The sequence below is a fragment of the Saccostrea cucullata genome, unplaced genomic scaffold (genome assembly GCF_032062105.1).
Source record: "Saccostrea cucullata isolate Sc308-1 unplaced genomic scaffold, CSIRO_AGI_Scuc_v1 ctg1788, whole genome shotgun sequence".
In the NCBI taxonomy this organism is placed as follows: Eukaryota; Metazoa; Mollusca; class Bivalvia; order Ostreida; family Ostreidae; genus Saccostrea; species Saccostrea cuccullata.
Genome location: NW_026939885.1, coordinates 1 through 72,089, shown reverse-complemented (window position 1 = coordinate 72,089; position 72,089 = coordinate 1). Strand labels below are relative to the sequence as shown.

The following is a 72,089-nucleotide window of genomic DNA, read 5'->3' as shown; positions in this document are numbered from 1 at the left end:
AGGTAATTTGTGCACAAACAAGTAGCAACAATAGATACTGCTTGCATAAAGTATTTGTTAAAGGTTTTAAATTTCTGTGCAAGTGTTAGGGGTAGGACGATACACACATCGTGCGATACAATACATATCTCGATACATTGGCATGATATGATACGTATCTCGATATTATGATAAATTATAAATTATTCAAAAAAATTAATATTTTATTTCTTTTTTTTTGTCATGACATTAAATCAACAAGTTATTCTATATCAAATTATGTTTGCTTTGAAATTAATACTTGAAGTTCATCAATTTCATTGACTAAAACTTTACAAAAACATTAATACATGTACATATTATTATTACAAAATTACTCTTCAGAAGTTGTTTACAAATAGTTGTGTAGTTCATCCGAGAACACTGACTAAAAATTTATTTAAAAAACATCGATCACATTTACATTATTATTAATTCATTGCTGAAAGTCTGTAGCCAAGTTGAGATTACAAAAAAAAGTACGAGATGGACTAACAATTACACTGTAATATATCAAATGTTCTGGAAACGATATTTTCTGTGTATAGCACGTATTACATACTGAACTTTTCTTGCCCAATCTTCCGAGGCCGCTTAAAAGTGAAAACGTTTTACCCCTAACCAACGACTTATTAGTTCTAAAGTGTGTTTTCAATATCAACATCATCTCTTCGCTTTGTACAAGCCGCCATTTTCCAAGGACAGGTACTTTCATTTTCAATTTTTTGGATAGGTCGTTCGTGTATCGTTTCATACCGATATTTGAATGCTTGTATCGTAAACCGTATCTTGGAGGAAAATATCGGTATGTATCGGTGTATCATCCCACCCCTAGCAAGTGTACACACTGACTACTCAAAAAAAAATCCAAAATGTTCTGCAATGATCCAGGAACCATAAAACTTAGCTGAGCTCTCTTCTGATCTCTGCCTTACTTTTCCACAATTAATTCCTTAAGTAAAACTGGTTGAGATCAGACATTAGCCCGTGGGTTGATACTCACATTTCTTTCTCTGAGCTGCGAGACATATTTATTGGTCAGGGCCTCCACTCTCTGGTGTTCTTTGGACATCTCATCCTGAATCTCCTTCAGCCTGGTCTCAGACACCTGCCCAGCTGTCAATCAAAGGTCAAAAATACTTAAGGTTCATCAACCCTCTGATAAGAGAGATAACTCTCTTTGTAATAAATGACTATTACTTTTTAAAAGCTTGTTAAAAAGGCAATTCTACCAAATTTGTTACCTGGTAAGTAATTCAATTTGTATTAACCAAATGCAAATCAGAATATTACACATATATGTGAAACACACTAACACTTAAGGAGACTTAGCCAATTTCAAATGCTGATCACTTTTGCCTATTTCTTTGAAAATGTTGGATAATTATTTTTTGTGCACTTCTTAGAAATGAAGTAACATTTAAAATCTTTAGTAACATGTAATTTTTTATACTTACGCATGAAAGAAACTTTGTATTCTGCTCCAAATACCACAATAACATGGTCTCCTGCACGATACACATTCTCGCAATACCCTTCAAAAGAAAAACACTGAAAAATTGGTACAGTTTAAAAGAAGCACCAAATGGGTAGCACCCCCCCCCTTTTCAAATTTTTTTTAAAAAAAAGAGAGAGCAAGTGATCAAATTGATAAAAGAATTGGCAAATTATATTGGATATCAACAAATTAAATTATATTGGATATCAACAAACAGATTTACACAAGACTGCATTTTATATCACTACCTTATTACATGTATTGTATTTTTTCCCATTTCTACAAAACATTGACAATTAGTGGTACCTAAATCCACAGAATTTAAGCTTGACACAATTTATTGATGTCACTTTTATACTTTGCTTTAATGGTTTTACAACCACCATTAATTAAAGTCAGAAATGGGACGGAAATGACACACGATGAAAACCCTTTAGACAGACTGAACATGACTAAATAGTGTCTTAAAACAGGGTTAACACATTAAAAGAGATGTGTTTTCACAATGAATAATGAAGTGAATTGTGTCTGAGGTAAATATCACTTTTAATCAATATACCCAGTCAGGCGATATCTAGACTAGCTTTACCACTGAACTTGGTTTAACCTGGGTTAAATCAAGCACAGACTATAAATAGATCAATTGTTCATGTCAGTTTTGCTGTCTTTATAAAAATAATTTCCTGCAAGTGCATATTCAGGAAATCCTTCCCTGCACCTCATGGAAGAACAGTGTTACATATAATATGGCAAAACTGAATGTGTATACATACACTTGAATAAATTTGTAATAAATAAGGTATATGCATGACACTGAAATTAAATAATTAAAACAGCTACAATATTCTAGAAAGGAATTTCTAATGATTACGAGATATTCGTTTGAATAGAGGTCACCTATAACTTTCCTATTTGAGTGCGTGTTTATTCAGTATGAGCATTTATTCAGTACGCGACGCTGTACGCCTGCAGGCAGAAGTCAAGAAGGACACTTCAAAGTGACAGTGATTTATTCCTGCTCTTCTTCTCAGCTATGTCTTACTATAAATTGTCAAACCTACATTTACTTTCCTTCCTCACAAAAAATGAAATTCATTCAAATTTCAGTACTATAGCCTATAGTTGCCATAGTTATATAATTTTAAGGAAATTAAAAAAATAAAACAGCCTCTAATTCCATAACTTTTCTTCTACGCAAATTTTAATTGTCCTCAAATTTCAGAGGAACAGCTAAATGAATTAGCTCATGACCTTTTCACCTTCAGTACTACATGTCCATGGCATGGCATACTTTTGAATATACATTACTGTACCAGTTGTACCATATCTTCACACAATTTTCATACCGGCTTCATTTATTCATGTAGGCTAAGTTACAGCATACACATTTATCAAACATTCTTTTTTACACCTTTCTGTTTAATGCTTAAAGCTATAAACAGCTGGATAATTAACTTTGAAATTACGTAATATGCATATCGCATACCATGCATACTGTTGAACCTAATTACTACAAATATTATAGGTATAACAGTGTCCAAATAGTTTATAAGGTCTAATCACACTGGATGCAACACATGTCATTATATGGCGACAGATGTTGAAGTCAGAGCTCTTAGTTCAACATCATAATAGGTACATGCACTGGCATAATATTTAACTATCTGTTTTTGAAGTACTGTACCAAACATAGAGTCTCCTAAAACTATTTATAGAGTACTGTAATAATTAGGTGATTTACGATAATGGCCAGATATTGTCAATACTTTTTTTGCATGCATGGGACAGGATCACAAATTCTGTTCAGTATGTGAGAGAAAATTACACTGATTTGTGATCGCTTTTGCACACTGTATATGTCTTAAATAGATTTTTAATGTCATTATGTGACAAAAACCCTTAAAAAATTGTGACCAGCATATTCTTAATTTCTCAAGTGAAAAATAAACGTCCTCTAGATTTGTTTAATCATTGCATTATCAAAATATACTGTGTTAATTTGTATCTTAAAAAAGTTTTTTTCTTACAATAACATACCCCCCCCCCCCCCAAGGCATTTCTTTAGGGGGGAATGATATTACACCATACTTTTCATAAATCTGTCGAGTCCTTGTGCAAAATACTTCCTTCAAGCGGTCAACATGCATTTTAAATGAATAGATGACTTTTTAGCATCTGCTTTAGTTAGTATTAGTATTACATTAGTATTATTTAGTTAGTATTACAAGTGCTTACAAGCAGAGACTAGCTGTAAACAGTAAACACTTACACTTAAATAATATGGACCTAACTGACAACTCAGATGTAATAAATGAAAAGAGTACCAGTTTTTTTTTTGGGGGGGGGGTGGTATTACTTATACCTTGCTGGTACAAACTAGCTAGGTCATAATCATTCTGATTGAATATTTAAAACCGGTTTAGTTACCATTTATTAAAAGGATGTTGTGATGATGTGCTTTACATGGGTCATTAATAAAATAAAGTGCCCCGCCACAGCATGATACGCCCGTCAAATATTGTTCAATAATCATGAATTGGTTAGGATGCAAGAAAATCAGGTAGCCTTGATTAACAGATTGACACAGATTTCAATTATGTAATTTCCATTTCTTATCATACTTCTCTAAGAGCCTTAGTTACAGTGTATGGACTGATTATAAAAAATAATACACCATATAATTCTAAACTGGTTGTGTTAGAGCATAACAATATCCATCTGCAGCTTTAAATAGTTTATTGCATATTTTATGAAATGCTAGTCTGATAAAAATCAAACATAAATTATTCTTCAGACTATAACATGACTGCAATTTGTTGCAAATATATAACAAGAGGCCCACGGGCCTTATAGGTCACCTGAGTATCATGTAACAACTTTCCAGTGATTGTATTTGGTTCGTGTTTTAATCAAAAGGCCATGAAATTCACAAATTTTGAAGGAGGCACCATTGCTTATCAAAGGGCAGATTTCAAAGCATTAATCTAATTTTAGTCAAGTACCCCCGTGGTACCCCTGACCCAGCGGCCCTGAAATTATCTATTTTGAAAGAGACTTCTTTCTTCATTATAAGGCCAGCATTTTTTTAATGTTTAGGTTTAGTTATGAACATGATTTTTGATAAATCAATAATAAACATTTGTGCATTCTTTTTTTATGCCATTCTAATAGGCTCCTTACAACTGGACACGTAATACTTACAAATAGGAAAGTAGAACATTTAATTGCTTATTTCATCATCTGCCAGTTTGGGCCAGTTATATAAATTTTGTGATGTTGGTTAAAATATTTTTTAAAAAATCAATTCTTTAAAAGTCTTTCAATTTATCTTCATTTTTTACATATGTGTTAGGTGAATGTGTAGACAACTTTCTAAAATTTACTTGATGCCTAAAATTATAATTCCTATCATAAAACAGACAGGGAGTATTGGGAAGTATGGTGAACATTTTTTCAATTAAGTGTAAAATAATTTTTCTGGCTGATACAATTGATACTACTTGCCTGTATATATTTGTATATTCTTGTCGCCTTTTAATAGTTGAATTTTTTTTTTGTGTATTTCTTCAGGTTATTGTTTATTTCACCTCAAATGGACTTAACTTCTCCCATAGTTTTATTCATTACATCTGATGCATAATCAACCTTTTTTTGAAGAATGATGCTTAGACTGTAAGCTATAACAGAGACCTAAACTGTAACAATGTCGCTGGCAATATGCAATAGCTACCATGGGCAGTTTAGAAACCTGAAGGAGGAAAATAGTTTACAGATACTTTTGAAACGAATACATAATTATCTCACCAGCATGTCATTGTGCAGCAAAGTCTTCAACATTTTATTTGTCCTTTGAACGGGTGAAACGTTTTGAATGGCACTTGTTTCGATGAATTTTACACTAAACCAAGCTCAGATCTAGCTTTTTTACCCGCCGTTTCATGTTAAACCGGAAGTGCGAGTTCATAAATTTGAAATCTCGATCCCGACTCAAATTTGACATCGGAAAGAAAAAAAATTGTTTTATTTTTTTCCCTGAAAATTCAAAACCTTGAGCAAAGGGTTTGTAAAACTGAAAATAAAATAAATCCTGGCCTTAAATATGTAATTAGGTCATTAGTATATTAACCAAAAGCAAAGGATAAGATGTTCAAAGAATTCATGCATTTCACTATTAGAGCCCCACCCTAAAACAAGAACCCCTGACCCTGGGGCCATAAATTTCACAATTTTGGTAGAGGCACTCTTGCTCATTATAACTATGTACTTAGTTAGTTTATTTAATACCCAGGAGCAGAGAAGAAGATTTTCAAAGAATTCATGTATTTTCACTATATAATCAATAGAGCCCCACCCTTACACCAGAACCCCTGACCCTTGGGCCATAAAATTCACAATTTTGGTAGAGGCACTCTTGCTCATCACAACTATGTACTTAGTTGGTTTATTTAATACCCAGGAGCAGAGAAGAAGATTTTCAAAGAAATAATGCATTTTCACTACCTACTTATTGAGCCCCGCCCTAGCACTTGAACCCCTGACCCCAGGGCCATGAATTTCACAATTTTGGTAGAGGACTCATTGCTGATTACAATCATGCAAACAGTTTGACTGCTTGATGTCCAGGAGTAAAGAAGAAGATTTTTAAAGATTGCACTAATTTTAGTGGTCCTGGTCACACCCCTGGCCCCAGGGGGGAGGGACCATGAAATTCACAATTTTTGTTCCCCTTCACCCATAGATGCTTTGTGCCAAATTTGGTTGAAATTGGTTCAGTGGTTGCAGAGAAGAAGCTGAAAATGTTCAAATGTTAACGCACGGCGCACGACGGACGACGGACGACGCACGACGACGGACGAAAACGGATAGCAATAGGTCACCTGAGTTTACTCAGGTGACCTAAAAATTGAAACATAATTTTTTTTTTCAATGAACACATGTATAATAAGTTTTAATCATATTATACAATACTAATTTATTTTAAATCATACACTAAAACATCAATTTGTTTTAATTACATTTCACCAATTGAAAGATCTTTATCTGGACTAGCCATCAAGAACTCTTAATTAACACAAGCAACTATGAGGCCATTTCTTTTTGCCCAACTCCCAAGAGATAAATTAAGATTACAGCTCCATCAGATCTAGAGTTGCTCTTAGCTCCTGACAATAAACTCATTAATTTCTCTCTAATTTGACATGCAAATTTCTGCTATCAAAATTCTTCTTGACCAGTGCTTGATAATTATGCCCATGGGACAAACTGAATTCCTCTCAAAGCATAAACATTTGTTACAGATTGCTGTAAAGTATATAATGAAAAAATAAGTTTTTACTAAATTAAACATTTTTTAATAAGGATACAACTATATTTTTACATTTTTTAGGATTATGCAATAAAGAATTTAAAAAACTTAGTTTTTTTTTTTAAAATTCACTTTAATTAAAGGTCACAATGACCTTGAATGGGCTGTGACACACCTTCTACTTTAGATGTATACTTTTGCCAAGTTTGAAAGCTCTAGGTCATATAGTTTTCTAGTTATGAGCCGGACAGGATTTTTCCATATTTGGCCATAGCATCTTTATTAAAGGTCATAGCGACCTACTTTTTGTGCGCGACACACCGTCTACCCAAGAAGTATAAGTTGACAAAGTTTGATAATCCTAGACCTAATAGTATTCAAGTTATGAGCCGGACAGGAATGGACAGACGGACAGACGGACGGACGGACAGACGGACGGACGGACATGAAGCCTATAACATAATACGTCCCGTCTTAAGACGGGCGTATAACAAATGATTTTTATAAGACAACAACATTAAGCTCCATTTATTATGTTCATATTCATATGTAAATTTATACCTTAGACTTTAAACTGATTAAAATGTCGATATGCTAATTTTAGTTTTATCACATGGCAATCGGACAATATATCTGATCTTTAAACTTGAAGAATTAAAAACATCTTAATCATATTATGTGAACTAGTTTAAAGATGTCCATGCATTGCTAACTTTTTTTCCATTTAAAAATTTATATATCTCTATTAAATGTCATGTACCATGCATTTATTACAACAACTGTGAACAAATCTTTTTTTTTTTTAAATAACCCTATGGAAGGAAATTTGTGAAACTCATTTCTCATAGGAAAATCAATTCCTACATATTTCACTCTAGGATTTGGGATTAATAGCTTTAATTTCAGTTAGACAGGCCACATCTACACTAATAAAATCTTTACCTCCAGGCCAAATACCAGTTGTTAGTTTGACAAGGCAATAGACAACCCTATGTGTGGCATTCACAGAGGCTTGATGGATATTTGTGTACTGGGAAGAAAAATCTGTTATACTGCACATTCCCTAGTAAACCAACACATGGGGAATTAATGTATAAATAAATGCTGTCAATTGTTATTGTTATTATTCCTTCATTCCGTTGCACCTGTCTGCCAAATACGATTTGTTGTGAAGTATAGCTAGGGCAAAGTTTATACCTTGACAGGGCTGAAATACCAGGGAACATTTAAACAGTAGAGGCCAGAGGGGAGGATTGGAATCCCTCCCCTAACAAGGGTTTTAGGGGGAATACCAAAATGACCAGAGGATAACATCATACTAGGCAGTAAATCGGGTCTTATGGACAACCCTGCCCTGGGGTAGAGGGTAATTCTGTTTTCATTCATAACTTCCAAAGGAATAATCTTTACAATTCCTGGGCACTATCTACAAATCATTTCCTAGAACATGTTAGGATTTTTTTTAAATTTACAATCTCACTAATCTCTGTTGAGATTCTGCTGGGCTAGATATTTGGACTGACGCCCGCAGAATCTCTGGACAGCCATTAGAATCTCAACAGAGATTACAATCTCACTAGCATAAATTCAGCTTGCAGGATTCATGTTTGTCAAACTCAAAGTTCTTAAACCATAAAAAAAAATAGTTGTTTTACCAGTCCTAAGGTTAAGTCCTTTAATTAACCCATCAGATTTAATTCAATAAGATATTTTTATTTTTTTTAAGAAAGTTTAATCATTATGAATATTAAGCATGTTAAGGAACAATTTGAGCTGGGTCAACTTTTATAAATGATTTCTCAGATTTTCTTTCGTCCTGTCATTCACTTTCCTGATCCAGGAACTACAAGCTCCCAGGCACTTAACTTTGTGAGGACAATACCCTACTTATCTGACCTATATTTACATCTAGGTCAAATACCTGAGGTAAGTTATATGAATAGGAACTACTCTACTGAATGTGATATTTTAGGTCGAGTCATTCATTAGGCCTAACACACCACAGGAATCTTGTACACGTGTGTCATGATGTATTTAAAATAAAAAAAAACCAACCCACTCTACCTAAATGAACACCAAACATAAGATCAATATTCACTTCTTGGAATTTATTTTCAAAAGACCTTTAAATGGACCAGAGATAGAAAAAATGATTCCAGACTGTTTAATAGAGACACCTCCCTAAAGCTTGAAGGTCAAAATGACACACCCACAGGATCTCATCACTTATCGCGATAAGAACTTACTGATCTCAAATATAAAAGGGGGAAAATGGCTGCACAAGTAAATTTTTCCTCCTATGTCATTTCCTCAAAGGTCGTTTTAAAAAACGAGGTACCCTAACCGAAATTCTTTACAGGTGATTAACCCAATACGTCGTCACTATGTCGAATAGCTAAAAATATAGAGACGGTTTAAACTGTTATTTGACATTCTCTCGTTGTGTTTAAGATAAAAAAATAAAATAAACTTACACTTAAAGGCCTTGTCTGCCTGATCACTACCGTCCACTGCGACAACAACGGTTCTGTCTGCCATCTTTTACACTTGTAATGTCGAAATGCTCCGATCTGTTGAATATGAACTTTCCGGTAGAGTCAGGTAGAGGCGAGACGAAAACCCAAAGCAAACAGGAATGACATAATTCCGGATTGTGAAAGAGCCAATAGATTGCGCGTTTGATTTTCACGTTTATTTTTATGCTCCCGTAAACGAAGTTTCGGGGGTATATAGTTTTTGTCGTGTCCGTCCGTCTAGCTGTCTGTCTGTCTCTCTGTCTGTCTAGCTGTCTCTCTGTCTGTCTCTCTATTTGTCTGTTTGTCCGCAAAAACTTTAACCGTGCCCATAACTTTTGATTTAGTGGAGCTATGAATTTCATATTGTACATGCGTATTCCTTGTGACAAGACCTTTCTTTGGGTACCACCAACTTTGACCTTTTGACCTTGACCTTGGAGTTTGACCCACTTTAACACAAAAATTCCAAACTTTTACTTTGGCCATATCTTTTAAACAGTAGTTACCAGGAAATTTATACTTCACATATGTATTCTTTGTGGCAAGACCTTTCATGGATACCACCAACCTTGACCTTTTGACCTTGACCTTGGAGATTTCCGTACTTATGAAAAAACTTTAACCTTGGCCATAACTTTTGAACGGTAAGGGGTAGGGTCTTCATACTTCACATATGTAATTTTTGTGAAAAGACCCTTCATAGGATACCAAGAACTTTGACCCTTTGACCTTGACCTTGGAGTTTGACCTACTTTTTAAAATTTTTAACCTTGGCCATAACTTTTTAACGGTTAGGGCTAGGGCATCCATACTTCAAATATGTATTTTATGTGGCGAGAACGTTTATTGGATACCAATAACCTTGATCTTTGGAAATTTCCGTACTTATGATAAACTTTAACCTTGGCAATAACTTTTGAACGGTAAGGGCTAGGGCTTTCATTCTTCACATATGTAATCCTTGTGACAAGACCTTTTATTGAATACCAATAACCTTGACCTTCTGACCTTGATCTTGGAGTTTGACCTACTTTTAAAATCTGATGAACATTGGTCATAATTTTTTAACGGTGAGGGCCAGGGCTTCCATACTTCATATATGTTTTCTTTGTGGCAAGACATTTCATTGGATACTTATAATCTTTGACCTTTTCACCTTGATCATGAAAATTTCTGTACTTATGAAAAAACTTTAACCTGACCATAACTTGGGAACAGATGGTGTTAGGGCTTTCATATTTCACAATTGTATTTCCAGTTTGGAGACCTTCTTTGGGTAGCAATATACATATATATAATATAATAAATATAGTGATGAAAACTACAGCGCTATGACAAAAGTATTCGCGATTTTTACGCAATGGCGTCTTTCTTGCGCTGCGCCTCGCTCGGGGAATGGGCAATAACTCTAATTAGATGCCGTGTTGACATACGAAATTTTTACAGAGTTGTCTTCACATCGGAAGTGACGTTATATACGTGGGTCATTTTCAAAAAAAGTCTACTTTTTTGTCTTTTGATCAGAATAATAGGAAAACATTTTTTTAGAGTGAATTTTTTTTTTCCGTTGGTTAATATACATGGTCATACAGCTTAGAAGTTATTTTTTGATCATCTGCCAGGTGTTTTATAAAAAATATTCTCTGCATTCCGAGTAAAATTTAACAGTAAAACCATGTCACATTAACAAAAATTTTATAACGCGCTTATTTGAATTATAGGGAAAATATTACCATGTGAAGATATGTACAAATTTTGCACCTCATATTAATTGAATTCATTTACAGATTAATTTAATATGATTGTTTTACTTATGCCGCCCACTAAAGACTAGTATTGTGCATTTAACATTCAGGAAGTGACATGTCCTTCCAGTTTATGTCATTCCTGTTACCAACAAGAAAATGTTAAAATAAAAGTTATCTCACTTTCCTAGGAACTGTTTTCATGATCCACAATATATCATCATTTTCTGTTGTCTCAAGTTTATGAGCGCCATGATTTGAAAGTGAGTAAAGAAAGGGTTGAAAGGTCGATAAGTTTGTCTTATTGGTAGAGTATAATGTAAATATGTCCTATCTGTTACCTTCATAATATGCAAGTTCTCTTTAAATTGTTTATTCTGCTAAAACAATCAGATTTACTAAGTTACAAAGAAACTGTTTCAATGTCTTGATGATGCAAAAAGAGTACGTTATACTAAATAACCGGTGATTTATATGAGAAATGTCCATCCTGTTACTGTCATTACTGTTACCATTAATATGGTAACAGTAAGGAAAACTGGACTTCATATCTTGAGTTTTAACAATAAAAACAATTACTTTTATTTTTCTAAGTAATATAAGTTTAATAACACATGTTAGAAAATTTCGTAAATCATATTGAAATAAGTTAATGCTTCAAATTGTGCCATTATAACTTAAACATGCACTCTTGTAACAGAATGGACAAAAATTGTAACAGGAGGGACAAATTATCCTGGTATTTATATACCTATTTAAGTTTCATCATTTGTTTTTCTTAAAATTATGAAAAATTCTTAGTTTTGCAACAGCATAGAGTACCTTTAATAAACAAAAATTGAACTGATAAATATTTTAATAGCACCTTAGAATTAAATTTCGTAACAGGATGGACATAAATGTCTTTTATTGTCTCAAATTTGCCAGATTTGACAAAATCATTTTTTTTAATTCTACAATTATTACTCTTTTCCTACCAATAAATTTTTTAAAAAGTCAATTTTTATTTAAAATGTAGATTTCATTGTCCATCCTGTTACACTGTTTTGTCCATCCTGTTACTGTTTTGTCCTTCCTGTTACCTGAGTCCTTACTGTTACCAGTATATTTTCCTAGTTTAAATTGCTTTGGCAGAGCACCTGTTTAAATAACTTTCTGTAACTGTTTATTCTAATCACAAAAATAATGTACAATAATGTTTTTTTCAACTATGGCATATAAACATTCTGCAATAAGGCTTTTCATGAAGAAAAACCCGTAGATTTTGCTTCTGTTTGGTATATGGTAGTTTGACATGCTTTTAAACGCTCATATATTAGATGAATGTCAAACATCTTGGCATTCAATGATGATTTTTTCATTTATTAACGGTATACAAAAGATAATTTGATGAAAATTTTGAAATAGAGTTTTACAGCTCTTTTTATGAAAGTAACAGGAAGGACATTAAAGTTTAAATGACAAAGATAAAATGTCAATATTTTTTAAAAGAAATATTTTCTTTTATGCAATGCAGTGGATTTTAGTAGTTTATTACTATATTATTCAAATAAAGTTGAAAAAATCATAGTAAAACCACTTTCATTTTTCAAAATATGTCATTCAAAAAATAGACTTTTTTTGAAAATGACCCATGTAAGTATTTTTATCGTCTGCTGTCTTGGATTTTATGTAAACACACAGATATTACGATGGGTAGGAAATCTACAGAAATATCAAAAGATGTCAAAAAATTAATTGTGGAAATGAAAAAGGAGGGGCAAAAAACATCAGAAATTGTGAATTTATTACAAATACCTGAGTCAACCATCAGATCTATTTGGAAAAAATATTTGTCAACTGGTGAAGTCAAAACATTGAAAAGAAAAGGACGCCCTCGGAAGCTGTCAAAACGAGATCAGAACTGGATTATTAGACATACTAAAACTAACAGAGGACGGGTTTTAAAGGATATTACTAATGAATTTAATGAAAGCAGGGGTGCTAATGACTTTGTTAATCCACGGACAGTCCAAAGATTTTTGCGTGATCATGATTATAAGCGAAGAATTGTTAGAAAAAAAATGGTCGTTTCCGAGATCAAAAGGCGTGTTGCCTGGTGTTAAGAAAAAAGAAAACTCACAGTGAAAAACCATTGGAACACTGTTATAATTTCTGATGAAATACAGATAGTTTTAGGAGAGAATCATAGAGTGTATGTGTGGAGAACATCTAAAGAATCGTACTTGCCACAGTGCATGTGCCCCCCTCGGCAGAGAAGGATTTCGGTAATGGTGTGGGGATGCATCACTTACCATGGGGTTGGTACACTTTGCATGGTCAATGGAAATATTAATGCAGTAAAATACATATCCATTTTAGAAGATCAACTTTGGCCCGTCATTGCCCGACATTTCCTCAACAAAACCTATCGTTTTCAAGACGACAACGCCCCCGTCCATAGAGCTCGTATTACTGTAGATTACAAACAACAAAATAATATTCCTACAATTGTATGGCCAGCTCAATCACCGGACATTAATATTATAGAGAATTTATGGCTAAAAATCAAGAGAACTCTGCAAAATCGAGCTCCAAACATAAAGACTCCGGAAGAATTGTTCGATGCTATTTTACACATCTGGACTTCCTTCGACGAAAACTATATCAAATCCTTGTATGAATCTATTCCCCGTCGACTATTAGCAGTAATCAAGTCTAAGGGCCACCTGACCAAGTATTAATAAAGGTAAGTCTGTTATTTGTTTCACAATTTATTGTTTATTTTTACGAAGCGCATCGTGTTTACGTCCGCCATTTTGAAAAATCGCGAATACTTTTGTCATAGCGCTGTACATAGGACAAACCGGCAAACTGAACGCACGAGTGCGAGTCCATAAACAACAAAATCGGGACCCTAGCGTAAGGAATACGCCGTGCAGTGAGCACTTTGCTACCTGTGGGAAAGGGAAATTTAAATTATTTCCATTTTATAAAATGCACAATGACTGTGAAATATCCAGAGTAGCAAAGGAGGACTACTTCATTAAACTATTTAACCCAAAACTTAACAGAAAATAATTACTTCAGTTTTAACTAAAGTTATTTTCTACTTGTTTTTTGGTTTATTTAAGTGATTGTAACGGTGCGAATTATAATGCTACCTTTTAACGTTATTATGACGTCACAATGGACAATACTTGACGTCGTGCTTATGAACGTTACTAAGCAATTTTATATTTAACTTTTAACTGTCTGAAGAGCCATTAGGCAGAAAGCGCTATCAGTAAAAATGATTTTCGAGATTTGTGATTTCTGACTTTTTTCATTGGATATATATATATATATATATATATATATATATATATATATATATATATACAGTAAAATTTGTCTAATCCGGACTCTGAGTACTCCGGACTTTTGTCCATTCCGTCTACAAATTTTAGTCCCATGCACTTCTTTAACAAATTCAATAAAAAAAATTCTGTGTAGTCCGGATACTGTCTATTCTGTATTCCGAACGGCCATACTTCCCAACTGCTCATAATTAACGGTAATTATTCCCTCTAATCCGGCCACACCTGAGTTACTTCAGAGCAATTAACACCTTTCGTGGTAGATGTGATAATCCGTGTTTACATTAGCATGATTAGTGCCATGAGACGTACTCTGTGAAATGCGGCGGTGACGCAGCCCACTTGAAAAATATATTATATGATTAAATTACAATTTAAAAAAATTAACTTTGTTTTAACTCCTTTTACTACATTGAAACATAAACACAAAAATATATGTACGCGATTTACAAATCAATATATAAATCGGGATCGAAAATCGAACGCATTTCAAAATGGCGCCATAACACTGTCGGGGAAGACGTAGTTTTTTTTACATAAAAATTAAAAGTTCAGTCTAATAATTAGCACATCGTAAATAATTGCGCATTGCTGTTAATACATTGAATGAGATCTTTGACAAGCGAAACCCGGTCCGCTTGATACATAGTAGGCCTATATTATGCGTGCCTGTCCTGTATATTTTGATTGAGGTAACATTTCACCCGACTTTCATACTTCGTGATTGAACAAATAAGAAAATAAATTTAAGTCATGTGAGACTATTCTATAATTTCAGACTCCAAAATATTAATTTATTTCATCATTTAATTTTTTTATTTATAATATGTATATGATGTACTTGTAAATAAACAACGAAATTTTCGAAATTGATATTTTCCTGCATTTTTCCTGCACTCCGGATTCTGTCTAAACCGGCCAAATTTTATGGAACCGGCGGTAGCCGGTTTGGACAAATTATACTGTATATATATATATATATATATATATATATATATATATATATATATATATATATATATATATATATATATATATATATATATATATATATATATATATATATATATATAGAGGATATCTATATTGTGTGATTTGATATTGGCTTTGTCCAACGAGTTGAAATGGTGTATGTATTCGCGAGGCTTGCCGAGCGAATATACACCGGGACAACTGCACTTTACCGGTACGTCCAAATAACATGGAAATAGCACGTGTTCTCTCTCTATAAGAGAGTCACGCGTCAGCGTGACGATTTCGCTAAAAAGGCAATAAAATGCAAAAATAACCTATTTTTTGAATTCCTCGTCATTTTTCATGTTAATAAACTTCGTTTAATTAACGAAGTTATTAATTAAAACTAAAAGCACTTTCAAAACAAACCTTTGGGTTTCATTTTGTCGGCCACATTCCAAAGTCGTGACGTTGTTAAGCACGTGACTTATTTCAGTGCTGTGATTGGTCAGGGTAGGTGACGTGAAATAGAAAGTTTGACTTCCACTCTATTTGATTGTAAACAGTGATTCATCATGCACCTTATTTAAGATGATTTGTGTTGTGTTTTCTATGAATGGATATTTTTAATTGACTGACTGCAACATACTAGAATTTTTGGAAATTTTAGCGATAAATGTGATCCTTAGTTTATGGAAATGTTGAATAAGTGGAGCATGGAGGGGCAAAACTTGTAAACATGCAGTGAGGACGGTCTTGTTTCGAGAAACAGCAATCGGCAGTATAAGAAAAATGAAACGTAAGAGTCACATCTTAGATTTCTGGAAACAGAGCTGCAGTAAATTCTGGATTTACGAACTAAAATTTATCTATTTCAATTTGCAAAACACTGGATACTTTACAATCATTGAGACCACATGGAATGCAGTTATATAGGAAATCTCTACTAAAACAAGAATGCACTAGGATAGTAGCTATAATTTAAAATTGACGTTTATCTCCTTCATCACCCATAAAAACGTATTTACAACTCATCAAAAAAAAGACACAATGGTTCTACATGTATAGTGACACGTAGGTGTGGCCCCGAGTCTTAACGCAGATTTATCTAACGACTAAGGTAAGTTTGTTTTATTTATTTTTACGTATTGGGGGCTGCCGCCCCCACACCCCCGCTTAAAAAAGCGAAAACCCATTTAGATATCTTTTTTTCTCGCTTCGAGAGTTTCTTACACAACAAAATGGCGTCGCCCATCATAGTTGATACGTTGCTAAGTTTTTACGCCGCGCACTCTCACGCGCGGATCTAGAATCAAAATGGCGGCCGTACCGGTAAAGTGCATTCTATCCGAGCTTTACATCAAACGAACTTCTGACTGAAAGTTGTTAGGACTATGGGGATCGTGAAAATCAACTCTTTTTACGATGGCAGTACAAATCGTGAGCTAGGCAAGGCTAGATTGTTTGCTGATCCATGGTAAGTTACACCTACATTACTAGGTAGGCATACGTAGTATAATATAAGAAAGCATTGTTAAAGATGTCAAAGGAGTCTTATAACAACAACTTAACTGGTACATGTAGGCTTTACTTTCTCCGAAAACGATCTAAGAGGGGGGGGGGGGGGTAACATCTGTCTTCAAATAGCCAACGGGTTCCTTGATAAAATAAGACACTTCTTTGACATCTTGCTTTTAACGATATTGCTACCCTTTATCATTCATTTTATAAGGGCAACAATTTTCACAAATAAAAGTTTCAATAAAATAAAATCTTGAAGCGAGGGTTCGTGTCAAAACCGGAAGTGCTATTGATAAAGCATCTACCCGTTGATAAAGCATAAGTTTATCCAACGGCCTGTATCACCAACACGTATGAGATAAATATATATATATATATATATATATATATATATATATATATATACTAATCAAAATTTATAAGTCCTCATGTAAGTTTTGGCTTTACACTGCTTTTATATTAAATAATTTAGACAATATAAATTGATAACTATACAGGATAAAAAGAAGCAAATCAATTTCTTTTTCACTTAATCTAATTTTATTGAAGAGCTTTAACACAAAATGCAGAAAAGTAAAGGCACCCTAGAATTAAAAATTCGCAACGTTCAATACTGCTTTTATCCTCCATTCAAACGAATTAAGATCAAGACAACTGCTTCTCAAAGGGTTCACACAATTAAAGAAAAATCTTGATTGAAGGTTATTCCATATATTGACTAGGTCGTCCTCTGTACTTCCGCTACATTCTGCTGCTGGAAAAGCTCTCACTCTCCGGTCCATCTTGTCCCATACAAGTTCTATAGGGTTGAGATCTGGATGACATTGAAGCTTACAGAAATTGTTTGTACCCGACAATATTAAGCCTACAGTACATAAGATCTCCTTACACTGACGCATTCCCCACTCTTCCAGTTTGTTTCTTATAATTTGGATAATTAAGGAGACTTAAAAAATTAATGAGTGCAAAGTAATTGCACGTGCAGATAGGTCCCTTTCACAATAGTGAGTAATTCTTATGCAGTAGCCATGTTGATGTGTCGTTGCTGAACGTGTATACGCCTTGACCATAGGCACTTCCGGTTCCGGTTTCAGTGAATTTTCGGTTAGACCCTAGGATGGGTTAGTGGTATTTGTTGAAAATCTAGCAATTTTTAATGATTATAAGGGATACAAGTAAGCTTTGTGCATCTTCCCGACGGTATTTTTAACGGTTTTAAATAAAATAAACAAATACAAAAGAAAGAAATACAACTCTTCTTTACTACCACCAGCTTGGACCTTGTCAACTTCACTTGCACATTGTCCTTCGTACATACGCGGCATTTTAAACAAGCTTTTTTCTGTTTTTCGTAAACAACTAAAGATGGATAAACACATGGAAATTTAAATAAATGAAAGATACACCCGAAAGTATATGAAACATGCACTTCATGCTTTTTAACAAAAACGGTCATGGTTAAGTAGTTATACATTCGATTCCAATTTTTTGGCCGTAACAGGTAATCATTGAGAAATTAAGTTAAAATTGTGAACAAATAGTTAATTGATGTTAAGGTTTTTAAATGCTTAAAATAACAAGTAAAATTGATGCAAAGCATCAAATCGGCCGCAAACTAAATTTTGCATTTCAAAAATTAATTTCACAATATAAAACACATCCATGCAAGGAAAATACAACTTATTCAAAGCTGAAATGGTGATCTTTTTTAAAAATTATTTCAGACTGTCTTCAAAGCAAAATAATAATTTTAAATAATTTTAAAATTTAAATAAAAAGAAATTTTGGGGCACTTTAGTGCATTTGTTCATCAAATGGATTCATCGAATTATAAAGTCTATGATAAATGATAAGAATTTATCGTCATCAAAATGAAGATGCAGGCCTCAAGATGAACCATGTGCTGTCAGATACCCTGGATCTTTGTCACGTGATAATGCCTATGGTTTCTGCAGAGGAGGCTATGTTGCAAGGCACGGTTCAAAATGTAGAAAAAAATTACCATTGTTTCATTCGCAGCTCTAGCATATTCAGAACGATTTTTACTACTTGAACTATTTTTTCAATTTTTATTCACCATGTACTTTTATCACGTCATTTTATCCGGAAAATCGTGACGATTTGCTTTCAAATTTTACACACTCCCAGGGTGGGGAGTATCTATTGTAAACCCTTTTTATATAACCATAAATTATCAATTATCTGATGAGAAATGATAATTAAATTGAAACATAATAACAACAATTAATACTTAATTTAAGGCAAGTTTTTAAAATATTTTACTCATGATATGATATATAATACATGTTAATTATCATTTAAGAACTAGTTTACTCTACAAATAAAAAAAAATAACGTCTCATTTCCCCATGTGCACTTTCTAACACAACCACAAATAGATCGGCCGCTGCTGCGGCTGATAATAAAAGTGGGGACTTAGAAATTTTGACAAAGATATAAAATTTGCATTTAAGAAAAGTTTAATCCTCACTATGTTGCCATACGGAGGCAACAGTGTTTCACACTGCGTTTCTGTAACTTACTATCTGAAAAAAATGAAATATACGACCGAAGGTCTACAGTGCCACCACAGGAGTCTGAAGTTTTTATCGTCAAAAAAAATTAAAAAAATCCGGAAAAAAATTCCCACCCTCAACTGAAAAAAAACGCAGCTACCTTACGGTTACAAAAAAGATTGGGGGCATGTCTACATAAAACAAGCAAATTCAAGGAATTGTAGTCCCCCGCTTTCGGTGTCTTTGTGGGTGAGATGTCATTTTGTATGACATATTTTGTGTAATATGAGCACCCTATCATACATGTATATCATTTATTTAAAAATCATCACTGAACTCCAGGTCAAGGTCAAAGGGTTAAAGTTTTTGGTATCCGATGAGAAGTCTTCTCACAAGGATTACATATGTGAAGTATGAAAGCCCTAGCTCTTACCATTCAAAAGTTAAGGTCAAGGTTAAAGTTTTTTCATATTTACGAAAAATCTCCAAGGTCAAGGTCAAAAGTTAAAGGTTGTTGATATCAAATGAAAGGTCTTGCCACAAAGAATACATATGTAAAATCTATGAAAGTCCTAGTATCTACTGTTCAAAAGTTGTGGCAAAGGTCAACGTTTTTGAAAAGTAGGTAAAACTCTAAGGTCAAGGTAAAAGGGTCAAAGTTCTTGGTATCCAATGAAAGGCCTTCTCACAAGAATTACACATATGAAGTATGAAAGCCCTAGCCTTTACCGTTCAAAAGTTAGGGTCAAGGTTAAAGTTTTTTCATAAGTACAGAAATCTCAAAGGTCAAGGTCAAGAGGTCAAAGTTGTTGTATCCGATGAAAGGTCTTGTCACAAAGAATACATATGTGAAATATGAAAGTCCTAGTGTCTACCATTCAAAAGTAACGACCAAAGTAAAAGTATGGAATTTTTTGTGTAAAAGTGGGTCAAACTCCAAGGTCAAGGTCAAAAGGTCAAATTTGGTGGTACTCAAAGAAAGGTCTTATCACAAGAAATACACATGTGAAATATGAAAGTCATAGCTCCACTTAATCGAAAGTTATGGGCAAGGTGAAAGTTTTTGTGACGAACAGACTGACAGACTGACGGACAGCTAGACAGACGGACAGACGAATGAGATTTAATGTCCCCTCGCTTTCGCGAAAGCGGGGGACAAAAAATTATAAACATGAATCAAAACTAAAGCAAAAGACTAATTTCAGGAAATAAAGTATATCCAAACTGGCATACTACGTGCCTGAGATGTTATACGATAAATGTAGACTACAGGCAACACAATTCTAAGGATGCTAAGATGGTGCTTTGAATAATTATAATTTGCAAGGAAAAATATTATATCATTATGCATTCGTTCATTGCTTTAATATGTTTGATCGCTTGATCACGACATTCGTATATGTATATCTACACTCGTATATGTATACCTAATGCAGTTTAAAATTTATTTGCTGTCATCGTCTTGCTCATTTATACCATATCACTCTATTTAAAAGTTTTAAACAAAAGAATGTAACAAACAAAACCACAATATCCGTAAAAAGAATTAATGGAACATTTTGTATTGCTTTTAGAAAAAAATCAAGAATGGTTATAAACTACAAAAGCTAGTGTTCCTTTCATGCAAGTTTGAATAATTTCCTATTATTCACGTTAAGTAACATAAACCAATAGTCTCAGAGACGTAAACCAGTCGTCGCATTTACACAAATAAAAAGTCGCCAGTGTCAAAATTTTACAGAAACCAGTTGTAGCACCTACCTAATGAATTTGCTAGTTATTGGCAAATTTCAGGGAAATAATGCATTAAAAGCACATTTTTTGTGTTTAGGGCATTAAATAACGTTGAATTAAAGTTAAATTTATCCACTTAGCTGTCCAATTAGTTCTATTAGTAGTACTTTATGCATCATTGGAATGCGAGTACGTGAAAACAATATGTAAACAGCCATTTACATGTAATTTTTCGATATTGAGCCCTTTTCGGGTATAAAAGCAATCCAATTACTTAATCATTTAATAAAATTGCTTTCTAGAAAGTGATTTTTTTGTGTTATATAAAAAAAATATGTATTTAACTAGATAATTCACAGGTGCCAATAGCAGCTGGTGTCCGAAACCAAGATTTTCTCGATTCGCACTTTACCAGCAGTGATCTCTTCTCATTCAAAAATTATGGCTAATTTAAAGTAATGTTTAATTTTTTTAAAGTACATGTACAAACTTCAAGGTCAAGGTCAAGGGGTCAAAACTCATTCTGTATTTAGAAAGGTTAGACAATGCAAGGATTTAATATGAAAGCCCCATCTCTTCTCATTTAAAAGTCATGAGCAAGGTAAAGGTTAAAGATTTTAAAAGTCGGTGAAACTTCAAGGTCACGGGGTCAAAAATCGTTTTGTATTTAGAAAGGTCTTGTCTCAGGCAATGCACATGTGTAATATTAAAGCCATATCTCTTCCAATTCAAAAGATACGACCAAGGTTAAAGGTTTTTTGTAACAGATGAACAGACTGACAGACCTACAGACTGAGAGACGAATGAGATTTAATGTCCCATGTCGACAAAAATATCTAATGGTGAAGCTGAGCTCTATATTGCACAGGGCATATAATAAGTTAAACAAGGTATGAGTACGAGAAAAACGTGTCATGCTTACACTCCTCGAGTACTGGAAAAGCCAACTATGACGTCACACATAATTTGCGAAATAAGCGAAACGAGAAGCCTGTGAGCCCCCGCTATCATACTAGTATTTATAAACACATTTTCAGTTATAGGCAAATGCACGGATGAAAAGGAAGTTGACATTAGATTAAAAAAAAAACACGGTGTCATGACAAAGGAGCACACGGCATGTGTGCCCGGTCGGCGGGATATGCTCACTCCTCCATGGCACCTGGTCCCACCTCTGATATTTTGGAGGTTCGCGTTTGCTCTGCTCCTATTTTGTATTGTTTTATGAATTTAAATACATGTACTTCTCGTTGCTCTATATCATCATTTGCATTGAAAATACTTACCACTGATTGATGGTTTAGCAAGTGTCATTGAAAGGTACACTAATATCTACAGATATCTCATGAAGATACATGGCATGATTGAATTCTTGCCTTCAACAGACCAGAATTACCTTAGCAGGTAGCCCTAAGCCTAACTCTAACCTTAACCCTCGCAACAATATACCTTCATTACCTGCATACGGAGTTTCACAGTTGATTCGATACGCAAGAGCATGCTCTACGTTTGAACAATTTTTAAAGGTGCATAGACACAGATTTGAAGTTAATATTTTCTGTATAATATCACGACTTATATATTGTAATCGCATTTCACACGAAAATATATCAAAAATCTTATTTCATCTAATAGTTATGGAAACTCCAATTTTTTGGGCGGGTTTGATAGACACATCCTTGTACTTTCACGAATTTTAATTTTATTCTTAATACTTATAAAAAGTGGCAATTTTGTTATGTATTATTGAAAAATATTGAAAAAATGTTAAATATTTAATCCAGAAAAATGATTATATTCAGAGTATAAATGTTCGAAAGCAAACCCCTTCACATGTATCGTCATTCCACGCTTAGTGTTGTGTAGAAAGTTTAGCAAATTGAACACACCCGTGAAACGTACATAATATTTGTAAACAGGGCACGAGCTCTGTAATTGTTAAGGTTTACGATTCACCGGGTGTGTTCAATTGTTAAAGTCTGCTCACCACATCTGCACGGACTGACAATATACTGTGTTTGTTTTGCTTTCGAACATTTCTACTCTGAATTTTATGGATTATAGTTTTAATATTTTTCATTAATACACAACAAGATTGCTACTTTTCCTAAGTATTCAGAATAAAATTAAAATTTGTGAAAGTGCAAAGATGTGTCAATCAAACCCGTCCAAAATATTCATTAACTTTTAGATGAAATGAGATTTTTAATATATTTTCGTGTGAAATGCTATTGCAATATATAAATCGTGATATTGGACAAAAAATAAAAGAAAATATTAACTTCAAATCTGTATCTATGCACCTTTAAAACGAGGAAAATTATTGACAAACAAGTTGATAAAACAAGAATATCAGCAGTCTCCTACTCCCTAAAGTCATCATTTCGTAAGTTCTTTGATGGATACAATGACCTTGTCAGCAAATATAATTTATCATTGAGTCAAATGCTGACTGACGTTTTTCATACTACATGTAATTGTTGGCCCAACATTTATACACTGAATTGACGACGGATTTTTCTGTTATTTTCCGATCATGACAAGGAGCACACGGCGGTGTGACCGCTCGGCGGGATATGCTAACTCCTTCATGGCATCTGATCCCACCACTGATGTTCTGGAGGTCTGTGTTTGCTCCGCTCCTAATTAGTATTATTTTATGGACTTTTGATCTTGAATACCGTTCGTTATCTCCATATGTTTCATCTTCATAGATTTCATGCCTCAACAAAGTACTCGTATATGTGGTAAAATTTCAGGCATCTGAAATGAGTAGTTGCTGGGAATACTGCTACGAAAATTTGTAATGTATGGCACGGACAGATGTACAGATAAACAAGAAGTTGACATCGGATTTGAACAAAAATGAATTCCATCAAATGATATGCCTCGGCAAAGGAACTGTTAAAATTTCAAGCATCTGCGATGAGTAGTTGCTAGTAAACTGCGACGAAATTTTTTTATGAATGGTACAGACAAACACACGGATAAACAGAAAGTTAAAATTGGATTTGAACAAAAATGAATCCTACTATATGGCATGCCTCAGCAAAATATGTGCTAAAATTTCAAGCATCTGGAATGAGTAATTGCTTAGAAAACTGCGATCAAAAATGTTACGGACAGACAGACGGACACACAAGGGTGGGTAAAACAGTATACCATCCCTCTCTTCTTCGGAGCGGGAATATAATAGGCTTAAGACATACCCACAAAAGATTTTCGTCATTATCCATGTAAAATTATTTTTTGCGTTCCCTTTTCCCCAAAATACCCCACCATGTTCTGATCCTGTTTTTATGTCATAATTTTTTTAAAGAAAGTTTAAAACTTTTAAAATATTTTTATACGAGAAGGTAAAGTCAAACAAATTGTCAAAACATTATATAAATATTGTGGTTTCAATTACGTTTTATTCATATATTAAGTAAACTGAGTCATGTGACATACGCATAATACGGGTCACCCGCTTGGCATGGTGGTTAGAGTGTCTGCTCTATAGAGTCGCAGAATAAGGAGTTCATCTTCAAATCCCACTAAAGGACGTGGAAATCGAGGTTCGGTGTCGCAGTAAGTGCTGTCACGAAATGATCCCTCAATGTTCAAAATCTCTGAGTACTAAGTATAGGTAAAAATTGTATCCCTCCACTCATTCGTATGTTTCTTTGTTGTTCAATATCCGGTTCCTCCAAAAATTTCATTCAAATGGAGACGCAAATGGAGACAGGTATAATTATGTCCGAAAAGTCGATCTCCACGTCTTATAGTGGTAGTCAAACCAGCGACGTAAGGATCAACTCCTTACTCCATGACTCTACAGCCAACACTCTAACCACTGCGCCACGCCACGCGGGCCAGGTGATAAAAGAAGCAGGATTCAGACAAGAAAAGTCATGTGTAGCTTAGATTTCTTCATCAAGGTAAAGTTTAGAATCAAATTGACTGTGTAAAAAATCACTTTAGCCAAATAAATCAACATTAAAGAGCTAAAGATGAGAGGGTCAACAGCTATCATATCAGCCTTACAACGCCAGGTGACCGTGAGAACTTTGACAAACCTTTCTGTTCAGACTAATTTCTCCAGTTGAGAAGCACCATTTGATTTAAGTGAGCATTTGATAAAGCGATGTCCATGTTCTTGATTTTTTGCTACTAAAAGGCGTAATGTGATTGCTCAAGAGATAAAACAAGAATCAATCAGAGTTTGAAATACTATTATCCATCACTGCAGTCAGTTCTAAAAATTAATAGGAGGAAAATTTGACTAATGTAATAATGTCGCTCTAGAAATCATGAGCTACGCACAGTTTTTGACGATTACGACAATAGCAGCAAATTATAAAAGAGGCACAATTTTTAAAAGTCCCCCAGGTGACAAACACAGCGACCCATTTGTCTTAATTGATCGGAAAGAAATTGTAGACGATTTAACCTGAAAAATAACATCTTTCTTCTTCTTTAAAAAGAAAAAGGTCAGTCATTAATCTACCCAACAGCCAAAAAAAGTATTTTTATTAGAAATCACTGTCTAGTTTGTAGGGTATATTTGCCAAGAACATAAACGACAGTTGGAAATTAAACATTTGATAATTTATGCATAATGGGCTCTGCTCTGTCCCCTTATACCGAACGAAATAGAAAGTAAATTCCTTATATATTCATTTATACGTAAAAAAAAAGTCATAGTGAAATTGGCATGCACATTACCCATTTGCATTTGACTTTTTCACCTGGCGAAATTTACAATTCTTTGTAATTATCGAGTAATCAACATTCTTAACAGTTGTAAATGAAAAATTTATGTAAATATTTTCATTTCTAACAAGTGATGGAATGCACGATCAGTACATGTATGTTATGGTCCTTACTGACAAAGCTAGTAACAACATTGCCTTTGTTTGCAAGGCTCATTATTTTAATTTTAAAGAGAGATTTGGATTTGATTCTAAAAGTAGTTGGGTAACTTATACCCATAGCTCCCTTTCAAAGAAAAAAATTCTCTATCAAATTAAAACCATTTGTCAGTTTTCCAACAACCAAAATAAATTCCAGTTATTACTACCCGGGTATCTGTATGGGATTTTGAAACTTCATAAAATCATTACAAGGAAGAATTCATAGCGGGCACCAGTAAAAGTTCTACCAAATCTTTCTTTACTCCTCACTAAAATATTAACATCAGTGGAGAAACTTCAGGAGTACTACGCAACAACTTATTCCAAAAGTTGTTAAATCAGATGAAGATACTTAAAACTCCAAGGCACGTTTAGAAAATTTGAAATCCAAAAAATTTACCAAAGTCAGTAATATCAAAACGAACGACCTTTTAAGACTTTTTTACACAATTATTTCCCTTAAGAATTTATTTCCAGGCATTTTGGCATCATTTACAGCTGTTTTTCAATAAAACTCGTTAATTAACTTATCTTTCCATTGGTCATTAGCAATATTATTTTGTTAAAACATTCTGATTGTACACACAAGTACTCTGAAGTTGATATTAAAAAGATGCTTGAGATTCTAATTGACAGTCTTTGTTGTCTTCTGTTGGAATCCCATGGGTTCTAGTACTAATTACGCCTCGTTATTAGAAGACCTCTTTTTGTATTCATTAAAAGTAGAATTTATCAAAAATCTTATACATGAGAAGAAAACGCATACTTTGGCTCTTAACTTAACATTTAGATATAACGACGACGTATTATCAATTAACAATAGTTATTCCAATTTATATGTTGTCCACAAGATAAATCCCAGTGAGTTTGAAGAGATGTTTCACAGAGTTTGACACATATTTCGACATTTTAATAGAAAAAGACGTTAATCTAACAAACAAGCTTTTTGACAAACGTCATGACTTTACCTTTCAATCACCAACTTTCCGTACTACCGGTTCACAGCAGTATGCCCTTATACCCTGATTCCGAGGTTTATATGTCTTAATTGATTCAAAACGCAAGAGTATGCTCATCGTATGAATTATTTCTAAAACGAAATAATTTATTGACAAACAAGTTGATGAAACAAAAAATATCAACAGTCTCGTTTAAAGTCACAATTACGTAAGTTCTATGGTCGATATAATGACAAATGTCAAAGACTACCAGGTCTTTTTTTCATACGTAAACGTTTTGCTGACCTCTTAATTGCTGGAAATGAGACTTTTAAAACAAAGAAAAATACATTATAACAACAGAGACAGGAGGCTAAAGACATCACTTCCTTATACAGAATTGTTGCAACTAATGATAAAATGTTGCTATAGTAAATGTTTTTTATTTGATAAAATTAAACATCCATTAAATGATAACAATTTCGTTATAGGTTAAGATATCATCCACTAATGATAAAAAAATATCGATGGTACATTTCGAATCAGGAGATACCTGACTCAGATTTTACATTAATTTCTTTATTATTCGTCTGATATAAACCAGAATGGTTAAGATGCACGTGCATATTCATGTAAAAACACCAAATTTTATATCTGAAAAAGAAAAAATGAATTTTTTTTTTTACTTTGATTTATGAATTTTTTTTTTGTTTGATATATTGGTATACTCTATTTAAATTCTAAGCAAACAATTGCAAATCTCATTGCCAAGTTCAGGGAAAATTACACAAAAAATGAACAGCACTTAGAAATCATAAACTCATTTTGATAATGGCATTTCAGTAATCCAGGGACCAAAAAGTTTAGGAATTATAAAGCAATGGACTAAAGCGTCACAAATCATGGTGCTTCTTTACAAACTCCTTTTCTCCAAACTTATAGTGCTTCGACATATCCGGTGCATATTTACTGGCAGGCGGTCGCCTGTTGTATTCCTGCGCCACTACCCGAGTGTAGTGCGAAGCATTTCCACAACAAAGACCGATGTACTGCACACCAATTTCTCTTGCTTGCTTTGCAAACTCGGCAATTTGGGTTGTACTGCAGAAAAATCGCGGGAGGTCAACGGGAAATGCAGAGTTCCCTGAAATATATGTATGAATCTATAGTGTATCATATAATTTAAAACTAGTAGTTACATGTAGGTACGGAAGAAGCATTCCAAAGTAACATTTTAGATCTGTATTTCTGAAACGCCTTGTCCAAAAGTTTCAAATAGATTTCAAAGACTTTGTAAAATGCTAAACAACTAATATTAACACACCTTTCTATCTTCAAATAGGAATCTGAATTTCACGTAGATTTTATTAAAGGGACATCAACGAAGATTTGAGGTTAATATTCTTCTAAATGTCATGACGTACATACCGGTAATACCCAAGCGTTTACCACTGATAAATTATGCAAAACACTTGTAAGCAAAAAAGGCAATACAAGTATGTCCAAACCATATACAATAATAATAATTTTATTAATACATTTTCTAACAGAAGCAGTCTAACATAAAGGACAGAAATACCTGTATCAGGGTCAATCAATGTCTCGTATGTTGGTTCTTCAGGGGTCGTTCGATACGGAACTGGGAGTGCAGCTATAGGTCCCTGAAAGTAAAAGTGGCACTAAGAAGCCATATTATATATAGTTATGCATGTTAATTATATTAATTTAATAGAATTGTTTCATTTGCCTGATTTTGACCTAGTTCCTACTCCAAATACTTACAAATTTTGCAAACCATATCTAATTCTTACAACATAGTCATATACAATTGCATTTGTACCAGTTTTTACATCAGTCTTTCACAATGTGCAAAATGATTCTCAAAGCAGGGTAGACACTATGTGAAGTGTCCTTGTAATTGTGACCTAATGCAGTCACTATCACATGAAAATAATAAATGTTGGTATGCAAAGAGGGCTCTTGTCGGAAGATATAAAAATATAAAACATGCATGCCTCAGCTCAAACCATTCAAAAATTTTCCCAAGATGTTTTAGAAAGACGGACAATGTGCCGAATATATATATATACTTTCGAATCTTCTAACACAGGGGCATAATGAGGCATTCACTTTGATGAAAGAAATATTGTTATCTTAAAAATGTTTATGAAAAAAAATTAACAAATTACTAGGACGCTCACACTTAGTGTGTCTAATGCGCAAATCTGAATCAACGCATTTAAGGACCCAGAAACATGAAATGGTGTTATCGCAATCGGCCAAACAAAACGCTGGTAAAGTACTGATAATTCTATGATAAAGACCTACCTGATCTGAAACTGCGGGGCATTTTGTCCTCAAAAACAAAAGGACTTGAAATGCCATGATATGAAACACTTCAACTCTATCTTATCATTTCCTTTTGCGTAATCCAAATAAAAACGAAATATTCAAATCGATCCTACTTTATTTTTTTTCCATTAAATTTTATTTATAATCGACTGGTTTGTTTTCTTGATGGTAACATTTTTTTTAAAAACATGTATGTGTTTTATTTTAAAAGAAATTATTTTACATCAAAAGAAAACATTTTATCAAACTGAGGACTCTTAACTAGTTATCAGTGCGGTCACCAAAGTCAGATTTATATTATGTAGCAACCTTCATAACATTAGTTTATATAATTCTGTTTTTGTTATCCTAACGTAACTGTTTTTGGTACCCTAACGTAAAATATTATGGAACAAGGATAAAATATTTTTCCGAGTTACTTTGACTTGTGAAATTGAAATTCTTTACTCTTTGTTATATTAACATTTTTTTCTGATGTACATTTATGTAAGCACGCATGCCTGTTTGCTATACATTTTGATTAAAAAGATATCCCTAGTTTTCCCTTTAACGAACGACTTTGCGCATAACAAAATAATTATCTACGAAAAATATTCTGATCCTACAAATAAAAGACCAAATAAAAAAAGGTATTAATAATTAATTCTCATTCAAACTGTATTTTTTAATCTATTCAATCATCCAACTTACAATTACTTTTCTAACTTTGATATATTTCTGTGATTGGTTCGAATACAAAAGACAGTTTGATGATATTAACCCACCTCTGATGTTTGAAGGTCCGTGTTTGCTCTGCTCCAAATTTGTATACTGTTTAATGGACTTTTGAGCTTGAATACAGTTCGTTAACTTCATATACTTCATTTATCATTTCCCTAACGAAATTTGTATATTATGAAGAGTATTCTTACTTAATATCCAATTAGATATTGCAAATTGAGAGCAGATCAAAATTTGGGCTCCTATAACATCAGTGGCGGATTAAATACGATGAGGGAGTAAGCAAACATCGCTGCCATATGTCATTATTGGGCAAAGGGAGAAATTCTTAAAATCATTTTTATTGCATAAAAAAGTTGTTAAATTGTCATCAATGTTCTTTGTAGTAAAACGTCCAATGGCTTATCACATCCAATGATAGACATGATTAATCAATGTTTATAAAAAGAAATATCGTTTTGAAAAATATATGATTTATTCATTAAACGTCACTGGCATAAATTCAATTTGTCAACTTGAATTAACACAAAAGCAATATATTTCATATTTAAATGCCGTGTTTTCTGAATAAATCAAATATTACAAAAAACGCAACCCAAGCTGAAGAATATGTTTATTATGCTTAATATTCCTACCTAAGATATCTTTAGTCTATTTATGTATTTTTTTTAAAATTTGTTTAAAGACAAAAACAAAATCGTAATTATATAGTCTATTGATTGGCTTAATTAAGAGATATATCGATGTTAAAAACGATTGTTTTTATCATCTTTAGATATGCTTCTCTGTGAAGTCAACCTATTGATGAATTGATCTACACCTGTATTATGTCACAAGTATTTGACATGTTTTGACATGCAATTTATTTCTAATCTAGTAAAAATTCTTGAACAAAGTCCAGAAAATTTATTTGCCCATATATTTTTTTTTTTTACCAAAGCTGTCTTTTATGTTAACAACACGAAAGAAAACATCTAAATATTTTGGAAAATTGAAAAAAAATATCTGTACCTGTGTGTGCCATTTTGATATTTCTGATTACCTTACACACTTTCTTGATTTCTCTCAGTAGAGGAAGCATTGTCGTGGGTCCTCTAAGACAATTTAACCCCACAACAGCAGCACCCGCTTCTTCTAGACGTTTACATGCCTCCGGAAAAGAAAGACCGTCTTTGGTTTCATCTTTTTCATGGGGTGCCAGTGTTACCACCGCTGGTACTATAAACGTAAAAGTATAAAAATTTTGATGTGAAAAAGAAGTATTGTCCAACTTGGATACAACTGTAACCGGTTATTTTTAATTCAAATGTTATTTTTTGAATGATGAAGTAAATCTTCAACTTTAAAATGTAAATACTACGATTAAAATTACATTTGTAGCTTTTTGATTCTCATTCAAATCTCATACTTTCTTACAGCCATTTCCATACTCTTTGATACAATCCAGAGCCAGCTTGGCCTCGGCAAACTCGTGGAACCGTTCTGCTATGATGTAATCCGCCCCACACTGTACGGCCCATTCGATTTGTTCCTTGAAAGCAAATTAAAAAAAAAATCAAATTACTCTTTTTTTAATATTATTTATTATCTATAAAAAAATTTATTTATATACAGTGTATTTTTAATAGTATTCTGCATTTCATCTCACCCGAAAAATCTCTCTGACTTCCTCTACAGAATTTGGATCATCGCTACGGAATATATTGGTGTTGCAAATGTCCCCCGCCATTAACGTTCCAGTTTTGACAGCCACTTCTTTGGCCATCCTCAGAGCACGTAAATTAAGTTCCATCAGGTCATCCTCTCGCCCAATGACTTTAAGCTTCGCTCGGTGACCATAATACTGTTAATAATGTAAGAAAAAAAGTCTGAAAGGCCTGAAAAAACTTTAATCAAACAATTTATAAAGGAAACTACATGCGGAAAAATCTTATTAATAGAATTATTCATAAAATATGGGAGCTTTAAAGTTCATTGGAACAACAAGAAATATGGATGGAAACAGAGCAAACATGGAACTCTAGATCATCAGAGGTGGGTTCAGGTCCCATGAATGAGAAAGAATGCCCTGTCGACCTGTCACACCTGCCCTGTGCTTTTTCATTGGGTAAACGGAAAATACGTAGGCAAAAAGGCATGCTTCAATACACATTTAACAAATTTCAAGTTGAAAACCTTCTTCCACGGGTTGTACAATAGTGCAGATTCTCCAACTCTCAATTTAAACATAAACAAAATCGAAATAAAACAATTCATGAAACTTACGGTAAAAGCCACGACTACGTCACTTCCGGCGTGTACAAATTCTTCATGAAGAGCTTTGACAACCTCTGGATGTTCCAAAACGACTTCCGGAATAAATGCTCCAGCTTGTAAATACCCCCTCCTCTCTAGTTCTAACAAATAACCCTCAGCCACGATGATGTCTTGACCTTCCTTCAGACGTGCTTTTAACCCTGCAAATGAAAAATATAAAATTAAACATCACAAATGGAACTTGATAGTACCTTTCTTAGTACATTAGCACAGTGTATAAAAGCAAAAACTTTGGATAAAATCCATGCTCTCTCGAAACAAAACTAAAGTGAAAATTTTGAAACTTAAACTAACTGGAGTACTTTTTAAGGCCATCTTAAAACACAGTTTCATTTACCAAAGGGTCGTATGGGCATGTGTATTTTCGCACTACAAACGTCTAAAAGAAAGTCTTCAAGGATTCAAATGTTCCCCCGATCGCGAGTCTAAAACGCCAGAGATTCCAAGGTATCTTATTCTGAGAGGGTGCATTAGTATTCATGGTCTCGAATATATATAAAATATTTTTATTGACTGTCGATCTTACAACATATAACCCCAACATGGTACCACCCTTCAATCAAGGTATATCTACATTAATTTTAATTTATGTGTTCAGTCCAAATATCCACACCACAGGAGTTTTAGCCCATAGTCCTTTTACTTTCATGTATCTACTTCAAAATTCTCAATTTTATTGCTATAAGAATCTCAATCGTAACTTGCATTTTCAAACATTTCTTTCATTTTATATTGACGGGTTTGACTGATCTGTTCTGATCAATTCCTTTAGTAAGAAGTTCATTGAACCAGTATCACGATCAATTTATTCAAACAAGATAATAAGTAGTTCATGAATAATTACGTTCACTGCAATTGGTTCACCGTTAATTTTCGTACAGTTGGTTAGTAAACTTATTTACTTTACTGTCTATAATAAGTTTACTATTAAATAATATGATTACATTTCAAGTCTATGAAAATTGTTAAAATTATATATGTAAAACGTCCATTTCATGCATTTTTTCAGACCTGCCTATGTTTTGCATACAATCTGTTCAACCATGAAAATCGATCATTTTACAGAGTATAAAATTATTGAAATGTAATGATACTTTAAAGACAGTGTATGTAAAAAGTGTAAGGAAATGTTCAGCTAAGGTTATTATTAAAGATCAGAATGAATTTTAAAATTCTATTATTATCAGCACACAGTTTATTCCATACCCAAACCGCCCGAACATTGCACAACGATAAAAACAAACAATATAAAAACTTTTTTAACTATTTTCCGAATTTTCTTTTATATGCGAACGTTAATTACATATATCTAACCAATGCATGGAAATTCCAGAATTTTAAAAAGATTTTTTTCCTAGTTAGACATGATAAACCAATAATTTATACCTTCTACTGCCATTATAAGCCTATTCCGTCGCACATAAGTCCCAGTATATGGGCTCCCGTGAATGTCAATATTATATATAATGTGCTTATCAACATATCACTTTAATCAGGTAATGTCATTTTCTTAACGTTTTGTAGATTTATCAGTACAAGTATTAAGAAAATATACTTCTTGGTTTCTGAGATGGATTTGTTGATATTATTTATATTTAGATGTAAGAAAGATTTAAAAGGCCATATTTTTCTTTCAGATCATTACAATTTTATACAACTATATAAATAAAAATTGAAATGGTAAAATGTGTTTGAAATCTAAATCAATTAAAAATTTTAATATTTTATTAATTAAAGAAAATATACTGCCTCTAAAATTATTATAGAACATTGAATTTAGTTATAATTTTTAATTTTTCAAGACTTGAAAAATTTTCAAATGTAAGTTAAATTAATCAATAAGGGATAAATGTTTTTTAAAATATATCAAATAAATAAGTTTTTCACACTTACTAGAATTATTTGGCTTAATTAAATGCTTCAAATAAAGAATTTCAAAAATTGACAAAAACCATTCCAGTAATAAAAAACTGTTATTTCTCTATAATATTAATACCATCAAAACTTTTAAAAGTTTTTGTATCATTTTGTACCTTTATGTGACAATTTTTGTATATGTGAAAATTGGAAAAAGTTAAATATAGGGAAATTCAGTGTATATAAAAATCAACTAATAAATCCTAAAAATTTCTTTATATGAAAAGCAACGAAATTCGGATTGCTATAATATTTCATTTTATTAAAATTATTGATGTCATATTTGTGTGTAATATAAAATTATAGTGTGAAATATGGTAGTATCTTTTTATGCAAAATGAAAAACATTGACAGTTATCTTTTGAAATTAACACAGTATCATTGCGCGCAATGTGCAATAGGTGGTTTTTCGTTCTTATCAATGGAATTTTTGATCATCTGAGTAAAGGTATACCTTAACGTGTATTAAACTCGATCTATAATTTTTGAAAATAAATTATACGTAGAAAAAACTTGCATAACGATTTTCAAATGATTTTTTTTAAAATCAATTTACATATTTAAAGTTTCGATTTTTAAACCCAAGTGTATATCAATGTATAGATGTTAAAAAGATTTTTCAAATTAATCATTTTTCACAAATTTGAAATATATGTGAAATTTTCAGCAGTTTGATGCTCTAAAGCCCATCAAACAAAACATTTTACCATATAAGGGAGAGAAAGACGGAAAATAAAGTGTTAATTTTGCCAGAGAAATCTGTAGTTAAAACATCAAACAGAAATGTTGCTTTTCATGATCGGAAAATAACATAAAAATTTTGAGCTAAATAAATAAAACTTCGCCCTAAAATAGAGGCATCAAAATAGGTAAAAAATAATTAAAGCTTAATCAGCTGATCACTCTTCTCTAAAATTTGAAATGTTAAAATTTTTCTTCACTTTTATATATTTGAATGTTAATCACATGACAAACAAAATGACTTTAGCTCTTCCATCGTCAGCTTTCCTTACCTATGTAGTGATATTCCACAATCACATTGTGTCTCTCTACTTATTCACTTCTGAAGAGCTTTTCAAAAACGATCCCGTCTTTTAAAAATTTACACAGATCTGGAAAGTCGATGTTATTTTTAGTTATGTTCTGAGAAGTTTCAAAAAATGCAGGGTATTTATATATCACTTTTTGTAGCACTTATGTTTCAAACATGTTTTGTACAAAAAGATAATGGAATCATATTAGTATCACAAATCTTTTGTTAAAGAAAACGTGTAAACCTGTGCTATAAAAGGTCAAGAACAATTCTGGATTAGACTTATGGAGACTGAAAAAATATATCTGCCGTTTAACTTGTAACATTTCAAAGACTATTCCTCTTAAAAATATTACATTATTTTTTCAAAGATAAAAGTGTGAACATGTCAAAATTATTTAAATATTTTCCAATGATGTTTTAAAATATTTTTAAAATATATATTTGTCTCAAGGACCAACAGAACAAATAGAATTATTTTGTTAATTATACCTTTATTTCAAAATTCACGTCTTCTTGTAGATAATTGTAGTTGTACTACATGTATACTTATATTGTTTATGTATGGTTATAGCAAAAAGTCCTTATTTTGTTATTACAATTTATCTTATTATTCTAGTGTTAATCAAGGAAAAGGACTTTGCATATTACAATTTCTACAATACTTTTCCGCAATTTAATACGTAGAGCATGCTCTTGCGTATCGATATTTAACGTCGTATACAGGTGATGAAGATAAATTGCTGCATATAAAGTAAGAGAAGTTGAAGATTGAAAAGTTTAAGTCATCTCGTTTGTCATAAAACTTGATTGTTAGATTGCCATTAACGTCTTTTTCAAGTAAAATATCTAAATATGAAACAGATGTGTCAGACTCTGTGGTATCTATTATTTCAGGCTTACCGGGATATAAGGTATCGCCATAAGAATGGAAATAACCATTGTTAATTGACAATACGTCGTCAATATATCTAAATGTCGAGTTGAAGGACACCGCATGTGTTTTCTTCCTTTCAGTTAAAAAGGTTTTGGAGAAAGTCTTCTTCATATGAAAACAAAAATAAGTCTATTAATAACGGAGCGCTATTGGTACCCATGGAAATTTCAATAGATTGTTGGAGAACCTAGTCTCAAAAAATCACGTAGATATTGTCAATCAGAAACTCAAGCATCTTTTTGATAATTAACTTGTGTAAACAATCAGAATGTTTTTTTAAAAAAATATTCAACAAATGCCATCTTTATCAAAAAAAAAAAAAAAAAAAAAAAACAACAACTGTCAATGATAACAAAAAGCCTGGACTTTTATTTATCGTGGGGAATGGTTGAATGATGAATATAAAGTTGAAAAGTCGTAATTTTTCAAGATGTTGATTTTGGTAAGGTCTTATGATTTCAAATTGTCCAAAAATTTCTTGGAAATTTTAAGTAGCCACGTCTGATTTACACCACTTCTCGAATATATTGTTGCACAGAACTCTTGAAGTTCTCCTATATAACCGTTAATATTTTAGTCAGGAATAAAGAAAGAGGCTTGGTAGAAAATTTACAGGGACCCGCCATGTATCTTTGTATGTAAGGATTTTTATAAAGTTTTGGACTCCAATATAGATATGGTAATCCAAATGCATTCTGCTTGTTAGGAATATTATAAATATTCAAAACTGACGTATAATTTTGAAGATTTTCCTCCTTAAAAAGGGAGCATGGGTTAAAGTTTGATTATCACTTGTAGATACCTGAAAATCGCTTAATGTGAGATTTTTTTTTCGTATATCTGATACTTTTTATCCTTTCTGACAACGTGAAAGGTCTTCTTGCTGATGATTCACCCATCGCCCGGCATAATCTTCAACAAAATACATTATATTTATGAAATAATGACGCCAATTAAAAGATCAGGTTCTCTAGATATTGACCCTTTAAAAATTATTGATTTAATGAGTTAAGGTCATGTACTACATATCAGGCAGAAGACTTGTAGCGTGGTAACTTTTCACGTGCTTTTTGTCCCCAAAGATAAAATGCTCTGACATATCCGGCGAGAATTTGCTTGCTGGGGGTCTTCTTCCATATTCCTCCGCCACTACCCGGATGTAATGCGCTGCGTTTCCACAGCAAAGACCGATGTACTGCACTCCAACTTCTTTTGCCTCTCGAGCAAATTCGGCAATCTGAGTACGACTGCATGCAAACGCTGGTAGATCAAACGGAAATGCACTCTTTCCTAAAAAAACATAATTTAACAAGTTCTTTTTATTAACATAATAATGTAATTTTGAGTGTGAAAAACCCCAAAAGAGTAAAAAATAATTTTATATTGAGCTGGGGGTAAAACATGGATGCCTTCTTCAGGTATGCTGACTTTTCCTTTATAACCCTGAATGCCTGCCTTTGATTCTAATCTAATAAAGCATATCTAATTTTTCAACAGACATTATGATCATCAAACACACCAGACAATCAATCATCAGACACAAATGAAATTTATTTTAAGAGTCTTTTAAAAGAACCTCGTTACATAGGGTATTTTAAATCCTTCAGAAGTTTTTTCATTCTTTTTAAATACGATACCTGTCTCTGGATCTTTGAGTGATTGCATGGTGGGTTGCTCTGTTGTGGTACGATAAGGCACTGGTAGCATACAAATGGGTCCCTTCAAATAGATACAAAAAATGGATTCCTTAATTGCATATAAGCAGGAAACGGGAAAATCAATTTTTATATCCTTCTACATTGAAATATGCAAAACAAAAGTGAATTAAATTTGATTGATAATTCTTATTAATAACTACCAAACACAATGTAATAATACATACAAATATAATACCTTGCAAACTTTTCTTATGTCTTTTATGAGAGGCATCATGGTTTTTGGGCCCCTGCAGCAGTTGAGTCCTACCACATCCGCCCCAGCCTCCTCTAGCTTTCTACAAGCTTCAGGAAATGTCAGTCCATCTGTCGTGGTATTTTTACCATGGGGAACAATGGACACCACTGATGGTACTAAACAATGAAAAAAATACTTGAGGTCATTGTATATCAATTATCTCATCCGATTTTCAAAATCATTGTCTAAAATGACCCCCCCCCCCCCTTACACCTCTTTCACTTCAGTTTTCTTTAATTTTAACTTTTCCATTAGTATTCTGGCTATATACTATTTGTTTTTAATTATTTCTGACAATTCTTACGTCCTTTTCCATATTGCTTAATACACTGTAGTGCCAGTTCAGCTTCGGCATATTCACTGAACGTCTCTGCTACAACGAAGTCCGCGCCACATTCAACGGCCCACTCTATTTGTTCCTGAACAGAAGATTGTACTAGTTATGATGAAAGATATAGAGATATCGAACAGTATTCAATCTCAAAAGTCCATTAAACAATACAAAATAGGAGCAGAGTTAACACGGACCTCCAAAGCATCAGAGGTGGGATTAGGTGCCAAAGAGGAGTGAGCATCCCCTGCCGACCGATCACAGCCGGCCTGGGGGCCATAAAACTTAGACGAGCTCACTTTTGATCTTAGTCTCACTTTTTACAAAGGAATATATGGTGGAAAAGTGAGACTGAGATCAAAAGTGAGCTCGTCTAAGTTTCATGGTCCCCAGGACCGGGCAATAAATAAGCAATTTTTAAGTGCTTATATATAAGAACTTTTAATCCAGACTTGCAAATGCTTGCGTTTATTAACATGATTAACTGAACCTTAAACATTTTTCTAGCAGTATCAATTGCTTCTTGGTTTCCGCGCTCGAATACAGTCGTGTTGCAAATATTCCCTGCCATTAATGTCCCTGTCTTTAAAGCAACTTCTTTGGCAAGTTTTAGAGCTTTAATGTTCAGTTCTTTCAGGTCATTCTCCCGGTTAATCAGTTTCAACTTTTCTCGATGCCCGTAGTACTGTTTAAAACAAACAAAGTTTTATAATAAGCAAAGAGAGAAGAACAAATTAAACGTAGTGTAAAAATTTGTAAGCAACCTTTAAATTCTTCAGCAAAAACAACAAATTGATAATTTCTTCACACGCCTTAAAACTTTAATCACTTCCTGTGAAAATTCTGAAAATACGCATTTGAATTTCAATGTTACCTATTGCTTCTGGCACTTACAGTAAAAGCAAGTACAACTTCACTTCCTGCATGGACGAATTCTTCATAGAGAGCCCGGACCAACTGCGGGTGATTAAGCACAACCTCTGGAACAAAACATCCCGCCCTCAAGTAGCCTCGGCGCTCAAATTCAAAAATATATCCTTCTGCTACTACAATGTCCTTCTTACTCTTCAGACGTTCCAGCAAACCTAATTTTAAAGCAGTGTAAAGATTATTTATATCACGATCGAATTGATGGGACAATAAAATATAAGAAAATGTAAACACTTAAAGCCCCTAGCTAGCCGTAACCTTAACCCTAACGCTAACACTAACGCTAACCCTAACGCTAATCCTAAACCTAACGCTAACCCTAAACCTAATACTAACCCTAAACCTTACGCTAGCCCTAACATTAACGCTAACCCTAAACCTTATGCTAACCCTAACACTTACGCTAAACCTAAACCTAACGGTAACCTTAACACTAACGCTAACCCTAACACTAACACTAATCCTAAACCTAACCCTAAACCGAAGATGTAAACCTAAACCTAACGCTAACCTAAACCTAACCCTAACACTAACACTAATCCTAACGCTAACCTTAACACTAACGCTAAACCTAAACACTAACCCTTACACTAACGCAAACCTTAAACCTAACACTAACCCTAACACTCAAGCCAACCTTAAAGCTAACGCTAACCTTAATTAACCCTATCGCTAACCCTAACCCTAATGTTAACCCTAACAGACTCAACCTTACCATTTTATAACATGACCCCAGCAACCTAACTCTAGGCCCTCAAGCTAGCTAACCCTACCGCTTACCCTAGGAGCCAAACCATAATGATACATATATTCCTTCTATATAATAAACCATGAAACAGTGATGGTGTCTAACGCTGACCCTAACTCTAAACCTAACGATAACCCTAACGCTAACCATAAACCTTACCCTAACACTAATCCTAAACCTAGCGCTAACCCTAACACTAACGCTAACCCTAACGATAACTCTAAACCTAACCCTAACTCTAATGCTGACCCTGACACTAACCCTAAACCTAACGCTAGCCCTAAACGCTAATCCTAAACCTAGCGTTAACCTTAACCCTATCGCTAACCCTAACCCTAATGCTAACCCTAACAGACCCAACCTTATCATTTTATAACCATGCCCCTAGCAACCTAACCCTTGGCACTCGAGCTAGCTAACCCTAACGCTAACCCTAGGAGCCAAATCATAATGATACATATATTCCTTCTATATAATAAACCATAAAACAGTGATGGTGTGTGTCAACGATTTCATTTCATATAATATCAACGGATTTTACTTTTTAGTAAAATACAAAAGCGCTTTCTAGCGATTAATATGTCCACAGTATATATAGGTATCAAACAGACTTTACCTTCCACAGTCATTATTAGAGTGCTTCTCTCTACCAATATCAGGAACTGAACTAACACAAGTGAAATACCAGGAGTACTTATCTATTGACCTTCATGCAACACCAGCATAAAAGTTACGACCCTAAAACACGAAAAGAAATTTCTCGACTACAATCACGAAACACACCAGGCCTCAGGATCATAAAACAAACTCAGACTTAATTCAAATTTTCAATTTCCTGTAAAATGCTTATTAATTGTCAACTTAATTTCGAAATTAGTAGTTCACAGAACTTTGCTGATGCAATATTGATAAATATTTTTGATTTTGACTGTTTGAAATTTGCAGCATTTGAGCACAACGTAAAGATTTTGATGTGTCATGCCCCAGGCCATGCCAGGCCCCAAGACCATAAACTGACAACAGACTTGAGTTATGATAATGATTTTTAATATCTTGAGTTTTATTTAATGTATTTGCTTGCAAATTTGCATTGTTGTGTAATATTTCACTTCAAATATATGATGAAAATTTTGTTTCAATGTCCAAAATTATTTCAAAAGTTATAATAGTTTGAAATTTTGAGTTAAGTCTGTTCTCAGTTCATGGTCTTGGGGCCAGGTGTTTCTAAATATTTATAATTTTTCCATCATTTTTTTTGTTGTTGCATAGTATCATATTTCAGTTTCCATATACACAGACACGGATTTGTGATTATTGATGTTACAAACCATAAGCTTAAGCTTTTAAACCGTCACGTTTTATGGAAGAAGGTATTGCTCAAACAAGCCCGTGTGTTTCTTACTTAGGAATTAACAGTTAATACTGGGACCAGCCTTGCATTCCTCCATACTTCAAGTCCATATCTTGTATTGGTATTTCTTCCAAATATACATCGACTTATTAATTCAAATCAAACTATTTAATTAGGGAAACACAAAGGGCCTAGATATCGAACATCTGGATAATAATTCTTCAAAGTGTTCGTTTTCCCCATCGCCCTGTACAACTATAATCCTGTTGATCATAACTGGTGATGTAAATAGCTTTAATAATGAGGTCATTAATCTCTTCCTTTCAGAGGACCAAAATTCAGATATCCCCATTTTTAGATTTTTTTCTGGTGTTAAAATTTTATAAATATTAGAATTATGTGGCTGATTGAAAACATTCTCATGGTACACACAAGTACTCCAAAAACGATATATAATAATTATAAAGATGCTCGAGTTTCTGATAGATTAACAATATCTATTTAGATTTTAGAGATCGTAACTTCAAAGAATCTGTCGAAATTTCAAGAAGCACTCATTGCTCTCTCTTAATATAGTAGACCAATTGTTATTCATATGAAGCATAATCTTTTTTTTAACATTTACACTAAAAATAGAAATCACATGCTGTGGCCTTCAACTCGACAATTATAGGAACATCGACTTCATATTTAAATAACTAATTCCATCTATATAAATGTTGATTCGATATATCTCAGTGAACGTATAGAAGATACCACATAGTAATTCATAAAACTTCAACAACAAACGATAAACGGGAATATCCAACGACTTTAAGAAAAGTGGAAAAGTGAGACTGAGATCAAAAAGTGAGCTGATTTGGTAAGCAAGAGCATGACCTCTTGCACTGATGTAACTACAGAGAACCCCCCTGGAAACTGGTAAAAGTAATTTATTCTACTCAATCTCTACGACTATGTAATTTGTGTCCTAAAAAATAGATAAATAGTTTATAATTTACTCCTTGCAAAATTTTAACTGCTGTAAAGAAGAACTTTCAGACGCAGAGTGCTACCGCTAATTCTTGAAGTGGTGTAAATCAGATGTGGATTCAAAACTCAGTAGCATCAAAATGCAAGATTTTTCTACATTGTTTTTTCTTCAATCATTCTTCATTATGATTAATTAAAAAATAGTTGTTTTGATATTATTGACAACTGATTCTTTATCTAAAATGGAAGTCGAAAAATTTTCTTTCTTGTAAATGGCCATCAACAACAGGGTTTCGCTGGTACAGATCTGTGCCAAAAACGAAGATAATAATAATTCTATTTTTTCTCTATATATTTTATTGAAAACAACATTTTGTAAAATCACTGGCAAAAGGGCATTTTTCTATCCAATTTCATTTTTGTATCATTACTTAAAGTACATGTAGAAAATTTGTAGTATCTTTCTTAAAAAGCTTATTTGATATTTAATTTTAAGAGGCAGTCCACCGAAAAACCAGGCAGTATTGTATTAAGAGGCAGTCCACCGAAAAACCAGGCAATGGGCGGCACATCGCATGTCATGGATTTTAATTATTTTTTGCAAGTAGACTTATTAAAGCAAGTGTTTACACATGACAACATCGAAAATTTTTTTAGTGCGCCTCTAGTCCTATTTTTGGTAAATGCTTAATTTTCAGTGCAAAAAGGTCAACATGAGGGTAAAAAAAATTACTACGTTTTTATTTTGTTTTATATGTAACAGATACTCAAAAGCTGGATGTGTCGATGAATATTATTTATAGCATAGACTCTTATCTTTAATTTTATTAATGAATAAGACTCCAATTTATATTTCTTTAGAAAAAATTAAATGGTCCAAATTTGAGTTTAGCAAATGACTTTTTGAATTCAGTATCCAATTTTCATTACGTTTTAAAAGTTAAAACCCAATACATTATAAGGACAGAATTTTTTTCTTCTGTTGTTATGAATACAAAGTACAAACTTTTGAGCCATTCAATAAAATCACTGGGAACAAGTATATTGAAAGAAATAAAAGGAGTCAAATTAACCTATTTTTTTTTAACTTTCCCAAATGAAACCGATCCCGACCGGAATTATATAAAGAAGAAAATACTATAATAATTGTAAAGTTAAATTTGGCTCTTTTGTTGTAATATGATTAAAAAATTACTTGATTTATTTTATTACATGTCGTATAGGTGGTAGGTGTCTTTAGTTTGATAAATTTATTAATTTTGCATTATTTTCGATCAGGGTCGGTTTTATTTCAATCGGGATCGATTTTTACCGTGAGTTTAGAAATGTTTCTCAAATTTGGCTCTTCATTTTAATTTATCAGAAAAAAATTCTTGTCTTTTATTTCTTTTCATTTAGTCAACTGTTTTCAAATGAGTGTATCCACAGATTTAAATTACTAATGACTTCTACGTACATGAAGATTACATGTAAAAAATGTTTGATTTCTTGATACTCAGTATTTAAACAAGAGGCCCAAGGGCCTTGAATCGCTCTTCTGATAAATTGTACAACCTATCACTTGTATTCGAAGCCTCTAACCCTAAGTATCCTAAGACCAAAGTTTCATCACCTGACAAAGTTAGAAGATTCTTAGCCAATTAGGACTACTTCTTGGTCTACATTCTTGGAAAACCCAAAATGCATCAACTGACAAAGTTTGATTATTCTAAGCCAATAAATACCTAAGATACTTAAATATAGCCATAAAATGTCGAAAGTAGGTCACTGTGACCTACTTTTTGGTCGACATTCTCCCAAAACCCAAGATGCATCAACTGACAAAGTTTGATGATTCTAAGCCGATAAGTACCTGAGATACTTAAATATAGCCATAAAATGTCGAAAGTAGGTCACCGTGACCTACATTTTAGTTAACATTTTTCAGAGTCCCAAGATGCATCTGCTGACTAAGCTTGATAATTCTAAGCCAATAAATACCTGAGATATTCAAAAGTAGGTCATCGTGACCTACTTTTTGGTTGACATTCTCTGAAAACCCAAGATGCATCAACTGACAAAGTATGATGATTCTAAACCCATAAGTACTGGAGATACTTAAATATAGCCATAAAATGTTGAGAGTAGGTCACAGTGACCTAATTTTTGGTCGTCACTCTTTGAAAACCCAAGATGCATCAACTGACAAAGTTTGATGATTCTAAGCCAATAAGTACCGGAGATACTTAAATATAGCCATAAAATGTTAAAAGTAGGTCACCGTGACCTACTTTTTGGTCGACATTCTCCCAAAACCCAAGATGCATCAACTGACAAAGTTTGATGATTAAGTACCGGAGATACTTAAATATAGCCATAAAATATCTAAAGTAGGTCACCGTGACCTACATTTTGTTCGACATTTTTCAGAGTCCCAAGATGCATCTCCTGACCAAGTTTGATGATTTTAGGTCTGAAGGTAATCAAAATATGCCTTTTAAACAATTTGAAAACATATGCCTGCAAAATTCTAAAAGTAGGTCACAGTGACCTACTTTTTCTTAAATATGTTTTAAGGTCCCAAGATGCAGCAACTTACAAGATTTGATGATTCTAACCCTTTCAGTGCCTAAAATAATGGGATTAAATGTTTTAAAAAGGATAAGTCATAAAGTTCAAAAAGTAGGTCACGGTGACCTGCTTTTAAGTTGACGTTGTTCAAGGACCCAAGATGCATCAACTGACTAAGTTTGGTGATCATAGGCCTTAAAGTGTCCAAAATATGCCTTCAAATCAATTTGAAAACAAATGCCCGCAAAATTAAAAAAGTAGGTCACCGTGACCTACTTTTGAGTTAACATGATATGAAGACCTAAGATGCATCAACTTACAAGATTTGATGATCCTAGTCCTTATAGTAAGCAAAATATAAACATTTTTATTAATTGTAAATTTAGGTCAACTTTAAAGTGACCTTGAGACCACGCCCTTTGCCCCAGGGTCATGCCTTGAACAATTTTTAATCTTCAACATATCCTGATCCTTGTATGTAAGTTTGGTGAAAATCTGTCCGGTGGTTCTGGAGAAGAAGATTTTTTAGCAACTAGTACTTTTGGTTTTGTTTTCCTGATTATCTCCCCTTGTTTTAGGGTTCCAACCCTTATTTTAATATAAATGGTAGCCCTTGGGCCAAGGATACCCTGTGACAAATTTGGTACTGATTGGCCAAAGGGTTCTTGAGTTATGGCCCATATTCTAAAAAGTTAACGCACACCGCACACCGCACACCGCACAAATGGCCATAGCATTAGCTCTTTGAGCCTTTGGCTCAGAAGAGCTAAAAAAGTATTTGTACATGCAATATGTAAGAACTGAAAGCAGACAGCATTCTAGCGTAATCATTTATCATATTTCCAAGTTATTTCTTTTTTATTTTAGGAATTAAAGAGTCAAATTCAATCAGTGGCGAAATTAAACTTGCCTAAATATACATTACACATTTTAATTACTGTATGTATAAAAATATTATCTAACATTTAGTATAATGCACCCTGAAGAGTAATTAAACAGAAAAAGAGAGATTATTTTTAAAAAATCTTTTTCTTCACACTTTTACAAAAACTTCTCTGGAAAACTTGTAACTATTTCATTGTGACGCAATATTAGTCAGGTAAATGACGTCACTGATACATCAATGGAAACGTGGATTCAACCTGAATAATAGAACCAATTTTAATTCAAATTTTACGTTTGGAGGCGAAAATGAATTGTATTTTGAAAATAAATTAGTTATTTTTTGTTTAATAATTTCTTTAGTTGTATCGATTCTAAATATTTCAATAGGATTCCGATAAAAAGGTGTTTAACAGATTTACCGATGCCAGGGGAGATAACTCTTGCATCGCAAAATTTCATAAAAACGTCTATAGATATCACTCTCTACCATCGGCTCATACATTCACTGTCTGAGAGAGGAACGAACGACAACTCTGCATGGGAGATTGCGTCTGTATATTCATCGTCGGAAACCCACGGGTGATCTCGTATGTAAAGACGAGATCACCCGTGGGTTTCCGACGATGCTATATATTTTGCCAGAAAACTACTATGATTCAAAGGTTAATATTTTAAATACAATACTGCCCGGTTTTTCGGTGGACTGCCTCTTAATAGGCGGCACATCGAATGTGAGGAATATTTGATATTTTATTAAAAACAATATCAATGTAGTCCAAAAGGAATAATGTAATTGAAGATTTGTTTGAAAATTGCTTATTTAGTAAAATATCCTTGTGTTTTTTTTGTTTTTTTTTTGAATTCCACTATATAAACCATTGAATGTAGGTCAGAAACAAAGAACTGTAATTTCTAATACATTTTTAACAGGACTATAATTCACACTTAACTAAATCTAGTAATATTTCATCTTTTTGTATAATAAATAAAATCGGTGGGGAAACACTTTTGATAGTTGTTTTCTGGCAAAATATTTAGACGTTTCTATGAAATTTTGCGATGCAAGAGTTATCTCCCGTGGAATCGGTAAATCTGCTGAACACCTTTTTATCTAGTCTGGTCCCCTTCCCACAATTCCGTTCGCGCACTCTCTACATCAATGTAGAGAGTGCGCGAACGGAATTGTGGGAAGGGGACCAGACTACTTTTTTTCGGATTCCTAGTGAAATTTAGACTCGATACACCAAAGAAAATTATTAAACAAAAAATAACTAATTTATTTTCAAAATATAATTCATTTTCGCCTCCAAACGTAAAATTTAGATTAAAGTTGGCTCTATAAATCAGGTTGAATCCACGTTTCCCTTGATGTATCAGTGACGTCATATGCCTGACTAATATTGCGTCACAATGAAATAGTTACAAGTTTTCCAGAGAAGTTTGTAAATTCTTTGCGTAAAAGTGTAAAGAAAAAGATTTCTAAAAAATAATTTCTCTTTTTCTATTTTTATATCAAAATGTATTTTATAATACACTGGTAGCGTCTGATCCGCCTGATCTTCGCAACTTTTATCAAACATATAGTGACTATATATATGATTGGTGATTTTAACCCCCCCCCCCCCCGATCCTTTGAAAGATGTAAGGCGCCGTCTTTATACATGCAGAGGAATTGAATATATTTAGTCTCCCCGTAACTAATAATAGAGACGTCTTTCATTTGTTTTCCGGTCACCAATATGGATTTTTATCTAAAGACTTTGAAACTTTCAACATTGGGGCACAGTTTATCTCCAAGAAACAGGACCCCTTTGTTTCTTATTTGTCTTTGCAACTATCCCTCTTATTATTTTTTTGTCGCGACTTTTTGATATCAGTGTTTCTATCGTTAAAGAGGAAGTAAAAGTTTTAACAAAATAATGTTTTCCACGCAGTACTGCGATCCAGCATAAAATGGCCAAGCATCATGGAACATATAGTCGTCGGAAGCAAATCGAAAGGGGGGCTAATTGAATGGGGGGGGGCTAAACCAGCAAAAAAGGTAAACCCCAGTTTTCAATGCCTATTTAATGTATATATTTATATATTTGCAAAAAAGTGGGGGGCCCCCAGCCCCCCGGTTCCGACGCCTATGTGGAAGAATGGAGAAACACGATGCATGCATGGCCAAAATTATCTTCCGCGGTGGGGGCAATAGATGGAATGTCGATAAGAATTTATATTCCTTAAACAGTGACAAACTGAACCTCAAAGATTATTTTACTCGGGACATCGAAAATATCATGCCGTACATGCACAAATTATCATAGATAATTCAGGAAAAATCAGTCATATAGAATGTGGTTTTCCTGGCCACTTGAATGATGCTCAGAAGTATTCTATGATGACACATACTAGTACAGTAGACTAGTAGTATGGGTCCCTGCACTGGTTGAGGGAAGACATCTTAACATTCCGGAACATTTCAGTTCGACCAAGAGTATTCATGCTAGTATTCTGTTCCTAATGATTTCCGATACAAGAAGCGAGCGAGAGATCGTCAGAGTGAACGAGGCGGAACAAACTGCTGATAACATTAACCGGGTAAATAACCGAGCTGCTAAGCAGCTTGCATCGTTAACCTTGTTTAATTTTTTAAGGAATGCAGACAAACCCATTCATATTTTATTTTATTTTTTATGCGCAACTGGTTTACCGTTTTATCATGTTTATTGCCAATATTTAAGGTTAGAATCTCCAGTTCTTGAACTTTTCCCACTGTTCCTTACAAGTTAAAGTAACATTTGGGTACTGCTTGACAATGCTGAAAATAATATCAGGGCACTATGTACAGTAAAAGGCTAAAAACTGACCTGCTTTAAAGATATTTGTAGCTAGCTCTTTCAACTGATGATTATATATTTTCATCATAATATATTTTCATCATAATACTAGAAAATAGTATCAGAAGACAGAACAATTGATCAGTTGTTGAAGGATAAAATAACATGCAGTCTGAACTTTCTATATTAACATGATTAATGATAAGTCAAATCTGGTGATTACCATCTTATAACTTTAGAATTAAAAAAAAAAATGATGATGTATGAGTGATGAATGAAGAGGATGTCCCAAGTTCTAAGCTTACATTTAATTTTAAATGCCAGATATTGTATGGCTTACATTCTTTTCATGGTTTTTTGCAGTAAGTTGATGAACTTGAGGAGATGCTAGACAAATGAAATCAAGGACAGGGATGCGCAGGCGGGGGAGAAGATTCATAAATAGGTCATGTGGAGGTAAGAACAGGAAAGGTTACATGTATAGATACAGCTTCTTCTTTGCAGTGAATAAATGGAAATTTCATACAGGTAAACTTCGTTATCTCGACATCGACGGGACAGTCGGAAAATGTCGAGATATCCGAGGTGTCGAGATATCAGAGTTGAGACTCGACGTCCTTAATTTTACTTCATAGTAAAACCATAGATCTTAACTGAACAGACGTGTAATTACAGGTACCTACATGTCTTCAATTAGACTGTAGCTCGTTTGTTTCAGCTATCCCTCTATATTTATTAGAAAATCTAAAAAGTTCTATATTCACAAATGTTATTTATGAAATGCTTTCTTTTTTATCGAAACCTTGACTAAAAACCGTTTTCCATCCAGCATTCGATCCGCGTGCCACTAGCTCTGTCAGAACAGGATACGAAATGCGCTTTATAAACTCCAAACCGGAGCGGTACAAAGTCGACTTCAGAGTTACGGAAAAAGATTAATGCGATTATTTTTATAAAATTATTTCATTTCACTTCTTTTTTATTTCATAATCATTCATCATTAGTTTTCATTTCATTTTCATACCAAAATTTAATTGGAATTGCGCATTTAACAAACTTCATCCATATTACGGCCGATGCAATAGTCGTGCATGTCGTTGTTTTGATCGATTCCTGTTGAATTTTCAAGTTAAATTGAATAAAATGTGTATATTATTCATTGTTATTAAGTTACTTTTTTTTTTAAATAAAATGTTTAAGTTTTGTTAGATTTCGACATAAATAACCGGTTACACACATACATTTACGCAGAATCTAGAAGATTTATCAATGATATTACCCAAGCTGATCATTAAACAATTAACGTATTAGAGACGCCGAGGGGGCTTGGGATTCCTCTACAAACACATTTTTACAGATCAGTAGTAGTCAAAACATGGGTGTGAAAGGTGTGAATTTCTGACGACGTCGAGATACACCGAGTCGCCCGTGCGTGACGAGCGACCAGCTGATTAACAATTAGGTTAAGTAGAGCAGAAAATTGCCCCGATGTCGACATATACCAGGTAAATTTTACTCTTTGGACTGTGAATATACGTCGAGATAAGCGGGGTAGTCGACATTACCGAGGTCGTGAGTCATATGATTTGCAAATCATTTATATAGTAAATAATGCCGGGACCGCGGACGGACGTCGACATATCCCAGGTTGTCGACATATCCGATGTCGAGATACCGAAGTTTACCTGTATTTCATTAAGAATGATGTCAGTGGGAAGACTTGCCCCTGTTTTAAGGATTGCATGAAGAACATAATTATGTCAAGAATTGAAATTTTAACTAAATATTGGAAGGTTGTAGGTTCAAGTCTGGTCGTGATTGACCAAAGACAAATAATAAGGTAGCAACTATTCCCTCGCCAGTCATTTAGCACTATATGAAGTGAAAGTTGTGAGTCCTTGGGTTAAGACCTTTTAAAAAACTAAGGCCCCCTGTCATGGCAGGCACTAGCATGATAAAGAACCCTTACTGCTCAATGGCCCAGAGTGATAAGTTAAATGTCTACATTTTAAGGCTGTCATTGGTTTTGTTGACATCTTTTTATGAGTAGAAAAATCTTGAATAGGATTTACATCAAATCAATCAATCTACAAGAGGTGCAACCATTATTTCTTGCATTAGGCTTAAAAAAAAATAAGTTTGTTTCCTGTAACATTCTTAAAAAATTAAGGGTCGGTAGGTCAGAATTTTTTTTCTTTTCTTTTTTTTTTTTTTTTGCTTATGAATGGTCAAACATCCCCGGACTGAAAATACCAGCTGTTATATTTACAGTGGACACCCAACATGGCATCCAAAATGGCTGCCTAGATGCAGAAAACAAACTTCAGAAAGTTGTAGGGGGAAACTGTTGTTACAATAATGATTACTCTTTATATTTAAGGTAAATGTACACTAAGTTGACATATTTTATGTCTCAAATTAAGCTACAAGCTATTTTTTTTAATTTAATAAATGGAATCAGCTGATTGATCAAACGAAGTTTTGCCATTTGTCAGAAAAAAAAATCCACCCGGGGATAATTTGAATGGGTCGGTCGGGTTACAGGAAACAAACATAATTTTTTTTTAGGCCTTAACAAAGAAAGAAAGCATTTGAGTGTTAAAGTAAACACTAATATATACATGTATATATTTTTTATATTTTCATTATCATAAATGAGTTACATACAGCAGTTTTGAAAGATTACACAATTAGGGAAAAAGAAAAAATATTTATATGAACCTTTTCAAAATTTATTTTATGTGACTGCTTATTTTGTTATGTATTTCAGGTATTGTTTCATGTATTTCCTGATGCTTTTTTAAAACTTGAATTTCTTGTCTTTGTGTAACAGGATGTAAACCCCTGGTTCTATGGATTCTCGCTGCATTAGCTGTATCTCTTTTACTTCTCCGATTTCACCATAAACATGAAAAAGATCAGAAAGGTTTGTAACAGCTGTATCAAGTATATATGTGGTTTGCATTAAATATTGCATCTAATTTTAATCCGACAATATCAAGTGAATATGTGGTTTGCAGTAAATATTTTGCATCTAATTTTAATCAATATTCAAGCATGTAGTATAATTTTTTAAAACAATGGGACAGCCAGGAAAAAAGCTTTGGTAATCATTAAAAAAAATGTCCAAAACGTGATAAGAATGGGACAGATGATTATTTAAGTTCCAACAATATCCACAAACAAAATTTATAAATATAGTACTGTGGGATGAGTAAACTGTTACAAAAGGGGGAAGGGATGGCAGCCACCCTTTTAATGAATATTTTCAGCAGTAGAATGTTATGTTTGGGAAAAAGGGGAGGCTGGAGAAAAAGCCAAACTGATCTCAAAAACTACATTCCTGGTTTTTGTCATAATCATTATTTTATACTTTATAGTGCTGTTTCAATTATCACTTGTACTGTTTGCTTATTAACCAAAAAATAAACAATCTCATTATGCTGGACCTTTACACCAAGTGGAGAAACCACAGCAAAGGTATTTTAAAGTCTCAATCAGGAAATCCTCTGAGGATCCAAGATATCCTAAAAGATATTAGAGAAAACACTCTTTTGATTTTGGGTAGTTTAAAAAGAGATTCAATAAGATTGCCTAAAATTGCTTCAGATATCACTGTCATTTAAAATTCTGTTGAACATGCTCATAACACTGTCTAAATCCCTTGTTATAGGTGCATTCATTTTGCATTTATTACTCTTAAATCTCTGATGGTCTTGGTGCATTTGAGGTGTTTCTCAAGCCTGCTGTAATGATCCCTGGAGTTTTGATAACGTCCCACTAAATTCTTGTGTTGTCTAGGTGTAAGCCTGCTGGTAGAATCCAGAGTGTGGGATGCCAAAGATGTGAAGGACACACAATCTGGTATAAAACAGATAACTTCTCATCTTTATCTCTTCTGTTCTGTCTTCATTCAGTTATTTAGCTATAAGTATTGTGTACATTTCATATTACACATGTATTCTGAAAATTATTGATTTATTATCATCAAGATCATGATTATTAAATTTTTGATTTATATTTATGCATAGATTATAATGACAATAATAATTAGGGCCCCGCAAGGATTTGCGGGTGCCCTATAGTAATCACTCTGTCTGTCTGTCCGTCCATCTGTCTGTCCGTCTGTCATTCTTCCGTCCACAAATTTTCTGTTTTTTCCTAATAACTTTTTTTATGGTAGCCCAATTAAGTTCAAATTTGGTATGGTAGTTCAGTAGGCAAAAAGACATATTTTGATGCTAAGTTTGTTTCTCTATGTCCTCTGGTTTGGAGCTGGGGTGGTGGGGTAGATTCCTTAACTTTATATAAGAATGAATTGGCAAAGAGAGATAACTTCTGAAAATGTTCCCATTGTAAACTGAATACTGCAATGAATGAGTCCCTTGGGATTAATTAGCTTTCCTCTTGAAGAAAATCCAAAGCATTATCTTTATCTGTCACACTGAGATTAATTACCACCTCTGTCTGCAAATGAAGTTTGTTTTGAAGTTAAGTCCATTTGAAATGCTATGAACACTGTGAAATGTGGATTGAAGTATAAATGTTTTTACTTTATTTTTGTTGAAATACCCTACACAATGAGTTCTGATTTCATTGAATTCTAAAAACAAGAAATAGATTAAAGAAGATATATTTTTTATTTTTATCTATTTATTTATTTTTTTTAATTTATTATTATTTTTTTTTTTGCTTCATGAAAATTCAAGAATATTATTAATTTTTAAGGCAGTAGGATAAAAACCTCATTCTATCATTACTGAAAAAGTTCTTATTATAAATTAAGAAGAAAATGATGAGAGAGAAGTACAATTAATCCCTTGGGATTAAATATCTAGTCTGCTGCAGAAAATTTAGAAGGCTCATCTTTATCTGTCACTTTAAGATTAATGAAAACCTTTGTCTGCAACTGCTGTTTGTTTTGAAGTTAAGGTATTCAATCCCTAATAGGAACAAAATTCAATGAAATTGAATACATAACAAATATGTAGGCATTGAAAACTCAGTTTATTTAGACATATACTTCCCATATATTACTATTAGTATTAATAGTGGGATGTGTCCTAATTTATGACCTTGAATTTAGGTAAGAGTTACCTCCCCTTTTTTAATTAATAAAAAAAATCAATTAAAAAAAATTTGGCTGGGAAAAAAAAATTTTTTTTTAATTGTCATTCTATTTTTAATGTTTCAATGCATCTTTCCACCGCAGGATTTATTGATATTCAAATTTTTTGAATTTTTACTTTGAAAAAAAAACACTTTTCCCCATAGACTTCAATGCAGTCTTTGTTAATTAACTACTGCTTAATTAATGACAATTTTGAAACTTTCTTGCAGTCAATCCTTTTCTACTGTAAAATGCTTTAATATAATATCAGAGTATTATTTACTTGACAGGTAGGGAATTTGGTCCCATTAGGGATGGAAATCCTTAAGGTCAAGCCTTCATGATATGTATTTGCATTCATTGAAGGCTGGCATTTCACATAACACAAGCTTCATTACTGTTTAGATATACATTCAGTGTTGAGTTGTTCTTTACTGCCTTATAAATGTAAATACAAGGATATTATTTACAGGTTTTTGGATATTCAGGAATTATCTTGAAATTTTAAGAATACAGTTGCTGTTTCTTATTCGTCATATATTTTTTAATCATTCCATAAGCTGCACCCTTATAATTCTACCCCATGGCGGGGCCCTTGCTGACTGGTCATTTTTCTAGTTTATGAGATAAAGGAGGTGTTTATGAATGTGGTGCTCTATCATTATCACCATGTAGAAGCACAGATTTTTTTGTGGAGATAAAGTTTTGTTGATCTATCGTTTAAAAGATTTCAAAGGCTTTAAGTTTTGTTGTTTCAAACGTAACACTATTTGATATAAATGTATAATGACAAAGATTTTGTGTGAAATTGTATTATGTTGATATTTCTTAATAATGAAATAAACAAAATTAAATTCCCCCAAAGTATTTCTGCTTTTACAGTATTCCCACCTTTAATTGCGTAATGTTTATTTTTAGGTTCTGCCTGTGGTGTGTCTTGCCCAGCTGGACAGAAATCATTCTACATAAAGACGGGGACAGATAAAACTGTGGGACCCACTATATGTTATGACGGAGAGATGTATGTAGTACATGTAATTTAATCATTTTGTTTTGTCGTATGAAATTTTGCTATCTACTGTAAACATACTTTTGCCACACTGAGTTACTATTGGTTTACAATATCTTTTTGATGTCTTTGATTACATGTGTTAAATGTATTTTAATGATGCTCTGACAAAAGGAATAATCTGTGACCTTTTATTTAAATTTATATAGCATAAATAAATCCTACACAGAAAAAAGAATTTCAGTGCGAGATCCTGTTCAATATTATAATTCAATGACATATGTCCATTATTACAATTGCAATTTAATATTTATTGCAATATGTTTACTTAGGTCAACTAGATATTTTCTGTTTTATTTTTATGTCAATTGATTGACATTATCATTCAGTTTAGTTACAATGAAGGGATTCAGGGTTGCATTCAATGCAGAAAGAAATTACTGAACCTACCTTTGCACGTTAACTTATGTATCGCGCCCATTATCCCAGCACCCCTGGGATGGAGTGTAGCAGAGTCACTGAGAATTGCCAATTGAAAAAACATTATATTCATTTCTTTAAAGTAGCTAAAATTAGTTGAAGTATTGAATGCAGCTTAATTTTGATGTTTGGTTCAAATATTGAAGAAAGAAAAGCTTGATGAGAGTTTAGTTTTGCAAAAATTTTGTTTGCATTTTCATTTTCTTTTGTATGAATTTTTTTTCAATTTCAGATATATGAGCGATGAAAAACAAAATATAGGAAGAGGACTCAATGTACTATTTATTGATGGTAAAATTTTCTTTTTGATGACTTGATTATATGAATTGTATTTGCTTTCAGATTTGAGATGATGATACAGTAAAGTTTGATATACTCCGAAGGAATTGTGTTTAACATTTAAGTTACGAATACATTTGTAATTGTTTTAGGTGATTCACATAAAGTTATAGACCAGAAAGTCTTTGACACCTACGCTGAAGGTAGGTAACAATGTATAGGTTATTTCTCCCACTAGCTTTCTCAGGTCTAAATAATACATGTACTTACTGTCATGTACTTTACTTCTTATCCCAGAGAAACAAAACAACCTCTGCATGCAACTCACATTATATAAAAAAAGAAATCTACTTGTTCCACATGGTCAGTTACCTTTAGTAATTGTTATTGGTAAAGATAGTAATAGTAAGTTTATTGACAAATGAATGGGAACTAAAGCTTAATTGGTATTAATTCAGGTACAGTGTATCAGTCTATGTAAACTTTAACTTGTTTACATGTACATGTAATACACTGTAATTGATAAATGAAATTATTTATGTAATAACTTTATGTGAATGTGAAAATGCATGTGTAAAACCATTACCTGTAGATCTTTTAATGATAAAATTAAATTCCCAACTGTTTACTTTAAACTTGTGTTACTTTCGTTTGTCATGAAGAAAATTTTGAATCCGTTTAAATAAACAAAAAATTCTATCTTAAAGATCTAACATTTAATATTTGTAAAATACATGATACATGTACAGTTAAACTTCTGATTCTCAAACACTGATATCTTGAATACCATGGTTATGTCGTAGAAATTTTGAAGTCTCAACTCTTTATTCTTAAGTATTTTACCCTAGATATCTTAAATCTTTGGATATTGTAAACCAACTTTTATACATGTGCGAGAAATATCCACAAGTTCCGAGATCTACTCTTACTCGCAGATACATGTATTAATCACCGTGAACCATTCATTTTCCTTAAGTATTTGTAGAGAACGCTTCCTCAGTCATGAAAATTTCGTGTTTTGGATTTATTTCAAATTGACAAATCGCGAATAAAAGATGATGCGAATAAAAGTTGTTTTACATTATCTTGTTGTTTTTTCCTCAGTAACAATGTGCTTGAGATAACAAGATTTGACTGTATACCATATGTTAATATATTGTAAACCAACTTTTATTCTGTTTGGCAGTCTACTTTAACTTGTGATTATTAATCGCTGTAAGCCAATTATTTTGCTTTGTAATTGTAGAGAATGTTTCCTCAGTCATGAGAAATAATTGTCTAGGACTGATTTCAAACAGACATATAAATCCGAATAAAAAATGACACGAATAATACAGCGTAGTTGGTTTACAATATACAACTACTAGATGTAATTTGATATATTATGGCTTTGTATGTCAGGTGGAGGCTATTAATTTTTTACAGATCAGACCTTCTTGCAGTTTGTCCAGTTAAAAATCAAAGATGGAACCGTTGTCATACTGGCCAGTTTTGATGAGATCACCTACTCGTAGGTTACTTTTAAACTTCTTAATCTTTGGTGCCATGTTTCGAAAATTTTATCACAACATGAATAACTTTTTTGTTCTGTGTAAAGTTATCAGTCCATGGTGAATCCATTTGTCAGAGTGTATACAATTTTCTGTTGTTTTTTTTTCAGTCTTTTGTAAGTCTGGCAGTTGATAGGTGTATAAAACGTGTATTTATTGGAGTGTATCTTTCTTTGCTAAGACAGATTAAAGTAAAGTCTGACAAGACATTTATATGCCTTTATATGAGATAAAACTGAACAACTTGTCATAACTTTCTCAGAACTTTACAACATTTATTTACTGGAAATAATGATAGGGATCTATAAAGCATATATAAGAGTTTCTTTTAATAATTATTTGTCAATTCCTTCATATTTTTTCCATATTATTTATGCATTGTACTACAATGACTAACACATGATTCATTTTAAAGATATAGGATTGCTAGAGTAAAAAATAAAGGAAAAATGTATGATTTTAATTCTTCAAAATGTACTCTCTTACTAATTTTTGGCATGAATTTCATATAGAAAAAAAAGAGTATAATCAGTCCATATTGTGTGTGTGTGTTTTTTTTAAAATACATGTTAATAAACATATAGTAATTCATTTGTGTTGCCATACTTTCTTAGTTTCAATCTGCTTTTCTTTTCCTTTATTTTTACAATTCTTGGTGATTTTCTAGTATGAAGGATGATGCAAAGAAATGGCTGAAGCTGATGGGAGCCAGTAAGATAGAAAAGGTGAAATTCCGAGAATCCTATCTTCTGATTGGTCAACGAGGCCTGAAGCAGGGACATGCTATCGAGTTTGTGAGTACATAGTTATCTTATTTTAGAAGAACTAAGTAAAACAAATGTGATATATCCATATTACTCACTACATCTACAAATATTCCTTTATTATTTAGTATTTGATGAAAATTAATTTTTGCATGCAAATATTCACACTGGGATTTAGCTATGATGTTATTCTTTGGGTGTGTATTGACTTAACTAAGAAAATCATTACTGGAAGGAATTTGTACTCTTTAGCTCACCTGAACAGGAAACTTTTTTTTAACCTCCAGAAATAATATTCTTTTTTATTATGTATTCATTCCAAAACTTCCTCATCCAGTACAATTACTGTAAATGTCTTTTATTTGGCATGTACAATATTTGGCACAAGTTGAAAAAGTTAGCATAGATTTGATATGACTCCCCGAATGTGCTTTATATGAATATATAAAAAAAGGTACATTTAGTGATGTATTGATTTAGCAGATGATGCTTCCCGCAAAAGCTAGATGCTAAATAGAATACACAGCCAAATGTAATATGCTAACAGTATTTTTATTTCCGAATCCAAAGATTTTTTTCTAAATATGTTTCCCCCTATAAGTACACTTGTACTAAATTTTTTTGTTAATCCTTGTCCAGAAGAGGGCAAACAATGACATTTTTTTAAGAAGGCCTAAGTGTATTTATTTGTACTCAGCTGCAGGCCACTGCTGAAGCCCATGTTTTATAACTGCTGAAGATTTTCATTTGGATTTTTTGTGTAGTTCAACCCAAAAACTGAAAATGAACAGTATGGTGCGGCACTGGAGAAAAAAGGATGTTTTCACATACCACGTAAGTCAACACATGTTTAGGAATTTCCTGATTATTTTTTGCAGCACACTTTCTTTGTAATAGTAATAGATGTGATAGACTTTTGGATAGTATTAAATTGCTTACTGTGTTAACTAAAAGAGATAGAAATACAGTAAAAATGACACTCTGGAAAGTAAATAAAGGATGATCGTTTAATATATTTTTACATGCTAAGAATCATTTGTAGTTGGGCCCATGGAAGACATAACAAAACTTCTTGCCGAGCTGACAATAATAAAGCCAGGATCTAATCTAGAGAACTGTGGGCTGAAAAGTAAATGTGAAGGGACCCCCATCCAGGTTTTCACAGGGGACATGGACAGTTCCATGCCTCACATCTGTGTTGCTGGCAAAATGTGAGTTAATAGTTCTACATACCTCCAACCATTGCTTATGTCAGCAGCTTGGAATACTGTTTAAGGAAGGTTATACGATAGAGTACTATTTATGAGTACATTGTACAAGATTTTTTTCTTATCATTTTTTAGTTATGAAAAAGTTTGAATCATAATGATTTTATTTTACTAGGAAGCATGTATATTAATAATAAGTTTGCAAAAGATTGAACAAGTAGACCTTCATGTATTGAGATCAGCTAAAAATTTCTTGCAATGATTTTTGAAGTTTTAATTTATTAGGATAATGGAAAAAGAAGTGAACAATGCAGGGAGAGGAATCAACATAGTGGTTCTACACAAGGATACAAGAGAACCAAAGCTTGTGGCTAGATTTGATACATACGAGTCCAGCAGGGGTAAGAATCAGAGGTTCTGGCTCCATGACCAAAAACTGCATGAGAACAGACTTGAGTCAAAATTAAAAAACAAAAAAGACTTGAGTCTGTTTTCAGTTTATGGTCTTGGGGCCTATTATGTAAGAACTTTTGCAGTTAAACAAGCATGAATGAGAGTGAAAGCTTTTGATTGTGATATTGAATTAGAACTGAAAAAAACGCAATGCGTTGTGTCAGACGTATTTTTTAAACTAATAAAAATCTACAAAATAAGACACAAATATTAGACACATTTGAATGGAAATACACATGTAACTACTTGTAATCACTCATTTGTTATTTTATCAATTTTACAAGCTCTGTTAACATGTTGCCAACAAAATTAAGTTCGCAAACCATTAAATCGGTATTAAGGGTTGCAAATAGCAAAGAAGGATACTATAATTTAATTTTTCAGTTCATAAGAGCACGAGTCTTTTTGCCCATAAAAATTACATTGTCATGTATATTTTTGATAGTAAGGATTACATGCAACAAAAACCTACCTCACAAAAATTTGGTATTGCCTTTAAAAGCAAATAACTATCTTGCAAAAATAAGGTGTCGAGAAAATGACAGGATCTACAGTAATGGATTTCAGCTTTTTATATGTTTAAGATTGTTAAGTATTGATTGTAATTTCTTTTTAAATTTAAATCTGTAGACAGCACAAGCTTGGAGGCATTTATGAAACAGTTGTCTGATGGCGACATTGTTATTGGCGTCATCAGTGACGATGCATCCAGGAAGTAAGTCTCTAACACCATGTCTGTTTCTGTGTGACATTATAAAATAATAAATACCGGTAAGTCTTTCTGAAATATTGAACATTACAGTGAACACACTTAAAATGTTTATTGAGACTTACATCAAAGTGAATTTCATTCGCTATGACTTTGAAACAGATATATTGTTAACTTAATGGATACAACAAATTACCCTTCAATCCAAGTAAAACTTCGTTATATTAAAGCGTGTTTTACTGTATTGACATATGTTTAGTTTCCATGTTAATGTACCAGGCATAATAATTAACCTTTGACCCTAGACTGGAACAAGGTGCTGTGCAGGAGCTCAATGCATTAGGCAGCAGTGCAATACAAAACCTCAGATTTAGAGATGTCTGGTACTTCGTCGGTCAAAAGGGCATCCAAGGATTCACAGAGCTGGAGGAAGTAAGTGATTTCATTGGTCTGATGATTTATACAGAGATCTCCAGGCCTGGTGTAAGATATTCATTGGTCAGTTAGGTAATGAGAGATCTACAGGGCTGGTGAATGTAAGATATTCAAAGGGTCAGTCAGATACCGTATAATCCCTATTAACTGCCCCGAGCACTTAGAAAATTGTGAAAGGGGTTTCTTTTTATAATATTGAATGTCATTTTAACTTCAAAAAATCTTTTGAAAAAAAATAATAAATTCAAAGAATCACTACAATAATGTTTAACTTTACTTTAAGTGAAGACAATCCACCCAAATTATGCTACATGATTCATTTTCCACCGAGAAATTGGATAATAGACAAGTTTCATTATCACTTTCTTCAAATTTTGGCAGACTTTTGATACGATTCTAGATGATTTTAATCACTGTACAGGGGGCCCTTATTTCCAGACAATTGAAAAAGACCTAGGGGGCACTTATAAGGGTAGGGGCAGTTAATAGGAATTATATGGTATTTACAGAGATTTATGAAGCTGGTGAATGTAAGATCAAGTTTCATTCAATAAAACAGAAAATATTAAAAGAGTCATTCTTTTTCTGGGCACAAACTTGAATTGTATGCTTGTCGATTATTGTTGTTACAGTTGAATACTGCGCATTATGTCATTTTGTAAATCTATTATCTTTGAATTCCCCCAAATTTACTCATGTACAGGAAAATTAACTCTGGAGGTACATGTATGTAATTATATTGAACAACAGCTGATGATTCTCAATTGTTATGCTTCACAGCATAGTCGCTGATCAACTACTGTGTTTATTGAGCACAGTCCTCTTTCTCTCATCAGTCGTATTATAAACACAATCAACTACTCAAGTCATTAAAAAGTAGGTGTCAAAACTGAAATGCAATAAAAATTTAACCATGGCCCAAATAAATTTAATAATGGCGGGCCACAATGGTAAAACTTGTGGAGAACCCAGCATTGGTCAGTTAGATGTGTAAAATATATATGAAAGTATGCATTTTATTTGGTCAGTTTTATACAGAGGTTTTATGAGCTAGTTCTAGATAATAGAAATGGATTTTTTCTCCTATTTTTTATTGTAGCTCAGCTTTGCTACATATGATGGAGATTGGCCAACACCGATCAAGAAATCCATTTGTCTTCCAAACAACTGTAAGTTTTGCAAACAATCTTGTATATTGTGTATCTACATTGTACATAAAAAGGACAAATTTTAACACTTCAATACACATTATTATTTAAATGTTCTAAAAGATGGTCAAGGTTTATTGTAAACCAGTAATTATATGTGTTAGATTCATAAATTGGCCGTTTTGTTACCATAGATATTTAGTAGCAGGTGTTGTTTGTAGATCTTGTATGAATTCTAGCCAGTCCACAAGTACGTGTGGCCTATAAAACTGGCTTACAGAATATAAAGTTATCCTTTACATTCTATGGACCTGCAGTTCTTGTTCTAGAAAACACTTTAAATTCAAATACTGACTAAAATGACTACATGTATTTGAAAATTATCTTTTTATATATTAAATACAAACACATAATTTGATTCAATTTTAAGATTGATTTTTAATACATTGTTTAATCTTTTGTTTTACTAGTCAGTGGAGTAAAAGTTGCTCCAGTCATTAGTACAAATCGCAATATAGAGAGGAGAGAATTCTGTAAGAAGTACGACGGTTACAGTGAATTCTGTGATGGTTAGTTCCTATTTCTTTTTGCATAGCTATTTCTACACTAAGTCTTGTACTTCAAGGCCCTGTTTTAAAAAAAGAACATCTTTCTCTGACCAAGGTATAATTTTTATACAAGTTTCCTTTTTTACTTGAAATCTATAAATATTAAAATGATTCAAAAATTTAAAGTAGTATGTAAGAAATCTATTTCAAAAACCTTTCAGCATACAATTTTCAAAATATATATATTTATATTGAAGACTACCATACTCATAATAAATAATCTAGGGTCATATAAAACATTGGATTGAATGAAATTTCTATCTAAATTGCAGCTCAGAGAGTAGATGAGCAGCTTAAGACTGTCCCCCTTCAGGACAAGACCAAGGAAAAGGATGAGATATACAGAACCCCCATTCTTATCATTCCAGGTGGGTACATTACTGTTATAGAACCATGCAGGTATAATTATGTGTATCTGTCTGTATGCTTTTATCATTGTCCATACTAACAACAGAATAGAAATTCTATTGTTGGGAAAGCTATCAGAGAATTGTATAAAATTTTAATTTTAAAACATGTATTTTGTTAAAAAAGGAGAAAAAAAATCCATTTCTGGTATCAATAGAAATGAATTAAATCATTGATACATACTGCAACTTTTGAAAAGAAAGAATTAAAGTTTGATTTTAATTAAGATTCTTTTTAACACATGTACCTTGATGACTGTATGTACTACATGTAATGTTCTATATCTTACTTACACAATCTACATGTAGATATTAGCCTTATTAATAAAATTGTTATATGCTCAGAGTTTTAAAACTATTAACTAGATTTTGTGTGTCCAGACTGAAATAAATAAGGAGCATTAACATGGCTTGTACTTGTTCTAGGTTTAGATCATAATGCCTTGGCGAGAACACTAGAGACCACCCACAGTCTTCCAGGGGTCCGCCCTGAACTTGTCACAGTGTGTATAACATGTCACCCTCCCTATCACACCTGTCTGTGTACTCAATACCTGTTACACCTGTAATACTAAATTAATATAACTACATATACATGTATGTGTGTTTGTACTAGTAGGATCGTCTTTTGAGTCAATTTCAATGAGGTTAAATGAAATATGTTCTATCTGCATTTTACAAAGTTAACAAAGATACAGCAACTGTTTCCAGAAAGAATCTGTAAAAAAAGTTTATTTTTCTTTCAATGAATTTTTTCTCATGGTGCTTGAATTATATTTTTAATTTTAAATTATATTTGAATAAACTAAATGACATATAAATAAATGTATAATGGTTTTATGCGTATGTTAATGATGGACCAGTATATCACAGCTGTTTCATGTATTACAGGTAGTTGTTGATGAACAAACCCTGGATCATGGAGAACTGGCAGCTTTATTTAAATTCCAAAACTTCAGTCTCGGCACGGTACCTAGATATGAAGGTATCAAATCTGTTTTTACAAATAAATTACTATATTTCTTGAGACTTGCTGTTGCTATACTTTCTGGTAATTTGCACATTTTATCAGAGTATTCTCTGAATTTTGAGTTTAAACTGTGGCGTAATATGTTACATCAGTTCATAGAATTTTATTTAAGATCGGTGCATTACATTACATGAATGTCACATACAGTGTGAAATGCACATAATGTTTTATACATTCCTGTGTATATGCAAAGCACTTGGTTGCATGTCTCATTACATTACAGGTATCATAACATTACATATATTATTTCATTACATTGCATTACAGGTATCATAACATTACATATATCATTACATAAAACGTACATGTATTAAAAATACTGAAAACATGCACAATCTATTTCAGTGTGTTTTCCATCCTTTATTTTTACTCCCATTTCATCTTTTTTCATGATTTTTATTCGAAGTGTTCCAACTTAATATATCATGTCTATTTTGACACAAAATTTGTCTCCCAGTTCATTTCGGATTAGAAAGTTTTCACTGTAGTATGTAAAGCTGAAACCAATTTATTAAAAAACATGTTTAATATCAGTAATGGAATGTTTTGTGGTTGATCATGTATATATAGCTGATAATAAAGTACAGTTAAGTATAGATTTTAATTGAATGATTGTATTTTATTTTATCAATTAGCAATAGCACATATATGATCATGATGATATATTGAATACTGGTAAAAATAGTTAATGATTAATTTTTAAATCATTTTTAAAATTATAGATAAGATGAACAGTGCCATTGAAAAAGAATTTCAACAAACACAAAGTGTAAGTACAAACAAATTATAAAGAAAGTTTCAAGTAGAAGTAGATCACTCAGAGAGTGTCAGTAAAACCAGAAAACACAGAAAGTACACTGGAAATTAACTCTATTCCACTATTAACATGTAAGTTAGAAGGGTGTTTTACTATATTTTTTTCTCTTTTTGTTCTTGATGCATATTCAAATTAATACAGACATTGTATAAACTTGATGAATTTAATAGAAACTGTTAATTTATCAATTTATGATCGATTTATATTTAATTTTAATTTATACTTCTACATTTCCTTTCCAGTCAAAATTTGTACTGAATAAGAAAAATAATAATAATTAAAAACAGACTTTGAACTTGTTTATTTTGACAGAAATATTTGATAGTGATAGAGGAGGAGATAGTACTGACTGCGGATTTCATGGACTTTATGTCGCAGTGTCTACCGGCCCTCGAGTCAGATGACAGTCTGTATGGAATCTCCGCATTTAATTACAATGGTAAGACGGCATCTATTATAGCATGTAACAGTTAAGGGAGGTGTACTGTAAACAAGGAGGTTTTCGTCCCTGTTTTGTTTTCACCCTTTTCAGCCTTGTCACAAGTGGGCAAATCTTTAATTGAGCATACTGTATAATTTCTTAAACAGAAGTGTGATTGGGAGAATTTAAAACAGGGCAAAATTGTTAGCAAGTGTAAAAGGGCGAAAATAGCTCTGTATACAGTATTACTTCTCTGTATATGTTGGTATGCCTACAGATACTAACGTATGCACAAAATGTACAGAGCATTAAATAAAAAACACATTATTTACAAGGCCAATACTAGTGCAATACTAAATGCAAGCTGAAATGAGTATGGTGTCTTCTTGGAAATTCATATTTATAATACATAGACATTGTTATCATCACTGTTAGAAAAAAAAACTGTGATGGATGGTTTTAATGAAATATGTAAACTGCCTAGTTTTACATGTATAACAAATAAAATTCAACTATACTAAATGTAAAATCTGGTTAATTTAATGATTGTATTGATAGCATTTACATCATAGATGTCACTTCATATACAGTACATGTACTCCTATAATAATCTCATAATTGCCTGATGTAAGTGACAATTATTCTTCAGGGTTTGAGACCACTTCTGGAGATCGTAGCCAAGTAAACAGAGTGGAGGACTTCCCAGGACTAGCGTTCCTACTTAAACGTTCTGTGTACGAATCCCAGATGAAGAATGCCATGGATAAATGTTGCAATAAAAGGTTCATTTCAACTTTTGTTTAGTTTTAGATAATACATCCACTGAATATTATGATCATATTTATTTCTTAAGAAAACCATTGCTGTTTATTAGTCAGTAACTACTGTTAGGCACATCACCACTGCATATTTCTTGAGCATTGGTTGTTCTATCAATGACATATATAGAAATGATACAATGTTTTATCTAACAAGGTGTGTCACTCATCATCTTTTTAGAAAAGTTCACGCAGAAACTATATGATATAATTCAGTTTGCATAACATATTTAAATTCAACAATGTATATTATTCAACATTCAATGAAAAAACTGCTCAAAAATCCACAAAGAAGCAAGATTTATGAGGGACTATTTCTTGTGGTGGAAGGATATTTAGCGAAAAATTCTGCAAATCTGCACATTTATTAAATTTAATATCCTGGAACTTTAGCCTTGCATACTTTTACTCTGAGAATATTTTTCGTTATGAAATGCTAGGAATATTTAATATAGGTCTCAATTTATATTTTTAGAAAAATTTTACACCTTCCCTCAACAAACTTTGCCGAGAAATGAAGATATGTTTAAAAAAGTCAAGATAAAATTTGCACTGTTTTTTGACTGAAAATCATACGTTTTGACCAATATTTCAAAATTAACATTGAACTGACCTCAACTTTTTCTTTCATTGTTTTAAACTATGGGGTACTTGTGACTGATCAGCACTAAAGTCATAAAAAGTCTGATACAAGAAAATAATTTTTTGCCTATTTAGATTTTTAGGTCACCTGAGTAAACTCAGGTGACCTATTGCTATCTGTTTTCGTCCGTCGTCGTGCGTCGTCCGTTAACATTTGAACATTTTTAGCTTCTTCTCTGCAACCACTGAACCAATTTCAACCAAATTTGGCACAAAGCATCTATGGGTGAAGGGGAACAAAAATTGTGAATTTTCATGGTCCCTGGGGCCTGGGGGGTGGGGCAAAAACCACTAAAATTAATGCAATCTTTAAAAATCTTCTTCTTTACTCCTGGACATCAAGCAGTCAAACTGTTTGCATGATTGTAATCAGCATTGAGTCCTCTACCAAAATTGTGAAATTCATGGCCCTGGGGTCAGGGGTTCTATTGCTAGGGTGGGGCTAAATAAGTACATAGTGAAAATGCATTATTTCTTTGAAGCTCCTGGGTATTAAATAAACTTTCTAAGTGCATAGTTATGATGAGCAAGAGTGCCTCTACCAAAATTGTGAATTTTATGGCCCCAGGATCAGGGGTTCTGGTGCTAGGGTAGGGCTCTATAGATTATATAGTGAAATTACATGAATTCTTTGAAAATCTTCTTCTCTGCTCCTTGGTATTAAATAAACTAACTAAGTGCATAGTTGTGATGTGCAAAAGTGCCTCTACCAAAATTGTGAATTTTATGGCCCCAGGGTCAGGGTTCGGGTGTTAGGGCGGGGCTCTATTGATTATATAGTGAAAATACATGAATTCTTTGAAAATCTTCTTCTCTGCTCCTGGGTATTAAATAAACTAAGTGCATAGTTGTGATGTGCAAAAGTGCCTCTACCAAAATTGTGAATTTTATGGCCCCAGGGTCAGGGGTTCTGGTGTTAGGGCGGGGCTCTATTGATTATATAGTGAAAATACATGAATTTTTGAAAATCTTCTTCTCTGCTCCTGGGTATTAAATAAACTAACTAAGTGCATAGTTGTGATGTGCAAAAGTGCCTCTACCAAAATTGTGAATTTTATGGCCCCAGGGTCAGGGTTGCACGGGGCTCTATTTTATATAATGAAAATACATGAATTCTTTGAAAAAATTTCTTTTCTGCTCCTAGGAATTTAAACTATACATAGTTATGATGAGCAAGAATACCTCTTCCAAAATTTTGATTTTGTGGCCCTAGGGTCATTCTAGCACATTGATTATATAGTGAAAATACATTAAATCTTTGAAAATTTTCTTCTCTGCTCTTGGGTATTAAGCAGATGAACTACCTATGTAGTTATGATGAGCAAGGACCCTAATCTTCCAGAATTGTGAATTTCAAGGCCCCAGGGTCAGGGGTACCAAAGGGGGGGGTGTACTTATATACTGAAACTGGATGAATTGTTTGAGATCTGCTCCTTGGTATTAATCAGCAAGGGTGCCTTTTCAAAAATTGTGCAATGTTTGGATCTAGGCCTAAGGGTCAGGGGTTCATGTGTGATAGGGGCATTACTGATTATTGCTGAATATTACTGATTATTTAAAATGCATTTTTTGTTCCCCCAACCTGCCTATGGGTACTAAGTAAACAAACTAAGCAACTGCTAGGTGTATTATTATGATGATCAATGGTGCCTCTTTCAAAATTGTGAAAGCCATAGCATCTGGCTTAAAACATGAATCAAATTAAATCACTGGAAAGTTGTTGCATAATGCTCAGGTGACCTATAAGGCCCATGGGCCTTAATACCCAAAATATGTTACTTTTTAGTGCAAAAAAGTAACACAATAATTTATGTGCATTAATTTGCATGATTTTTTCAATGATAAATATTATTCAAACTAATTTACGTAAAATAAGATTATATTTATTGTTATGGTTACATCCGATAAAATATTATAAAGGTTAAAGTAATTAACCAAAGAGTTAAAATTTTAGTGCAGAAAGGTCAAAGTAATTGTACCGTAGCTCAGTAAAACGCACACTGACCCCCTGTTTTCTCTGCCATTTTGAGTCATTCTATATGAGTACTTATCCAAAATATACTCAAAAAATTCTTGATTTAACAAATTTCATGAGTGACATACCTTAAATCCTATTGTAACAACCAAACAAAGCATTTTTTTTAAATATGCCATATATGTATAAAGTCGATAAAATGAAATTGGAAATAATATTTTTTTAAATTTATGAATCATTACAGGTCTTGGGATTCATGGACACTGAAATCCCCGGGAGAAATGCTTGTACCAGATGTGTCGCGGGTGTTTAGATTGCCCTATCAATCCTCTAATGATGCAAATAACTACTTAGAAAACTTATTTTATAAACCAAGACTAACTATTACGTAAGTTACTCTCTGTAAAACTTACATGTATTTTACAAGCCAAGACTACCTAAGTAACTTTCAAAGAGATATAAATTTAGAAAAAACACATCTGTTGTGAAGAAAAATTCTTTTTCTGTAATTTAAATCATTAAACTTGATTTTTTTCTGTGGAACTTACAACTTCGACCATGAGATATTATTTCTTTCATGAAAAATTGTTTGAAATGCTCTTCTTCATGTTACTTATTTTAGAGAGGAAAATGTTCAGTTGAAGAATTTAGATTCCTTGAAATCTACATTATACGAAGAAGAAATGAAGGAAAAAATTAAATCAAGCAAACCTTTTCCTCATGAAGAATTGAAAAAGTGTGGTAGTAAAGTAGACACACTTGATCTTCCTTCAAAAGGGTGAGTAAAAAGTTAGGTTCCCAGTGTGAAACTTTGTCCTGAAAAGGTGCACAGGCCTATCTATTGGTTAAAATCTTTGTTCAAAATTCGGGGCTTATTTGCTGTTACTGTGTCCATGTATTTCTATATTTGTAATTTTTGTTGGAATTTGAAGAAAAAAAAAACAGACAGCTGATGCATGAGTTATCTATTTCAGTGGCAGTTTTGTGATATATTTTGCTGATAAGGATTCAAAGAGGGCAATATTTCATAAATTATGCAAATGTTTTGGACTTTATTCTGCACCTGATAAGCCTTTAAAAGGACTTCACAAAGATTCCTTAAGGTAAGTCCATTCAGAGAACATATTAAATCATACATAACAGAATTCATAGAGGTCTGTTGTCATTTGTTGTAGGACTACTGTAAAGCCACTCGATAGCAAATATAGGATTTTTTTAAAGTCATAAATTGAAAAAGATTCACATTTATGCATTGCTGATATTAATATCCTAGGAAGTAAAAATGTTTTTACAAATAATGTTTTATTATAATCTTTTTTTTAATTTTCCCATTTGAAACTTTTCATGTAGTAAATTATGTCTAATCTGAATATAGCTTATTTCATAAAGGTTGGTCAGACTAGACATCACTCTTGATCAGACAACATTTTAAAGAGTGGATTTTACAGAAAACGGTGTTAAAGTTTAGATTAAAATAGGCAAAATTTTGGGATGCATAAAATCCAATAGCTGCAGAACTGTAGCTCTCTGCTTGAGAAAATTTGGACAGATAAAGAAGAGAGCTACAGATCCTAGCATTGTAAAAGTCGTAAAAACCTTCGATTTATGCTGACGATTTTTTATCATTCACGTCGGGTATTTTTTCTTGTATTCTATGCTATCCCCAGCTGTAAAAATGGTATTTAATAATTAATCATACATTTAACTTCAATTCCTGATAACTTACTTACCTTTCAACGCTAACAAATTGCTGTTTGTGGTTATGGACGTCAAAATGGAACTCTTTTAAACCGACATTACAAAACAATATATACAGGACTATTTCGGACCATTAAAAGGTAAATAAAAATAAGAGTTGGGCGTAAATATATGAATAATTATAGGATACAAATTTTCTAAAAGCCAGAGAAAGCTTAAACTACACGTAATAAATACCTAAAATAGTGACAAAATATCGTCGGCGTAAATCGAAAGTTTTTACAATGCTTAGATCTGTAGCTCTCTGCGTTATCAGTCCGAATTTTCTCAACCAGAGAGGTACAGTTCTGCAGCTAAAAATCCATATAAGACTTACTGTACTGTATTTATATTTTGCAAGACATTGTCTTATCCATAGAAACAGAACAGGTAGTATATGTGGTTTTTTATTTTTCACTGTACAGTTGAACATTTTTAGTTCAAGTGTTGCTTAGAATATATATGCTTCTTTCCCTGAAAAATTACATGCAAAGCAGCCATTCCCAGTGATATGATTGTTACTAATGATGCTACACAGATATATTTGTCAATCAAAAGAATTCTTATTTTTGAATAATATAATATTTTTTTTCCTGTCTAATTCAAAATGCACTGGGAGACAAATTTTGTGTTGGGATGGACAGGATGTCAGATTGCATGGTGTTAAAAACAAGGAAAATACTAAAATGGGAAAGAAATTTAACGTCGGAATTCACAGTGTGTCAGATTATTCAGATGTTGGATTAGACAGTTTTCACTGTACCATTATCTTCAGGTAATTTATTAATTATTGCATATTCATTAATAGCTCTACACATTTTATTATTTTCTTTTTCAGGTTCTTTTACAAAGAATCCACTATTTTTCTAGTAGGATCAGGGTCTCCATACTTTGAAATAAAACCAGATGATGTGAAAGTTTATGAATGAAATATTGAATTCACAATGACATCTTAAGGACTGATGATACAAAGAAACTTTTATTAAAAGAAATTGAAAATAACAACTTGAGTCATGTTTTAATAGTTAAATTGAACAAGTTTCCTGAAATTGTTTTTATTTTTTCATTCAAAGTTTCAAAATAATGCGATTTGAAATGAAAAATATTTGTATAGATAAATAAGGCTGTTTTAAGAAAGTTGAAATTTTGAATAGCATAGACGGTTTGCAATTTCTTAATATTTAAGAAATTTATTATTTGCGTTATACAAAAAAAAAAAAACAGACCAAGAAATATATACCAATCCAGGCATCTATTTTTTTGTTTGTATCATCTGTCCTTAAGTTATATAAAGTAAATTTATAGCTATTATATCTACATGTACCTTTTAATTTCGAAAATTTTCCTTCTTTGTGTATAAGAATTTCTAGCTTGAAGGTCTTTTTGCGTGCCATAAATGATCTCAAATTCTTAATGAACGCCACAGATTGATTGAAAATGAAATGATGAGCCATTGAATGTTAGTTATTGTAGAAGTGCAGAAGTATGCCAGCATTTATATTGTGAACATAAGGGATTTAAATGGTTATTGTTTCATTTGTGAAGTTATAATTACCTGTGCTATTTATTTTTGCATTTACAACAAAACACAAAAACTGCAATGAAATTTGTTAATGTTTCTTTGTTACTTGTTTTCAACTATTGCTGTATTAACCTTTTTTGCTGTCAGTGATATATTCTGTACAGACAATGTT

General features: G+C 32.8%; 4 protein-coding genes across 5 annotated transcripts in view; 1 reads left to right on the top strand and 3 right to left on the bottom strand.

Annotated features, from left to right (window-relative positions):
• Nucleotides 1–9,442, bottom strand: part of LOC134254218 (universal stress protein in QAH/OAS sulfhydrylase 3'region-like) — an 11,306-nt gene extending 1,864 nt beyond the window's left edge. The window contains exons 1-3 of the mRNA XM_062736770.1: nt 9,296–9,442; nt 1,476–1,553; nt 1,022–1,134 (exon numbers count right to left, since the gene is read on the bottom strand). Of these exons, the coding sequence (XP_062592754.1) occupies nt 1,022–1,134; nt 1,476–1,553; nt 9,296–9,359 (255 nt within the window). The 5' untranslated portion in view covers nt 9,360–9,442. The remainder of the gene's footprint in view (nt 1–1,021; nt 1,135–1,475; nt 1,554–9,295) is intronic.
• Nucleotides 9,443–27,407: 17,965 nt separating this feature from the next.
• On the bottom strand, nt 27,408–33,780 carry LOC134254215 (betaine--homocysteine S-methyltransferase 1-like). The gene is made up of 7 exons (XM_062736768.1): nt 33,753–33,780; nt 32,316–32,506; nt 31,699–31,893; nt 31,467–31,581; nt 31,093–31,268; nt 28,558–28,639; nt 27,408–28,122 (listed from the first exon to the last, which is right to left on the bottom strand). Exons 1-7 carry the CDS (start codon nt 33,763–33,765, stop codon nt 27,872–27,874), a joined length of 1,023 nt encoding a protein of 340 aa, XP_062592752.1. The 5' UTR covers nt 33,766–33,780; the 3' UTR covers nt 27,408–27,871.
• A 3,444-nt stretch (nt 33,781–37,224) lies between these two features.
• On the bottom strand, nt 37,225–40,881 carry LOC134254217 (S-methylmethionine--homocysteine S-methyltransferase BHMT2-like). The gene is made up of 7 exons (XM_062736769.1): nt 40,832–40,881; nt 39,432–39,622; nt 39,028–39,222; nt 38,511–38,625; nt 38,147–38,322; nt 37,891–37,972; nt 37,225–37,543 (listed from the first exon to the last, which is right to left on the bottom strand). Exons 1-7 carry the CDS (start codon nt 40,842–40,844, stop codon nt 37,275–37,277), a joined length of 1,041 nt encoding a protein of 346 aa, XP_062592753.1. The 5' UTR covers nt 40,845–40,881; the 3' UTR covers nt 37,225–37,274.
• A 7,655-nt stretch (nt 40,882–48,536) lies between these two features.
• LOC134254214 (protein O-linked-mannose beta-1,2-N-acetylglucosaminyltransferase 1-like) lies at nt 48,537–71,497 on the top strand. Of its 2 annotated transcripts, XM_062736766.1 has the most exons (26): nt 48,537–48,556; nt 49,159–49,251; nt 51,629–51,721; nt 52,597–52,659; nt 54,824–54,926; nt 55,627–55,685; nt 55,826–55,876; nt 57,099–57,183; nt 57,891–58,017; nt 58,752–58,821; nt 59,030–59,198; nt 59,481–59,596; nt 60,279–60,363; nt 60,663–60,789; nt 61,892–61,961; nt 62,411–62,509; nt 62,821–62,916; nt 63,382–63,458; nt 63,847–63,940; nt 64,708–64,754; nt 65,115–65,241; nt 65,873–66,005; nt 68,903–69,046; nt 69,281–69,436; nt 69,633–69,761; nt 71,234–71,496. In XM_062736766.1, exons 2-26 carry the CDS (start codon nt 49,191–49,193, stop codon nt 71,322–71,324), a joined length of 2,472 nt encoding a protein of 823 aa, XP_062592750.1. In that variant the 5' UTR covers nt 48,537–48,556; nt 49,159–49,190; the 3' UTR covers nt 71,325–71,496. The 2 variants fall into 2 exon arrangements, with proteins under 2 accessions (XP_062592750.1, XP_062592751.1); XM_062736767.1 differs by lacking the exon at nt 52,597–52,659 and having other exon boundaries at nt 71,234–71,497.
• The last annotated feature ends 592 nt before the right edge of the window (nt 71,498–72,089 follow it).

Excerpts from the sequence above, each read along its gene's own strand:
- LOC134254215 (XM_062736768.1), bottom strand. Across the intron at positions 31,269-31,466 it reads CAAAGAGTATGGAAATGGCT|TACCAGCGGTGGTAACACTG; the intron begins GTAAGAAAGTAT and ends TTACGTTTATAG. Across the intron at positions 28,123-28,557 it reads ATTGATTGACCCTGATACAG|GGAACTCTGCATTTCCCGTT; the intron begins GTATTTCTGTCC and ends CATATATTTCAG.
- LOC134254217 (XM_062736769.1), bottom strand. Across the intron at positions 38,626-39,027 it reads CTGCTAGAAAAATGTTTAAG|GAACAAATAGAGTGGGCCGT; the intron begins GTTCAGTTAATC and ends TCTTCTGTTCAG. Across the intron at positions 37,973-38,146 it reads ACATAAGAAAAGTTTGCAAG|GGACCCATTTGTATGCTACC; the intron begins GTATTATATTTG and ends ATCTATTTGAAG.
- LOC134254214 (XM_062736766.1), top strand. The coding sequence starts at position 49,191 with ATGAAATCAAGGACAGGGATGCGCAGGCGGGGGAGAAGATTCATAAAT. Across the intron at positions 59,199-59,480 it reads ATCTGTGTTGCTGGCAAAAT|GATAATGGAAAAAGAAGTGA; the intron begins GTGAGTTAATAG and ends TTAATTTATTAG. Across the intron at positions 63,941-64,707 it reads CACGGTACCTAGATATGAAG|ATAAGATGAACAGTGCCATT; the intron begins GTATCAAATCTG and ends TTAAAATTATAG.